Source organism: Gorilla gorilla, chromosome 7 (assembly GCF_029281585.2).
Source record: "Gorilla gorilla gorilla isolate KB3781 chromosome 7, NHGRI_mGorGor1-v2.1_pri, whole genome shotgun sequence".
Classification (NCBI taxonomy): domain Eukaryota; kingdom Metazoa; phylum Chordata; class Mammalia; order Primates; family Hominidae; genus Gorilla; species Gorilla gorilla.
In genome coordinates, this window is record NC_073231.2 from 150,812,711 (window position 1) to 150,884,799 (window position 72,089).

Consider the following 72,089-nt stretch of genomic DNA (forward strand, 5'->3'; position numbering starts at 1 on the left):
ATAAGAAACATTTACAATCTGTTTTCTCTGAAGCCTGCTACCTGGAGGCTTCATCTACATAATAAGAACCTTTGTCTCAACAACCCTTTATTTTAACCCATACACTCCCTTCTACAGATTCTAGGTCTTTAGATAAACTCTTTGCACAAAATGCCAATCAGAAAATCTTTGAATCTGCCTATAAATTGGAAGCCCCTGCTTCCAGTTGTCCCGCCCTTCTGGATCAAACCAATGTACATCTTATATGTATTGATTGATGTCTTATGTCTCCCTAAAATGTATAAAACCAAGCTGTAGCCTGACCACCTTGGGCACATGTTCTCAAGATCTTCTGGGGCTGCATCATGGGCCATTGGTCACTTGTATTTGGCCCAGAATAAATCTCTTCAAATATTTTACAGTTTCACTCTTTGTTGACAGTGTCCTACTCACTTAGGATAGAGACATGGTGGGAGAATCACTGGACCTTGGAGGCAAAATGTTGAGGTCCTGACTTTGGACACATTGTCATCATCTCTAAATATCAGGCCCCTTCTGTGAGAGAGTATGTGGCCTCCCAGCAGGACCTGGTGCTATGACAGTCACCTGGTGAGGTGCAACAGCTCTGTGTAAAGGACACAGCACTGCACATGTTCAGCTTTGCTGTTTTGGTCACTGACCTCACAGCTTGAATATGAATTCCTGGAGCTCTAAGGATCTAATTTTGAAGTAGTCAGTGCCTAAAGAAAGATTCAACTCAGCCTCCAACCAGGACCCTTTGCTCCTACTTTCAACTACTATATTGCCACGCTCTTGTTTCCAGCTCACAGAATCACCTGAGAGGCCTCACAGTGATAATGGGCCAACTCTCACTTGAGAAAACTGGTTCATCTCTTCCCTTATTCCAGATACCCCGTCCTCATTTACCATGGAATTTCAGGGCCCCAGGGAGCATGGGATTGAGCTGGGAAGGAGAAACTTAGGGAATGAATTAACAGGACATGTTGGTAAGAGGGATGAAAGCAGCATCAGAACCAGGGATGTGGGGTCCCTGTCAGGATACCTGGCTGTCTGTCCTTCCCTTTCCTGGATGCACAGTTTGCTTCTTGCTCTTACAGGCACCTGCACAAGCTCCAATTTGAGGACAGAAAGGGATATTATGTATTCTAGGTCTGATAAATAACCATGGGATAGGTTCAGGGACTCTACAACTTCATTACTTGGCTCCATAAGCTCCTACCCTGGAGAACAACAGTAATATATTGGTTCCCAGGTTTTAACATCAATTCAGAGCCAAAGTCCAGTAATCCCTGTCCTAGCCCAATCAGCCTCAGACTACAAGGAATAAACCTGCACTCCAACAAAATCAGAGTTATTGACCCATTACAATGAGGGTGATAACACCCCAGAACCGTGGGGTGTCTCACCAACTAAAGAAAACATAAGTTATTATAAGAGTTTGGGGAAGGGTGGAGTTTAAGTGAAATTTAAATAAAGCAGTGTTTTAATGGGCATGCAGCAAAGCAGGGTTGTGAGTAATGGGTTATCAGGTCTGGACTGTGAAGTACACCTACGCTCATTTCCTTGGGAACCACAAAATTAAGATAGGTGTAGAATACAGTGTCCAAAAACTTCTTACATGAATTGGGTTGTAAATTGAGGCTGTTTCTCTAAGTCAAAGTGACAGATCCGCCAGGAAAGAGTAGAGTGTTCCATTCTTACTGATATAACTTCTAACATGTTTCTGTTAGTCTATAAGAGAACAAAGTTTCTCAGTAAGAAAGCAGAGGTGAAATTTTATGACATTCTACAGCTGCATATATCTCTGGCAGAAATAGTTTCTTATTAACTTTACAGCTGGTTTTATCTGTTATTCCAGTCTGATTAATAGCTTAACAGATTTTTCTTTCTCCATCCAAGATGTTACTTCCTTATCCTTAAAAAAGTGGGTATTCTTGTCCTCTGATATATAGTTACCCTGGTAAATGTCCACATTCCCTTTGGCAAAGCGGATAAGATTTATAGCATAAAATTTGGAAAGTGTAGCAAGACCTTTCAAGGGAAATCTAGCCTCCTCTTGTTTCATGAGGTTCTAGGTCTGAACTGGTTCAAGCCTAGGAAGTAAGTGAAGGTCGATGACTGTTGTGCTGATCCAAGTCAGGTGTCTGTAAAGGCTTAATGACTCACTGATACTGATAAAGACTTTAGTAGGCAGTCTACCTATTTCAGTCCATAGTCACCATCATCATTACTCAGGGTCAAAACCTCTATGGTCAAACTATTCTCATTACTGTTGTGGCCCTGGGCCTGTTACAGTGACAACTTCCCTGTCTATGACAGGGTTACATGCTGCCATCTGGTCCTGACCATTCCCACTGAGTTAAATCCTCTTTTATTTTCTTTCTCTCCTTTCTTTCCTTCTCTTTTCTTTCCTTCCTCTTTCTTTCCTTTCCCCTTCCTTCTTTCCTTCCCTTTCCTTTTTCTTTCTTCTTTTCTCTCTCTCTCTCTCTCCCCCTCCCTCCCTTCCTCTTTTTTTTTTTGAGGGGAGTCTTGCTCTGTCACCCAGGCTGGTGTGCAGTGGCGTGATCTTGGTTCACTACAGCCTCCATCTCCCAGGTTCAAGTGATTCTCCTGCCTCAGCCTCCCAAGTAGCTGGGATTTACATGCACCTGCCACCCTGCCTGGCTAATTTTTGTATTTTTAGTACAGACGGCATTTCACCATGTTGTCCAGGCTGGTTTCAAACTCCTGACTTCAAGTGATCCACCTGCCTTGGCCTCTAAAGTGCTGGGATTACAGATGTGAGCCACTGCACCCAGCCTAAATCCATTTTCATAACAGTCTCTCCTACTTCCTTTGATAGACTATATAAAACAGCCACTACAGAGTCTTTCCTGGATGTTACTATTCCCTCACCAATGCACTTCTCTAAGCCTGGGTGAAAGGAGTGCCCTCTTGCACCTCCTGAACCTTTGAATCCATTCTCTGTTGTAAAATCAGGCAATTCTGCATGTCAGCCTCACTCAATGGAGGCCATGACCAAATATAGACTTCCATTAACAAGCTGCTACTGCAACTAGCACAGTGAATCCACAGCCTGCCATGTGTGCACTCATATAACAAACCCAGTCCAATCCAACATTACATTATCTCTAGTTGAACAGCCTTAGAATCTGCTCCCTTTCATATCACCCACACTTCTGCCAACAGTAAGCTGGAAAAATCTTCCAATTATTTGGCACTCTCTCTCAGGTCACACTTTTCCCTCATTTCTCAGGTCTCCTGGAGTTTCACTACAGGAAGCAATCAAAGTTGGTCGATATTGGGAACAATCCACACTCCCCTGCAAAGTGACAGCTTTAAGAATAATGTGTGTAGCTGCAGGTAATTGATTTTGACATAGTTTTCTGCTATATTATACTTATAATCAAACTTCTTTTCTCCCCCTCTCCATGAACACTGGACTTGTTTTTCCTTTTTTTTTTTTTTTTTGCTATTACAGGAACAGCTGCTATTAAACATTTTGGGACACATCTTCTAGTTCTCATGCAAGTACATCCCCAACATGTATGTGCAAGAGTGGAACTGGGTTGTGGGTTACATAATTTTTTTTTTTTTTGAGACGAAGTCTCGCTTTGTCGCCCAGGCTGGAGTGCAGGGGCACTATCTCAGCTCACTATAACCCCCGCCTCCCAGGTTCAAGCGATTCTCCTGCCTCAGCCTCCTGAGTAGCTGGGATTATGGGCTCCCACCACACCACCTGGCTAATTATTTTAGTAGAGACAGGGTTTCGCCGTGTTCGGCAGGCTGGCCTCAAACTCCTGACCTCAGGTGATCCACCTGCCTTGGCCTCCCAAAGTGCTGGGATTACAGGTGTGAGCCAGTGCATCTGGCCAGGGCTAATTTTTAACTGTATTAATAATGCCAAAATATTTTCCAATGTGTCATACCAATTTCCACTCCTATCAGCTGCGTATGAGAGTAACTGTTGCTAAATATATTTGGTGTCATTCTCTGTCAGATCTTTAATTTTTGCCAACCTAGTGAGGGTAAAATGACATCTTGTAATATCATTTTACATGTCTGTGATTAATAATGACCTTTGCCCCTCTTTTCATACAGGTTGGTCATGGGAGGGTTTTGGGTGATGAAGAAGCCTTGGCAGGTTTCGTGGCAGAGAAAAATCCAACTAAGTCATGCTGCCTGGAGAGTCAGGGCCTCATAAATTGGGATTAGAGGCAGGAGTTTTAGTCCTAAAGATCTTACAGATTCCCAACCATACAAAGTGCCTCCCACCTTACATGAAAATGGGCAATAATGGAATCCACTGATTACATTTTAATGTTTGTGAATACACACATAAAACACACATTAACCTTAACAATCGGTGGGGAAGATTGGCAGCACAGGACTATGCACAACAAATTAGCAGGCACTAAGGCAGAATACCTTTTACAGCAGAGAGACCAAATCTGTCCCTTTCTGATGCACATCTTCAGTTTTGGGTCAAGAGCTAGTGGTGGAGGTCAAGGCCAAGGTCAACCTAAGAAGTCTACAATAGCATGCATCAATGGAAATGCTGCAGAACAGACATGGAGGAAAAAGTAAAAATGCTCTTGTGACCATCAGCACCTGCAAATATGCCACTTACTCTTTTTCTCTTGTGAGTACAGTGAGCATGACTAAACACAGTAGCTCTCTGGGAAGAGCAATAAAGGAGTCTTCAGAATGAGTTGTAAGATATGTATGATGCTTACAAAGTGGAGTTCACAATTGTCCTGTTTAATGTCAGTCTCCTTATTTTAAGAATACCTCAGGTGACAAAGGCCTGTGTCAGCAGTATGGATCATGATGAGATTCCTGGAAGGCTGAACCTCTGCTGGTACAGGCATAAAACTCCTCCAGAAATGGCTTCTTTTTATTAACTAAAGAAACTGAAAATGCCTTTCTCCTCTCAATTTTAATGTAAGTGGTTAAGAAGCCAGGAGAGGCCGGTGTGGTGGTACACAGCTGTAGTCCCTGCTACTCATGAAGTTGAGGCAGGGGAATCACTTGAGCCCAGGAGTTCAAGGTTACAGTGAGCTATGACTGCACCACTGCACTCCACCCTGGGCAACATGATACAGCATGATACTGTCTCAAAAAAAAATGCTAGGAAGTACCAAGTGTATGATTGCTCTATGCCAATCATCAAATAGAGCAGGGACCATCTAGCTCCCAACCAATATTAATGCCATCACCAAGCCAAGTAAAGTAATTAGGAAACAGAAATTTCTGACTTGAATAGAGAACATTAAAAGCCATGATAAATAAAATTCAGTATGATTTGGGTGAAATATTTAATGGAAAATAAAAACATATTCGAAACTGATAAGGTTAATCTGGAGAAATGTTTTAGCCATAAGACCCAAAACCGGATTTGAGTAAATACCGAGGTTCTTAGTTAAGTAAACACCTCCATCTTATGTAAACAGGTTTAAAACAAAAAAATTATTATTTTCCGTAATTGTGGGCCTCAGAGAAAAAGCTTCCTAACCCTTTTGTCATATATATATATATTTTTTGGAGTCTTGCTTTGTGGCCAGGCTGCAATGCAGTGGTGTAATCTTGGCTCACTGCTACCTCCGCCTCCTGGGTTCAAGCAATTCTCCTGCCTCAGCCTCCCAAGTAGCTGAGACTACAGGCGTGCGCCACCATGCCCAGCTAATTTTTGCATTTTGTAGAAATGTGGTTTCGCCATGTTGGCCAGGATGGTCTTGATCTCTTGACCTCGTGATCTGCCCGCTTCAGCCTCCCAAAGTGCTGGGATTACAGGTGTGAGACACCACACCCAGCCCCCTTTTGTCATCTCTTGATGGAACCTCAAAGAAGAGATCCTTGGGGGAAACTGAATTTCTTTTTGCTTCCTTCTTAAAAGTTCTTCTCTAGAAGAAGTTGTAACTGGGTAACAAGCTCTAAGTCCCTGGATCAGCCTGCAGGCAAGAGAGCTGAGTGAATTGACATTTGAGTTTTGACTTAACTTCAGGAGATTAAGGTTTCCAGCCACCTCAGGAAAAGCCATGAACTCTGTTCTTGCAGTGGAACATAGCTATTTGTGATGGGTAAGTGAAGCCATAAGCTACAGGCTCCCACCCTTGGACATTTTCCTGATTTTTCTTCATGACAACATATCAAGAAGACCCATCTACCAAATCCTGTTTAAGTAAAATGTACAATTTCCCATTTTGAATTAGTTGGGTATATTGGGCCAGCTACAAGACTGCAAGCTCCTTGCTGGCAGCATCTTAACTCTTGGAAACCTGGAGGTGGATTACAGTGTTATTTGACTTTTTAGCAAGGTCTCAACTATTTTAATCTACACAAAGACTCACCTTATTCCTTGACAAACTTTTGCTTATAATCATGTTTCTCTTCCCTGTGAATTGAAGCTTAAGGTACCATATTCCTTATAACAGAATAAAAACGTTTTGAAGAGGCCCAAACAAAGAAAACCCTAGCCTGGTTCCATCACACTTGGAAGTGCAAGGATCTCAACTACTTTCTTTGAAGTTGAAATAAATCATACAAAAAAAAAAAAAAAAAAAGCAAAGTAAAGCAAAGTAAGTGGTCTCCAGTGAAATACCTAACTGTACCTTAAGGTCTGGTGCCATGAAATGCATCTAAATAATCAAGTTTCACATATCTACAGGGCTCAAGAAGGGGGCTCATCCTCTGAATCTGAAGCAAGGTGTGCTATTGTGGGATTGCTGCTATATACTTCAGCAGCCTGCCTTTAGTTAGCAGCTCACTGGGAGAGTGAAATCCCTTAAGAGCTGAATCTCCAAAAGGAAAACCATAAAGTGACTCATTTCTCACCAGTGTGACTCTCATATAATGTATAACTGTGAAGAATTTATAGACTAATCAGTTACTCTCCACTGTGAACCGTATGTTGAATGAAAGATGACTGTGCGCTAGAGTTCCCCACACTTACTACATTCATAGACTTGCTCTCTAATGTGAATTGTATGGATTTTCTCATGACTACTAAGAGTTATTCTCTGACTGAAGGTTTTTCCACATTGATTACACGTATAAGGTTGCTCCCCACTGTGAATTCTCTGATGTTGAATAAGGTGAGAGCTTTGTCAGAAGGATTTTCCACATTTGGCGCATACATAGGGTTTCTCTCCAGTGTGAATTCTCTTGTGTTGGATAAGGGATAAGCGTGCACTGAAGGATTTCTCACACTCATTGCACATGTAGGGTTTCTCTCCAGTGTGAATTCTCTGATGTTGGATAAATTGTGAATGCTGACTGAACGCCTTGCCACAGTCACTACATTCATAAGGTTTCTCACCAGTATGAATTCTGTGATGCCGAATGAGAGAGGAACGAACACTGAAGGCCTTCCCACAGTCACTGCACTCATAGGGATTCTCTCCAGTGTGAATTCTTTGATGGTGGATAAGGTGTGCACTCTGGCTGAAGGCCTTCCCACAGTCACTGCAGTCATAGGGCTTCTCTCCATTGTGTGTTCTCTCATGCTTAATTAGGGTGGATATCTGCCCAAAGGTTTTCCCACACTCATTACACTCATAGGGTTTCTCACCAGTGTGACTCCTCTGATGCTGAATAAGGTGTGACCCCTGGCTAAAGGCCTTCCCACATTTGTGACACTCATAGGGTTTTTCTCCATTATGTATTCTCTGATGTTGAACAAGGGAAGAAAGCACACTGAAGGCTTTATCACATTCATTACATTCATAGGGCTTCTCACCATTGTGTGTTCTTTGATGGTGAATAAGATTAAAACTCTGGCTGAAAGCTTTTCCACACTCACTACATTCATAGGGTTTCTCTCCTGTGTGAATTCACTGATGCTGAATAAGATGTCCCTTTTGACTAAAGGTTTTCCCACACACACTACAACCATAAGGTTTCTCTCCAGTGTGAATTCTCTGATGCTGGATAAGGGATAGGCGAGCACCAAATGATTTTCCACACTCATTGCAGATATAAGGTTTCTCTCCAGTGTGAATTCTCTTATGTTGAATAACTTGTGAGCATTGACTAAAGGATTTCCCACATTCATTACACCTATAAGGTTTCTCTCCAGTGTGAATTCTGTGATGGACAGTAAGAGTTCGGTTCAGGCTAAAGGATTTTCCACATTCATTACATTCATAGGGCTTTTCTCCTGTATGAATTCTCTGATGCTGAATGAGAGATAATTGTGTACTGAAGGCTTTGCCACACTCCTTACAGTCATAAGGTTTCTCTCCAGAATGAATTCTCTGATGCTGAATAAAGTGTGATTGTCTGTTGAAGGCTTTCCCACATTCTTTGCACTTGTAAGGTTTCTCTCCACTATGAATTCTCTGATGATGAATTAGATTAGAGCTATGACTAAAGGCTTTCCCACACTGATTACACTCATGAGGTTTCTCTCCTGTATGAATTTTTAGATGTTGAACATAAGATGAATGTGTACTAAAAGCTTTCCCACATTTCATACACTCATAGGGTTTTTCTCTAGTGTGAATTTTACAATGCTGAATAAAGTATGAGTGAACACTGAAAGATTTGCCACAATCCTCACATGTGTAGGGTTTCTTACCAGTGTGGATTCTCTGATGTTTACTGAGGATAGAGGGCTGACTGAAAGCTTTTCCACATTCATTGTGCTCATAGGGCCTCTCTCCACTATGAAATCTCTGGTGCTGGTTAAAAGCTCTGTTCTGATTCTAAGTTCTTCCATGCCCAGTACTCTCAAACCATCTCTCTGGGTTATTCATCCTCTGATTCTCACTAAGAACTGAACTCTGTCTGGGCACTTTCACTAACACATCTGTCTGATAGGCTCTTTCTCCTAATTGGAAACTCTGGAGGTTAATGAGGTCCTCATGTTGTTGCAAGTTTTCTACACTTGACACACTTGGATGGAGACTCTCCTCTCTAGACCCTCTAAGATGTTTGGCAGGATTTGAGTCTGTAATGCAGTTTTCTCCAACAGCATTGAACTTCTGGCCATTCTCTCTAGAGAGGGTTTTCACATACCTCCTGGTAATTTCTCTGAAATTGCTCTTCTGGGAGAATGAGTTCTTAACTGCTTCTACTGCATATTTTCTCCAGCAATTCTCTAACTTTCCCTCAGTTTTACTCATCTCTTCAGTTTCCTTAAAAATATTCCTTAGATGATCTTCTGATTTTGCTCTCTGGGATTCCAATTCTTCAGAAATGTCCTGCTTTGGAGTCATTTCCTCTTTTTCAATCCTAGAATCACAGCCTGAAAGAATGAAAAAGAAAAAAAAAGTGAATCACTTGCATTTTACTATGGAAGAAAGAATTAGAGAATAAGCAGAAATATTTATATCAAACAAATATCTTCTAGGATAATGCTGATATTCAGAATGCAAATTAAAAAAAAGCAACAAATATGACCCCATTGGGGAGAGGAAAAAGAGAAGCATGCTGGTAAAGCAATGAACACTGGTGTGGGAAGGAAGAAGGAAGGTAATATGTCCAAGGTCAAAGGCTTAAATCTGCAACTAGGCTGACCTTTCCTGGAGTAGGAAAGGCAAGATCTGAGAAAGGATTTGGGGAGAGTTACCAGGAGGGAGGAATTGGAGGCTGCCTCCACTATTCATGTCATTGCTGCATACTTTGTAAACAAGGTATCTTCTTATGGCTTACACATAGCATACTCAAATATTTGTTGAAAATAAACGATAAATGACTCATAATAAATGAGGTGTACATCAGTGCAATAGATGATGAAAAAAACTATTTGATCTGGACAACTTAGTTTCACAGAAGCAAATCAGGAAAAACAGAAAAAAGCAGCAACCTACTCAGGAAACAGCTTGGGCGGCACAAGGCAAAAAGGCCAAGTATAAACAACAGTCCCAAATCACACATTTCCAGTAAACAAAAGTGTCCAAAAATTTGTGAAAACTATAAAACTGAATTCTGAGACCCAATGAAAGGAAGCTTATTAAAAAGAAAAATCCAAAACCAACCAATGAAACAAACAAACAAACAAAAGAAGCACTAAGTCACATAGATACAAAGACTGTGGGAAGGATAACTGAGGTCAGAACAGTAAGAGGGCAGCCCTGTGTTGAGATACCATAAAAGAACAATGGAATCTTCTTTTTGCAAATGGTGGTTATCATTAGTTATAATGGGATGCTCCTTGAGACTGCACTGCTTGAACAGGGAGACTGAGCTAAAAATACTAACTGGGTGAGGCCTAAAATTAAGCTAAGTATGGCTGGGTGTGGTGGATCATGCTTGTAATCCCAGCACTTTGGGAGGCCAAACTGGGTGGATCACCTGAGGTCAGGAGATTTAGACCAGCATGGCCAACGTGGCAAAACCACATCTCTACTAAAAATACAAAATTTAGCTGGGCATGGTGGCAGGTGCTTCTAATCCCAGCTACTTGGGAGGCTGAGGCAGGAGAATAGCTTGAACTCAGGAGGTGGGGGTTGCAGTAAGTCAAGATTGTGCCACTGCAGTCCAGCCTGGGTGACAGAGCAAGACTCTGTCTCAAAAAATAAAATAAAATAATAAAATAAAATAAAATAAAATAAAATTAAAATAAAATAAAATAAAAAATAAAATAAAATAAAATAAAATAATAAAATAATAAAATAAAATAAAATAAAACAAAAAGCTAAGTAATCGCAATAGATTTCTGTGAACTACTAATGGTACTACAGAGGGATTGATTTTGCCATTCAGAGTATGAAAGGAAAAAAGCAAACTTCGTAATTTACTCTAGAAACCTACAAACAGTGTCCTAGAAGATAAACATCCTGAATGTAGGGAGAAAAATTTCTGAGGTATCTGAGGAGTTGAGTCCTTAAGGTAGTCTCAGGACTAAAGTCTAACAGATGATTCTATTAGGTGTTATTTTGCTGGGAGGAGACAAAATAAATGTGAACAAAATGAGAAACCATAAGACAAGAACCAACATCTCACACTAAAGTTCATATTGCCATTTCCCTCAGATATCTGGTGATCCTTGGTTGGCGGTGTTTATTTTCTTTGTTTCTTTTTTTTTTTGAGACAGAGTTTTTTTGCTCTTGTTGCCCAGGCTGGAGTGCAATGGCACAATCTTGGCTCACCACAACCTCTGCCTCCTGGGTTCAAGTGATCCTCCTGCCTCAGCCTCCTGAGTAGCTGGGATTACAGGCACATGCCACCATGCCCAGCTAATTTTTGTATTTGTAGTAGAGACAGGATTTCACCATGTTGGCCAGGATGGTCTTGATCTCTCGACCTCATGATCTGCCCACCTTGGCCTCCCAAAGTGTTGGGATTACAGGTGTGAGCCACCGTGCCCAGCCAATATCAGAATCTTGAAGATAGGTTTGCACTCCCATGTTCACTGCAGCACTATTCACAATAGCCAAGAGGTGGAAACAACCTAGATGTCCATCAACAGATGGATGTATAAAGAAAATCTGGTATATCCATATGATGAAATATTCAGCCATAAAATATTGTAGAAGAAAATCCTGTCCTATGCAACTACATAAATGAACTCTGAGGACATTATGCTAAATAAAATAAGACAGTCATAGAAGGATGAATACTGCATAGTTCCACTTAAATGAAGTATCTAAAATAGTCAAACTGATAGAAACAAAAAGTGCAATCGTGGTTGCCAGGGGTTGGTTGCCAGGGGTTGGGGACAGGGCGAAATGGGGAGTTGCTATTCAGTGGGTACAGGGTTTCAGTCATGCAAGGTTTTGAGAAAGTTCTAGAGACCTGCTCTACAGCATTTTGCTATTGTATTGTACACTTAAAAGTGTTTAAGAATATAGACTGATCCTCATGTTATATAATTTTACAATTTAAGAAATACTTTAATAATGGTGGGAAACTTCTGATATTTCCTGGAAAACATTAAACTGCATATCCAAGAGGCCCAAAGAACTCCAAGTAGGATAAACACAAAGATACCAACACTCAGAAACATCATGGTAAAAACGTTAAATGTTAATGACAAGGAGAAAATCTTGAAAGCAAGAGAAAAACAACTTATCATGTACAAGGGTACCCCAATAAGATAAACAGCAGACTTCTTATCAGAACTAATGGAGGACAGAAGACAGTGGATAACATATTCAAAGTTCTGAAAGAAAAAGACTCTCAACCAAGAATTTTCTATCCTGGCCAAGTATGTTGGCTCACACCTATAATCCCAGCAATTCAGGAGGCCAAAGTGGATGGATCACCTGAGATCAGGAGTTCGAGACCAGCCTGGCAAACATGGTGAAACCCCGCCTCTATTAAAAAAAAAAAAGCTGGGTATGGTGGTGCATGCCTATAATCCCAGCTACTCAGGAGGCTGAGGCAGGAGAATCACTTGAACCCAGGAGGTGGAGGCTGCAGTGAGCTGAGATCATGCCACTGTACTCCAGCCTGGGCAACAGAGTGAGACTGTCTCTAAAAAAGAAGAAGAAAAAAGAAGTTTCTATCCAGCAAATTATCTTTCAAAAGTGAAGATGAAATAAAAGCATTACCAGATAAATATAAACATAATTTATTGCTGCTAGATGCACCTTAAAAAAAAACCAAAGAAAATTCTTCAGGTTGGAAGCAAGTAAACCCAGATAGAAATGAGAACCCACCCAAAACACAAAGAATAAAGATGAAGGTAATTCTTTAATTATATGACAGTATAAATGTATGTTTTTCATCTCTCTTAATTAATTTAAAAAGCAATTTTATAAATCGATTTTATATAATTACATTGTTTAGGCTTTAAGATGTAAAAATGTATTATATATGACAACAGCACAAAGGAGGTGGATGAGAGCAGAGTTGTACTGTACAAAGGAAATGACAGCAGATGGTAACCTGAATGTACAGGAACATATGAAGAAAACCATAAATGGTAAATAAGAAAGTAAACATTAAAAACTTTACCAATATATACTTGCTCTTATTTCTTTTCTGTTTCCACAACTGACATAAAATTATATAAAGTAAAAATTATAAAAATGTATTGGTGGGTTTATAACAAACATTTATTGTAAAACAATAGTATATAAAGGAGGAAGATTAAATAGAGCTATATATGAGTAACAATTCCATATCTCATTGAATTTTGTTAGTATAAGTTAGAAGCAAATTCTGATAAAATGTATGTGGTAAGCTCTAGAGTAGTAATTAAGAGAATAACTTTCAAAAAGTGAAAATATCATTTAAGAAATTAAAATGTTATAATAGAAAAACTGTACTCAATGCAGCTGGGCATGGTGGTTCACATCTATAATCCCAGTCACTTGGGAGGCTGAGGCAGGAAGATCACTTGAGGCCAGGAGTTTGAGACCAGCCTAGGCAACATAAAAGCAAGACCCAGTTTCTAAAAATAAAATTGAAAAAAAAAAAGCAAAACAAAACAAAAAAACACACACTTAGCCAGGCATGGTGGCACACACCTGTAGTCCCAGCTACTGGAGGCTGAGGAAGAAGGATCCCTTCAGCCCAGGAGTTCAAGGCTACAGAGAGCCATGATCAGGCCACTGCACTCCAGCCTGGGAAACAGGGCAAGACCTGATTCTAAAAATAAAAATAAAATAAAATCTACTCAATGCAAAAGAAAAAAATTAAGGAGGAATGGTAGAACAGAAAAGACACAAGATATACAAAATACAAAGAGCACAATGGCAGATGTAAACACAACTACACAAAAAATAACAATAAATGTGACTAAACAATTCAAAGAAAAGGCAGAAAGAAAAAAAGGAAAAAAAGGCAGAATCACAGTGGATTAAAAAACAATATCCAACTATATGCTATCTATTGGAAATACACTTTAGATTCAAAGATATAAACAGATTGGAAGTAAAAGAATGGAAAAAGATACACAGATGCTCCTCAACTTACGATGGGGTTATGTCCTGAAAAACCCATCGTATGTTGAAAACATAGAAGTTGATATGGTTTGGATCTATGTTCCCACCCAAATCTCATGCTGAAATGCAATCTCCAATGCTGGAGGCAGGACCTGGTAGGAAGTGATTGGATCATGGGGGCGGTTCTCATGAATGGCTTAGCACCATCCCCCTGGTGCTGTTCTTGTGATAGAGTTCTTGTGAGATCTGGTTGTTTAAAAGTGTGTGGCACCTCCTCCCTGTATCTCTTCCTCCTGCTCCAGCCATGTAATATGTGCCTGCTTCCCCTTCACCTGCTGCTATGATTGTAAGTTTCCTGAAGCCTCCCTAGAAGCAGAAGCTGGTATGCTTCCCGTACAGCCTGCAGAACTGTGAGCCAATTAAACCTCTTTTCCTTACAAATTACCCAGTATTGGGTATTTCTTTATAGTAGTGTGAGAATGGACTAGTAAGTCAAAAATGCATTTAATACATCTAACCTATCAAACATAGCTTAGTCTAGCCTACCTTAAACATGCTCAGAACACTTACATTAGTCTACAATTGGGCAAAATAATCTAATACAAAGCCTATTTTATAGTAAAGTGTTGAATATCATGCAATTTATTGACCACTGTACTGAAAGTGAAAAACAGAATGATTTTCACCATTGTGAAGCTGAAAAATCATAAATCAAATAAGATACCCTGTGTTATGCAAATAGGAACCATAAGAAAGCTGGAGTGGTTATACTAATAATGACAAAATAGACTTTAAAATGTAACATGCTATCAGAGATAAAGATAGAAATTTTATAATGATAAAAAGTCAACTCATAAGTTTTAACACTTGTAAACATATACACAGCTAACGACAGAGCTTCAAAGTATATGCAATGAAAGGTTGAAAGAACTGGGGGGAAATACATAGTTCAACAATAGTTGTCAGAGACTTCAAACCCCACTTTCAATTTGGATAGAACATCTAACCAGAAAATCAACAAGGAAATACAGTTGGCCCTCTGTATCTAGGTGATATAGTTTGGCTCTGTGTCCCCACCCAAATATCTTCTCAAATTGTAATCCCAACATGTTGAGGGAGGGACCTGGTGGGAGGTGATTGGATCATGGGGGTGGTTTCCCCCATGCTGTTCTCATAATAGTGAGTTCTCACAAGACCTGATGGTTTAAAAGTGCTTGGCAGTCGACCCTCCCCACCAAATGCTGCTGCTATGTAAGACGTGCCTTGCTTCCCCTTCACTTTCTTCCATGATTGTAAGTTTCCTGAGGCCTCCCCAGCTATGTGGAACTGTGAGTCAATTAAACCTCTTTCCTTTATAAATTGCCGAGTCTCAGGTAGTTCTTCATAGCAGTGTGAAAACAGACTAATACACTAGGGATGCTCCATCAATGGATTCAAGTAACCACAGATACAAAAAAATTTGGAAATTAAACAAAAAGCATGGTGGCATCTGTACTGAACATATACAGATTTGTCATTATTCCCTAGACAGTACAGTATAACAACTATTTACATAGCATTTACATTGTATTAAAGTATATAGGAGGAGGATATACATAGGTTATATGAAAATATTACACCATTTTATATAAGCGACTTGTGGAGTTTGGTATTTGAAGGGGTTCCTGGAACCAATCCCCCATGGATACTGAGTGACAAGAGTAGAAGATTTAGAACACTATATACAAACTAGACTTAACAAACATAAGTTGTTAGAGAATACTCCACCCAACAACAGCAGAATACACATTTTTCTCAAGCACACATGGAATATTTTCCAGGATAGATCATAGGCTAGGCCATAAAACAAGCCTGGATCAGTTTAAAAAGACTGAAATTGTACAAGTTTCCTTGTCATTATGTTTTCTAAACATAATGGAATGAAACTGAAACTAATAACAGAAAATAATTTGCTAAATTCACAAAAATGTAAAAATTAAGCAACACAGTACTAAAGAACCAATGGGTCAAACAAGGAATACCAAGTAAAATTAGAAAATACTTTGAGATGAATGAAAAGGAAGACACAACATATCAAAACCTGTGGGATGCAGCTAAATCTGTGCTTAGAAGGAAATTTGTAGCTGTCAATACCTACATTATTTAAAGTTAAAAAAAATTTTTTTAAATTTTTTAGAAATTTTACTTTAAGTTCTGGGATACATGTGCAGAACCTGCAGGTTTGCTGCATAGGTATACATGTGCCATGGTAATCTACCTATCAACCTGTCATGTAGGTTTTTGGCCCACATGCATTAGGTATTTGTTCTAATGCTTTCCCTCCCCTTGTCCCTCTCCCCTTGACAGGCCCCGGTGTGTGATGTTCCCCTCCCTGTGTTGATGTGTTCTCACTGTTCAACTCCCACTTATGAGTGAGAACATAAGGTTTTTGGTTTTCTGTTCCTGTGTTAGTTTGCTGAGGATGATGGCTTCCAGCTTTATCCATGTCCCTGTAAAGGACATGAACTCATTCTTTTTTATGGCTGTGTTGTATTCCATGGTGTATATATGCCAAATTTTTTTAATCCAGTCTATCCGTGATGGGCATTTTGGTTGGTTCCAAGTCTTTGCTATTGTAAATAGTGCTGCAAGAAACGTATGTGTGCATTTATCTTTATAGTAGAATGCTTTACAATCCTTTGGTTATATACCCAGTAATGGGATTGCTGGGTCAACTGGTATTTCTGGTTCTAGATCCTTGAGGAATCACCACACTGTCTTCCACAATGATTGAACTTCTTCACACTCTCACCAACAGTGTAAAAGCATTCCTATTTCTCCATGGCCTCGCCAGCATCTGTTGTTTCCTGACTTTTTTTTTTTTTTTGAGATGGAGTCTTGCTGTGTCACCCAGGCTGGAGTCCAGTGGCACAATCTTGGCTCATGCCTGGCTAATTTTTTTGTATTTTTAGTAGAGACGGGGTTTCACTGTGTTAGCCAGGATGGTCTCAATCTCCTGACCTCGTGATCTGCCTGCCTCAGCCTCCCAAAGTGCTGGGATTACAAGTGTGAGCCACTGCACCTGGCTGACAATGGGGTTTTCTAAATACACAATCATGTAATCTACAAATAGACACAATTTGACTGCCTCTCTTCCTATTTGAATACTCTTTATTTCTTTCTCTTGCCTGATTGCCCTGGCCAGAACTTCCAATACTACATTGAATAGGAGTGGTGATAGAGGGTATCCTTGTCTTGTGCCAGTTTTCAAAGGGATTGTTTCCAGCTTCTGCCTATTCAGTAAGATATTGGCTATGGGTTTGTCATAAATAGCTATTATATGTTCCATCAATACCTAGCTGATTGAGAGTTTTTAACATGAAGCGATATTGAGTTTTATCGAAGGTCTTTTCTGCATCTATTGAGATAATCATGTGGTTTTTGTCATAGGTTCTGTTTATGTGATGGATTGCATTTATTGATTTGCATATGATGAACCAGCCTTGCATCCTAGGGATGATGCTGACTTGATCGTGATGAATAAGCTTTTTGATATGCTGCTGGATTCAGTTTGCCGGTATTTTATTGAGCATTTTTGCATCGATGTTCATCAGGGATATTGACCTGAAATTTTCTTTTTTTTGTTGTGTCTCTGTCAGGTTTTGGTATCATGATGATGCTGGCCTCATAAAATGAGTTAGGGAGGAGTCCCTCTTTTTCTATTGTTTGGAATAGTTTCAGAAGGAATGGTACCAACTCCTTTTTATACCTCTGGTAGAATTTGGCTGTAAATCCATCTGGCCCTGGGCTTTTTTTTGGTTGGTAGGCTATGAATTACTGCCTCAATTTCAGAACTTGTTATTGGTCTATTCAGGGATTTGACATCTTCCTGGTTTAGTCTTCTAGAAGACTAAACTAAATTTATCCATTTCTTCTAGATTTTCTAATTTGTGTAGAGGTGTTTATAGTATTCTCCGATCATAGTTTGTATTTCTGTGGGATCAGTGGTAATATCCCCTTTATCATTATTTATTGTGTCTATTTGATGCTTCTCTCTTTTCTTCATTAGTCTAGCTAGTGGTCTATCTATTTTGTTAATTTTTTCAAAAAACCACCTCCTGGATTCATTGATTTTTGAAGGGTTTTTCCTTTCTGTATCTCCTTCAGTTTTTCTCTGATCTTAGTTATTTCTTGTCTTCTGCTAGCTTTTGAATTTGTTTGCCCTTGCTTCTCTAGTTAATTGTGATGTTAGGGTGCCAATTTCAGATCTTTCCAGCTTTCTGATGTGGGCATTTAGTGCTATAAATTTCCCTCTTAACACAGATTTAGCTGTGTCCCAGAAAGTCTGGTACATTGTCTCTTCATTCTCATTGGCTTCAATGAACTTATTTCATTCTTAATTTCATTATTTACCCAAGAGTCATTCAGGAGTAGGCTGTTCAATTTCCATGTAGTTGTGTGGTTTTGAGTGAGTTTCTTAATCCTGAGTTCTAATTTGATTGCACTGTGGTCTGAGAGACTGTTATGAATTCTGTTCTTTTGCATTTGCAGAGGAGTGTTTTACTTCCAATTATGCGGTTGATTTTAGAATAAGTGCCATGTGGCACTGACAAGAATGAGAAGAATTCAAGTCCTGAATATCTTTAATTTTAAAGGATTATGGCTGGGTGTGGTGGATCACACCTGTAATCCTAGCACTTTGGGAGGCCAAGGTGGGCAGATCATGAGGTCAGGAGACCAACACTATCCTGGCTAACACGGTGAAACCCCGTCTCTACTAAAAATACAAATAAATTAGCTGGGTGTGGTGGCATGCACCTGTAGTCCCAGCTTCTCAGGAGGCTGAGGCAAGAGAATGGCATGAACCCAGGAGGCAGAGCTTGCAGTGAGCCGAGATTGCACCACTGCACTCCAGCCAGGGCAACAGAGTGAGACTCTGTCTCAAAAAAAAAATAATAAATTAAAAATAAATAAATAAATAAATAAATAAAGGATGCCAATTTTCTGTCTTATTAATCTAATATTGACTGTGGGGTGTTAAAGTCTCACACTATTATTGTGTGGAAGTCTAAATCTCTTTGTAGGTCTCTAAGAACTTGCTTTATGAATCTGGGTGCTCTTGTATTGGGTGCATATATATTTAGGATAGTTAGCTCCTCTTGTTGCATTGATCCTTTTACTATTATGTAATGCCCTTCTTTGTCTTTTTTGATCTTCATTGGCTTAAAGTCTGTTTTATCAGAATAGTACTGCAACCCCCGCTTTGTTTTTGTTTTCTTTGCTTTCCATTTGCTTGGTAAATATTCCTCCATTCCTTTATTTTGAGCCTATGTGTGTCTTTGCATGTGAGATGGATCTCCTGAATACAGCACACGGATGGGTCTTGACTCTTTATCCAATTGGCCAGTCTGCATCTTTTAATTGGGGCATTTAGCCCATTTACGTTTAAGATTAATATTTTTATGTGTGATTTTGATCCCGGCATCATGATGCTAGCTGGTTATTTTGCACATTAGTTGATGCAGTTTCTTCATAGTGTCATTGGTCTCTATATTTTGGTGTGTTTTTGCAGTGGCTGGTACCAGTTTTTCCTTTCCATATTTAGTGCTTCCTTCAGGAGCTCTTGTAAGGCAGGCCTGCTGGTGACAAAATCCCTCATCATTTGCTTGTCTGGAAAGGGTTTTATTTCTCTTTTGCTTATGAAACTTAGTTTGGCTGGATATGAAAGTTTGGGTTGAAAATTCTTCTTCTTCTTTTTTTTTTTTTGAGATGGAATTTTGCTCTTATTGCCCAGCCTGGAGTGCAATGGTGCAATCTCAGCTCACTGCAACCTGTGCCTCCCAGGCATGTGCCACCATGTGGCTAATTTTTGTATTTTTGTATTTTTAAGTAGAGACAGGGTTTCTCCATGCTGGTCAGGCTGGTCTCGAACTCCTCACCTCAGGTAATCTGCTCACCTCAGCCTCCCAAAGTGCTGGGATTACAGGTGTGAACCACTGCACCCAGCCCAGTTCTTTTCTTTAAGAATGTTGAATATTGGCCCCCATTCTCGTCTGGCTTATAGGGTTTCTGCAGAGAGATCAACTGTTAGTCTAATGGGCTTACCTTTGTAGGTGACCTGACCTTTCTCTCTGTCTGCCCTTAGCATTTTTTCCTTCATTTCAATATTGGAGATTCTGATGATTATGTATCTTGGGTTTGATCTTCTTGTGGAGTATCTTAGTGGTGTTCTGTGTATTTCCTGAATTTGAATGTTGGCATATCTTGCTAGGTTGGGGAAGCTCTCCTGGATAATATCCTGAAGTGTGTTTTCCAACTTGGTTCCATTTTCCCCATTGCTTTCAGATACACCAATCAATCGTAGATTTGGTCTTTTCACATAGACCCATATTTCTTGGAGGCTTTGTTCGTTCCTTTTAATTCTTTTCTCTGTAATCTTGTCTTCATGCCTTATTTAAGCAAGGTGATCTTCAATCTCTACTATCCTTTCTTCCACTTGATCAGTTCGGCTATTGATACTTGTATAGGCTTCACGAAGTTCTTGTGCTGTGCTTTTCAGCTCCATCAGGTCATTTATGTTCCTCTCTAAACTGGTTATTCTAGTTAGCAGTTCCTGTAACCTTTTATCAAGTTTCTTAGCTTCCTTGCATTGGGTTACAACATGGTTTTTTTTTTTTTAGCTCAGAGGAGTTTGTTATTACCCACCTTCTGAAGCCTACTTCTGTCAATTCATCAGTCTCATTCTCCATCCAGTTTGGTGCCCTTGCTGGAGAAGAGTTGTGATCATTTGGAAGAGAAGAGACATTCTGGTTTTTGGAATTTTCAGTGTTTTTGCACTGGTTTTTCCTCATCTTCGTGGATTTATCTACCTTTGATCTTTGAGGCTGATGACCTTTGGATGGAGTTTGTGTGTGTGTGTGGGGTCTTTTTTGTTGATGTTGTTATTGTTGCTTTGTGTTTGTTAGTTTTTCTTCTAACAGTCAGACCCCTCTTCTGCCAGTCTGCTGCAGTTTGATGGAGGTCCACTCCAGACCCTGTTGACTTGGTTATCACCAGTGGAGGCTGCAGAACAGCAAAGATTGCCACCTGCTCCTTCCTCTAGAAGCTTCATCCCAGAGTGGCACTGACCTGATGCCATCTGGAGTTCTCCTGTATGAGGTGTCTCTTGAGACGTTAAGAGGTGTCTCCCAGTCAGGAGGCACGGGGTTCAGGGACCCACTTGGGGAGGCAGTCTGTCCCTCAGCAGAACTGGTGCGCTGTGCTAGGAGAATCCCCTTTGTCAGGATCAGCTGCTCTCTTCACAGCCAGGCAGGAAAGATTAAGTCTGCTGAAGCTGCACCCACAGCTGCCCCTCCCTCCAGGTGCTCTGTCCCAGGGAGGTGAGAGTTTTATCTGTAAGCTCCTGACTGGGGCTGCTGCATTTCCTTTAGAGATGCCCTGCCCAGTGAGGAGAAATCTAGAGAAGCAGTTTGGCCACAGCTGCTTTGCCGCACTGTGGTGTTCCGCCCAGTCCAAACCTCCTGGTCTCCTTAGCACCGTCAGGGGAAAACCACCTACTAAAGCCTCAGTAATGTCAGAAGATGCTCTTTCCCCCTCCAAGCTCGAACGTCCCAGGTTGACTCCAGACTACTGTGCTGGCAGTGAGAATTTCAAGCCAGTGGTTCTTAGCTTGCTGGGATCCATGGGAGTGGGACTCGCTGATTGAGACCACTTGGCTCCCTGGCTTCAGCCCCCTTTCCAGGGGAGTGAATAGTTCTGTCTCACTGGGATTCCAGGTGCCACCAGGGTATGAAAAAAACTCCTGCACCTAGCTCGGTGCCTGCCTAAACAGCCGCCTAGTTTTGTGCTTGAAACCCAGGACCCTGGTGGTGTAGGCTCATGAGGGAATCTCCTGATCTGCAGATTGTAAAAACCATGGGAAAAGTGTAGTACCCAGGCCGGGTAGCACAGTCCTTCATGGCTTCCCTTAGCTGCGGCAGGGAGGTCCCCCGGCTCCTTGCACTTCCTGGGTGAAGCGATGTTCCTCCCTGCTTCTGCTCCCTCTCCATGGGTTGCACCCACTACCTAACCAGTCCCAATGAGATGAACTGGGTACCTCAGTTGGAAATGCAGAAATCACCCATCTTCTGTGTTGGTCTCAATGGGAGCTGCAGACTGGAGCTGTTTGTATTTGGCCATCTTGGCCCCTTCAATGCCTACTTTTTTTTTTTAAAGGGAGCAAATCAACAACCTAATCTTCTACCTTAAAACACTGGGAAAACAAACAAACAAACAAACAAACAAAAAAACTAAACCCAAATCAAGCAGAAGGTAGAAAATAAGGAATATAACAGAAACTAATGAACTAGAGAATAGAAAAAAGGCTTAATACCAATTCTTCACAAACTCTTCCAAAAAAACAAAAGAGAACACTTCCCAATTCATTCAATGAAAACATATATAAAAATTATACACCATTACTGAGTGGGATTTATCCCAGAAATGCAAGGTTTGTTTAGCGTCCAAAAATCAATTAATACATCATATCCATAGAATAAAGGAAAAAATCAAGAAAGGAAAATAAAGACATTTTCAGACAAACAAAAGCTCACAGAATAATGCTAACTTAAGTACAAGAAATACTAAAGGAAATTTTTCAAACTGAAAATAATGATCTTAGACAAAAGTACAGAACTGCAGAAACGAATGAAAAACACTAGAAAGGGTAACTCTAAATGTACATATACCGTCAAAAATAGCAACAGAATAAACTCTCTGGTGAGGTTTCAAAGTAGGTAGTACAAAATAAGTGACTATAATAATGAAAGGCAGGAGAGGGACAAAAGGAAACGTAAGGATCTTGCATTTTTCAAGAAGTGGTAAAAATATTAAGGTAGACCATAGTAAGTTGAGGAGACATATTTAATCATTAGAGTCATCACTTAAAAAAGAATGTACAACTAAAAAGCTAATGGAGAAGAAACATAAAATTACATAAAGTTTGATTTATTCAAAAGAATATAAAAGGCCGGGTGCGGTGCTTCATGCCTGCAATCCCAGCACTTTGGGAGGTCGAGGTGGGCAGATCACGAGGTCAGGAGATGGAGACCATCCTGGCTAACACGGTGAAACCCTGTCTCTACTAAAAATACAAAAAAGCCAGGCATGGTGGTGGGTGCCTGTAGTCCCAGCTACACAGGAGACTGAGGCAGGAGAATGGCCTTAACCCAGGAGGCGGAGCTTGCAGTGAGCCGAGATCGTGCCACTGCACTCCAGCCTGGGTGACAGGGCGAGACTCCATCTCAAAAAAAAAAAAAAAAAAAAATATATATATATATATATATGTATATATAATTTATAGTGACAGAAAGGAGATCAGTAATTGCTTCAGTATAGAAGTGGGAAGGAGTGAGAAAGGTGGGAAGGAGTGAAAGATGATGAAGGAGGAGAAAACTTTTGGGGGTGATGGATATATCTGCCCTAGATTGTAGCAATGGTTTCACATGTGTATACGTACGTCAAAAGATATAAAATCATATACTTTAAATATGTATTAACATATTATATGTTAATTACACCTCAATAAGGCTGGTTCTTTAAAGAAAATAAATAAGAGTATGGGGCTGAGACCAATCTGCCAGGGACCCAACGTTGTTCTGTCCCTGGCTGGCTGTGTGATCTGGGGCCAATAATTTAACCTCTCTGTGCCTCAGTTTCCTGGACACCAATTGTGCAGAGATATTGGTGAATTCCATAAATTCATTGTGACAGCACAGTGCCAGGCCTGCATCAAGTGCAAATGACCAACGTTAGCTGTGTGGTAGCGCAGAGCCCTAGGACTCTGCTCTGCTTACTCTTTACATGCCCAGGTTCCCCACTACACAGGAAGAAACCCTTTCTAGCTCATCTGTTTCCTTAAGACCGAGAATCAGCCTGGGATGCTCTGAGTGAATAACAGCAGGAATGAGAGACTTAGAAGAGAACGTCTCTCTAATTGGTGTTTCCAAGCAGCCAAAACAGAGCTGGCCAGCAAACCCTGTGGGATAGTGTGAAATATATATTTGGTCTTCATCCCCATAACCTGGCATACAACTCCTAAAATCCTTGTAATCTCCAAAGTGCTGTCTTTTCGTAGGCTTATGTTGACTGACAGCTTTAGGATGAAGCTGGTCACTGGAAAGGCCAAGGCACGATTACAGGGTTGGGATTCTCAGCTCCAATGCCCCAAACTCAGAGAGGGGAAAGGAGCTAAAGGTTAAGTTTATCACCAATGGCCAATGGTTTAATCAATCATACCTACATAATAAAGCCTCTATACAAACCTAAGAGGACAGGGTTCAGAGAGCTGCTGGATAGCTAAGTGGATAGGATCCTAGAGGGTGATGCACCCAGGAAGGGCATGAAAACTCTGCACCCCTTCCCCCATACCTCAGCCTACACATTTCTTCATCTTTATCCTTTATAATAAATTGGTAAATCTTTTTTTTTCTTTTCTGAGACAGGGTCTCACTCTGCCACCCAGGCTGGAGTGCAGTGGCATGATCTCAGCTCGCTGCAACCTCTGCCTCCTGGGTTCAAGGGATTCTCATGCCTCATCCTCCCAAGTAACTGAGACTACAGATGCACACCACCATGCCTGGCTAATTTTTGTATCTTTTGTAGAGATGGGGTTTCACTATATTGGCCACGTTGGTCTCGAACTCCTGACCTCAAGTGATCTGCCCACCTCGGCCTCCCAAATTGCTGGGATTACAGGCATGAGCCACTGCACCCAGCCTAAACTGGTAAATCTAAGTGTTTCCCTGAGTTCTGTGAGATGCTCCAGCAAATTAATAGAACCCAAAGTGAGGGTCATGGGAACCCCAACTTGAATCCTTTTGGTCTCAAGTTTGGAAACCCCGAACTTAGAACTAGTGCCTTGAGGGGACAGTCTCAGAGACTGAGCCCTCAGACTGTGGGATCTGAGGCTATCTCCAAGAGAGCACCAGAATTGAATTGAATTAGAGCTGCTTGGAACATGGGAAAAACCCTCCATACATTTGGTCACGAAGTCTTTGTTGATTGTTGCTGTGGTGTCAGAGCAGAGGAAAAATGTAATTAGCATTTTTCCCAAAGAGCCTAAGGAGTGGATGACATAGAAGTGAAGGGACTGGGAGCCAGCTGCCAGGGAAAGACACTCGAACCATTTTTTGTGGCTGAAATAGCATTTTTCTAGGGTAAATAAAACACAAACCTACTTATGGGCAGATAACAGGGGCAAATAACAGCAAGGAAAGAGGACAAGATAGAAAAAGGAGGAGGATAGCAAAGGCCTGAGGGTAACAAGAGATTTGTCTGGAGCTTGTAGAGAAGGGATTCGTGAGTGAAGCTGCAGCACCTACCACAGAAGCAGAGAGTGGGGGCAGACTCACCTTCTCTCTTGTGCCTCCAGCTCCAGCTCCCCCGAGTTCTCAGGATGTGAGGGGTCTATGGTTCGTCCCCCGGATTCAGCCTGGAGGTGACATCAGGTTTGGAAGCTTGAAGTCCTGCTCCAGAGAAAGGAAGCAAGACCTGAAAATTCATCCCAGGTAGAGGGCAGGATGGACCTGTGGTCTGAGTCTTTGTGCTGGTTGTGTCCTTCCCTGCCACCTGGTCTCTAACCGTGGAGAAAGACACAGGCCTCTGCCTAAGCTGAAGAAAGGTCAAAACTAGCTTTTCAGGGGGACGGGGAGCATAGATAGGACAGCGTTGGGGCCTGAACACATCATGGTAGAGGACTCATAGTAGGGGGTGTTGATCCCCAGAAGAAGGGCTAAAGGGGGAATGAGTCTCCAGCACCATGCCTGGTTAGTCTGGCCCACCAGCCCAGCATGGCCCTTGTCCGTCGGCGTTGCTGCTTTTGTTTCTGCTGGGCCCCAGCTTGGTCCTCGCCATCTCCTTCCATCTGCCCATTAATTCTCACAACTGCTTCCGTGAGGAGATCCACAAGGACCTACTAGTGACTGGCACATATGAGATCTCTGACCAGTCTGGGGGCACTGGTGGCCTGTGCAGCCACCTCAAGATCACAGATTCTGCTGGCCATATTTTCTACTCCAAAGAGAATACAACCAAGGGGAAATTTGCCTTTACCACTGAAGATTATGACATGTTGGAAGTGTGTTTTGAGAGCAAGGAAACAGGGCGGATACCTGACCAACTTATGATCCTAGACATGAAGCATGGAGTGGAGGTGAAAAATCACAAAGAGATTGCAAAAGTTGAGAAGTTCAAACCATTAGAGGTGAAGCTGCGACACCTAGAAGACCTTTCAGAATCTATTGTTAATGATTTTGCCTACATGAAGGAGAGAGAAGAGGAGATGGTGATACCAGCGAGTCAACAAACACTTGGGTCCTACACTTCAGCATCTTTTCAATGTTCTGCCTCATTGGACTAGCCACCTGGCAGATCTTCTACCTGTGACGCTTCTTCAAGGCTAAGAAGTTGATTGAGTAATGAATAAGGCATATTCTCCTCCCACCTTTTACCACAGCCAGCAGAACATCGCTGGGATGGGCCTGGCCTAAGGCATCCTACCAGCAGCACCATCAAGGCATGTAGGAGCTTTCTTGCCAAAAATGATCTCTTTTGGTGTGTGAGGACACGGGGTACCACCTACACCCAACAAGTCAATGAGGGACTTCTTTTTAATTTGGTAGGATTTTGACTGGTTTTGCAACAACAGGTCTATTATTAGAGTCACCTATGACAAAAAAAAGGGTTACCTAGATAATGCCAAAGTCAGCATTTGTCCTGGGTTCCCTTGTGTGATCTGTTTGAACCAAGTTTTCTTTTCTTCTCCCACTTGCTCAGCAGTTTGGGCTTCCATTCTAGTTCTTTTACCAAGATTTTTGTGTGACCATGTTGACTTCATTTGGATTGACTTCTTTCAATTTCCTTGTGAAAACACTCTTAACTTTCTCTTTACCCTTAGCTGAAATGTTTACGTAGCTTCTGGTGATATCTTTTCATGATTTTATGTCTCTTAAAATGGTGATGGATGTGACACTTCATAAAAGTGAGCTTTAAACTGTAGATAACTCTTAAAGAAAATGTCATTTTAGACAATTCTATGCAGTATTATCATGTGTAGATTCACGTGACCACCATCACAAGAGACAGAACAGTTCTATCACATGGATCCCTTGTGCTGCGCTTTTACAGCCACAGCCACATCCCTTTCTTATCCCCTCACCCCAACCTGTGGCTACCACTGTTCTGTCCTCCATCTCTGTAATTTTGTCATTTCAAGAATGTTGTATGAATGGAATCATATAGAATGTAATCTTACGAGGTTGACTTTTTTTCATTCAGCATAATTCCCTTGAAATCCATCCAAGTTGTTGCATGTATCTTCTTCCTTTTTTTCTTTTAAAAATGTTTTATATATTTAGGGGGTATAAGTGCAGATTTCTTACATGCATATATTGCATTGTGGTGAAGTCTGGGCAGTTCCTTTTGATTGTTGAGTAGTATTCCATGGTATGGATGTACCACAGTTTGCTTAACCATTCACCTACTAAAGGACAAAAGAGTTGTTTTTAGTTTTTTGCCCTTACTAATAAAGCTGCTGTGAACATTCATGTACAGGTTTTTATGTGAACATACGTTTTCATTTTCTGGGATAAATGCTCAAAAGGGCAATTGTTGGGTTGTGTGGTAAACACATATATCTTTGTAAGAAACTACCCTACTCTTTTTTCCAGAGTGGCTGTACCTTTTACATACAGCCACTCATACAATTCATACAGCAATGTATGACTGATCCAGTTTCTTCACATCCTCACCAGCGTTTGGTATTACTACTATTTTTTATCTTAACCATTAATATAGATGTGTGTAATGATACCACATGTGGTTTTAATTTGCATTTTCCAATGGCTAATGATGTTGAGTATCTTTTCATGTGCTAATTTGCCATCTATACATCCTCTTCAGTGAAATGTCTGTTCATGTCTTTTGTCTATTTTCTATTTAGGTCATTTGTTCTTTTTACTATTGAGTTTTCAGAGTTTTTTTATACATCCTAGATAAAACTCTTCTGTTAGATACGTGGTTGCTTAAATTTTTAACATAACTTCTACCAAGGAAAAATAAGTAAAATTTACAACTCTTCTTGCATGGCCAGTCACTTACTTAATTCCTGTCCTTCAGTGTTCCATCTAGAGAATTAAGAAATATGATGTATAAAATAGATATCTAGGAGGGCCATTAAGAGGGTAAATACTTAAAAATACAAAGCCAATGAAAGCAAAGCCAATAATCACTGTAGGAGTATGAGGTGCCTAAGGGCCAAAACTAACATAAATAAGAGAAAATGTGGATATAAATGACCATGTTTATAAACAGTTATGAAAAATGCTGTCACTTGAAATCTTTCCCACATCTCTCAAGAAAGTAGGTAGAGTTTATCCTTTCTGTAATCTCGTTTTAACCTTGCTATCACAGGGCTTATTTAATCACAGTGGCAAGAATTACATGTATCTTACAGTAAAGAAGCAGAATACTGGAATTGTTAGAGAACCCTGATGTGTTGACCTGGATAAAGTACAAAGGTGGAAGAGGGAATGAGTTATGTTGTTAAAATCTCAGGCTATTCTGTTCATGTTCCTGCTACTATGAACCCAAACCTGTTTTTTCCCCCTTTTGACTCCTTGTATCTTCCTCTCATGTGGCATAAAAGTAGTTCTGCCGTTAACTTGTACAACATTGCCACCTGATGTTAAGAATTGGTAGGTACTGCTTCTGAGAACCTGGCTGCAGATCCTTACCATAGGCAGCAGATATTGAGAAAGTCTACATGTAGTATTACATATACTAAGTTACAGAGGGTACATCCAAGTAGAGAAAATAATATGTGGGTTAAGATCCATTCTTAAACTTTTTTTTTTTTTTTTTGGGACAGAGTCTTGCTGCGATGCCCAGGCTGAAGTGCAATGGTGCTATCTCAGCTTGCTGCAACCTTCACCTCCTGGGTTCGGGTAATTCTTCCGCCTCGGCCTCCAGAGTGGCTGGGAGTGCAGGCACATGCCACCACGCCTGGCTGGTTTTTGTATTTTTGGTAGAGATGGAGTTTCACCGTGTTGGCCGGGCTGGTCTCGAACTCCTGACCTCAAGTGATCCACTGACCTCAGCCTCTCAAAGTGCTGGGATTACACATGTAAGCCACTACGCCCATCCTCCATCATTAAACTTTTTAGTGTGAAATTCTATCATGTACCATTAATCTAACAAGATTTTCTTTCCTATTTCTGGCTGGTGCCTTTCCCCTTTTCAGGAGCAATGAAAGCTACTCTGTTAGTTATGTTCTTCTGATGTGACAAAATGTCAAGAAGATAGGAGAAGAGAATATTTTGTTTTGTTGATGCTTTTGTTCCCAAGTGTGACCCTAAACTTAAGCTTTGTAGGAGCTGACATTCTCTCATGTCCCTTCCCTTTACTCATGCCAAAACTATCAACTGGGACATTTTGTGCTTTTGGTTTAAAAGTTAATTGATATTATACCTTGGTTTTATCCAAGAAGTAAAAGTATTTGCCTTTGACAAAAGACTGATACAAGAGCAAATAATCTTTAAAAACAGGGGTGTTATGTGCTTTCCTCCACTTTTGAGCATATTATCCAAAATGGTCTGTATAATATAAATGAGAATGATGCAGTTTAAGTAAGTATTTTTATACCATTGTCATGGACCCCTGTCATAAAGCCATTTTTCAGTTTGGGAAAGAGGCATATGGGATTTATACAGATTCACTTGTAAATGTTGCATTGGGGATTTTTGTGTAAATTTTCTCAAATAAAGGCTGGCAGAAACCAAAAAAAAAAAAAAAAAGGGCTAAAGGGAAGAGCACATTCCAGTGAAAGGAAAGCAGGGCTCTGAAACCGAACAGATCCATATCCCAGATCTGCCACCAACAGGCTGTGTAAACTTAAGAAAAGTGACAGTATTTGTTAGCCTCAGGTTCATTTATAAACTGTGTATCCTACCACCGATCATCAAGATGCAGAAAGATTAATTCAGGGGATAGGGATGTACTAGGTGTGCAATGAATAATATTCTCCTTCTATAAATCAGGGAGGGTTGGAAAGGCATGGGAGGCCAAGGTGGGAGGATTCCTTGAGGCTAGGAGTTTGAGACCAACCTGGGCAACATAGAGGCTCTGTCTCTAAAAAAGTAAAATAAGACAGGCATGGTGGCCCATGCCTGTAGTCCCAGGTACTTGGGAGGCTGAGGTAGGAGGATCTCTTCAACCAAAGATGTCAAGGTTACAGTGAGCTAGGGTCTCACCACTGCACTCCAGGATGGGCAACAGAGTGAGACATTGCCTATTAAAAAAAAAAAATCAAGGAGGGTCCCAGTACCACCTGTCCCCCTCTCTGTGCAAACCAGACCTGCATGGTACCATGGTCAAAATGTCTGGTCTTTGGGCCCAGGGGCGGAGGAGCCTCTGAGCCCCAAGCTTGATCCTCAAGGTTAAGGAGCAGGAAGCCCAGGAGCTGAGCCCCAGGGAGGGAACTTACCTAGTGAGAGTAGGTTCCCATAGGTCTCCATCATCACACCCTTGTAGAGGCCCCTCTGAGCAGGGATCAGACAGTCCCACTCCTCCTGGGAGAGGGGTACAGCCACATCCTCAAAGGAAACCATGATATGGAATGACAAGATCTTGATGCAGCCCTCAGGTCAGGACCTGGAGGGAGAAGATATTAGGCTCAGGACTGGTAAAATCCCTCTGGGAACATGTACCTGTCTTCCCCACTAATGTGAACTCTTTGAGGCAGACACTATGTTGGCTCATCTTGGTGTGCCCCAACCCTGACCTCTACTGTACCTGGTCCAGGGACAGTAAAAAAGTGAGAAGTACATTTCAGGGACTTGAACTCAGGAACTGAGGACATTGGTGGAGACAGGGAGCTGTCCACCCTCTGGGACCAGCCCCTTATAGACAGACTCCTGCCGAGAAAAGGCTGAGGTCACATGGAAGAGACTCCATGAGGACCACTCACTTGGAGCCCACCAAGAAGGAGCTGCATGACGGCCATCACTAGGTCTCTGAGCTTGTCCTGAGGTGTGGGCAGAGCTGTAGGGAGAGGAGGGTGATGGAGCCTGACCAACCTTCTGCTCCCCACAGGTGCTCTGAGACTTCTAAGCCTAGACATTTTGTGGTAGCAGAGACCCAATTATGAGCTGCCTGAACACCCCAGGAAAGGTGGATGAACTAAGTAGCCAGTGGTCTCTGAGACCATATCCCCTCCCCAATTTTCTGCCATACCTCTCCATGTCTCAAGAGAGGCCTTCCTGAGGCCCCGGGGATGACAGCATCCTGAGGCCACCATGTGAAAGCCAGGACTGTGGCAGTGCACTTGGCCAGGAGAGACAATGGACTGCGTTTCCCAGGCCCACCTATGAGGTCCTGCACAGACGGCAAACAGCTGAGACAGCGGACCAGGCTCTGGTGCTAAGGCAGTGAATGAGCAAATGGAGAAGTTGACACGTATGCGTGACACACAGACACAATGCCCAGGTGGTGTCAGGTAATGACAAAGGATACAAAAAATTAATGACGCAGCACGAGGGCAGCGACTGGTGGTAGGAGATATTTTACACAGGATGGCCAGGGAAGACACCTCCGATAAAGTGACAACAAATCAGAGATCTGGATGGAGCGAAGGTAGGCACCATGTGGTTATCAGTGAGGTACATCCCAGGCAGGAGGAGAGCACAAGTGCAAAGGCTCTGAGATGCAAGCACACCTGTGTTCAAGAACAGGCAAGGAAGCCAGAGGGGCTCAAACAGACTAGGGGAGGGTAAAAGAGGTGGGTACCCTCTGGGGTGGGTACCTTGTAAGCCTTAGGGCTATGGGTTTTATTCTGAATGGATGGGAAGTGCCTGGAATGTCTGGGAAGAGTCATATGACCTCAGATGTGGTCTCTACAGCTGCTGCTTTGAGGGTGCTTTGAATAGACTATGGGGTGGGGGTAAGGAACAAAAACGGGAAACCAGTCAGAAGGTTCTAGCAACAATCCAGCTAGAGATGAATGTCCTGGACCAGACTGGTGGTGGCAGAAGTGACAAAAAGCAGCCAGATTATGGATACATTTCAAAGGTACCATCAATAGGATTTGCAGATGAATTTCATGTAGGACGAGACACCAAGATTTTTGGCCTGAGCAACTGAAATTATGAAATTTCCATATACTCAGAAGAGTAAGACTGCAGAAAGATTAAATGTAAAACTTGTCTTGTGTACAGTAATGTTTAAGATACCTATTAGATTTATAAATGGAAAATTAGGGCATCTGGATATACAAGTTGAAAATTCAAGAGTGAGGTTGGGCTGGCTGGGTATATACTGAAAACTGTCAGTACATAGATGACATCTAAAACCACAAATCTGGTTTTATTTTAGCAGTGACATGTGTCACTCCCACAAAAGCCTTCCCAATTGGCCTCAGCATACACAACAAGTCACCTCCCCACAGCCCTCTACACATAAACAAATTCCTTAGTTTAGTTCAGGAGGAAATGCGCCCTTTTCCTTCCGCTCTAGGTGACCGCAAGGCCCAGTTCTCGTCACCAAGATGTTAAGGGAAGTTTGCCAAGAGGCATCTGAAAGGAAATAAGGGGAATGGAGTGACCACAAAGGAAAGCCAAGAGAACGTTGGAGACACATTCTAGAGCCCTGGCATTTCACAACAAACTCTGGAACAAACCCTGTCTCATCATCATTTAAGCCTTTGTTGGACAGACTTTCTGACTGGCCGCTGAACATAAGCTCATTGATGTCTTCACAGTCTCCAGCTGAGGCACACCTTGGTCAGAGGGAATCTTCCAGTCCTCAGACAGGGCTTGCCTTTGACTGGCCCCTGCTGCTTATGCCCTTTGTGAATCACAAGCGGTACCTCTTAGTGTACTCTGCCTTCACTCCTAAACGCATGTGGCAGGCATGTAATGCTGCCACATTAAGGCACATGGGCTCTGGACTCGAATAGGACTGAGTTCTAACCTTGGATCCACCACTTACTCATGCAGAGGTCTCAGGTAAGTGACTTGAGTTTTTCCACAGACCATAAAATGAGATTGACACTACTCCTTAAGTGACTATATTGCGTTAAATGAGAATATGTATAAAATGCTCAGCACAGTATTAGCAAACCGCAAACAATACTAAGTCTCAATTGTCCTAATCAGTAAGTCAGCATTTACCGAGTGCCTACTAAATGAATGAGTGTTGAGCTTGTTCCAGCGCATCTGTGAGATATCACCTCCTGCCTATTCCTTTCCTTCCCCACAACAGAAGCTCCTTCACACCACAGCTCTCACAGCTTTACCCTTTCAATCAATACATTCCTGCTAAATGAAATGCACTTTTCTCTCTTCTGAAAAAAAAAACAAAACCCACAATTCAGCTCATCCCCTGACATTGCCCAAACTCCCTTCCTCTGCGAGATCTTTTTATCCATCCGGCTTCCCTGCCTCAGTGTTGCTCGGGAGCGTGGACGACAGCCCGTAGACCTGCACGCCCCGCTGCCTCCGCTCGTGCCTCACACCACCCTCGCCCTGCCCGCCCCTCGGTCAACACAAAGCGGGCGCTCAGCACCCCGCAGCCGCCCTCGACGCGTCCTCTACGGGTCACTGAGGCCGCGGGGCCCGTCCTTCGGCCTCTCAGAACCACGGCACCGTCCCTGCCCGCCCCAGCGCCACTCCGGCACCTCCGCACCAGGCGCCCTAGCTCGGGACTCACTCGGCTGGACCACGGGAAGGGAAGGAGCACGAACGCTAAATCCCGTGCGGTGGAGAGCCAAACCCCCTGGACCGGAAATGCCTAATGTGAACTTCCGCCCTGCCCTTCAGCTCACCAACCAATTGAATTCCAGGTTTCGTGGGTCCGCTCTAGGCGGCTGATAGTACTCAATGCTCCGGCAGTCATGTTCCTTCCCGGTTACGTCCCTACAAGCCCTTGGCGGAATCTGCGGGCGAGAGGGCGCAGGTGCAGAGGTGCCGCCGGCGGCGTGCGGCTGCGAAGGAAGGGACCCCAACACCGAGCGTTCCTGCGGACGCTCCTCAACCGGGGGTTGTTCTCCGTGCTCTGGACCCGGCCCTTCCTGACCTAGGACGTCTTGCCGCGCACTGTCCCCCTCTCTCGGGCGACTTTTCCCCCACCTCCAAGTAGTGATCAAGCTCAGAATCCAGCTCGCGCCCGCTGTGCACCTAGCACTTCCCACCTGTAGTCTTTTGACCTCATCGCCCCCTCTAGAAGGCTGCTGCCATCGCTTAAATGAGGAAGCCGAGGTGCAGAGAGGTTTCAGACCTATTCCAGTGGAGCTGGAATTCGAGAACCAACCAGTCGGTGCTGAGACGCGCGTGCGGAACGGGCGGCGGGCGGGGGTGAAGCGGAGTGAGGGGAGAGGCCAGGTGCGACCCGAGCAGGTGAGGAGCACGGGCCCGGAGGGAGGACTTACGAGAATGGAAAGGAAAGCAGCCTGTCTTCAGTGGGACAGTGGGAGCATTAAGATGTCAGAGAATGAGCAGTTGTGAGAAGAGCCATAGGGTATTTTATTTTTTAGAGACGGGGTTTTGCTCTGTCGCCCAGGCTGCAACCTCAACCTCCCGGGCTCAAGCGATCCTCCTGCCTCAGCCTCCCGAGTAACTGGGACTACAAGCAACGCGCCACCACACTAAATCTTCTTTAATTTTTTGGGGGGAGGTTGAAGGTGGGGGCGGGACAGGGTCTCTCTCCGTCTCCCAGGCCAGAGTGCAGTGGCGCATACGGCCCGACTCCTGGGCTCAAGCGATCCTCCCACCTCAGCCTCCGGAGTAGCTGGGACCACAGGCGCCCACCACCACGCCCAGCTAGTTTTTGTATTTTTTTGTAGAGGTGATGTTTTGCCATGTTTCCCAGGCTGGTCTTGAACTCCTGAGCGCAAGTGATCCACCCGTCTCAGCCTTCCAAAGTGCTGGGATTACAGGTGTCAGCCACCACGCCCGGCCCTAAATATTTTTTTGAAAGTTGGATTTTTCATGGTGCCCAAGGGAAGAGACACTTCTTTCCTTTTACTAAGACCATTTCTTTTAGAAAACTTTGTAATAGGAAAATCTTTCTTTGCCCTCTTGAAATGTATGTAAACTTTTAAAAAAGCTGCATAAGCCTCTTGCCAGTTTTATAAACCAGGAATTTCTTTCTTAAGGACCTTGGAGTGATTTCTTTGAAATAAAAAGGCCAAGGAAGATAGCTTCCCTCCTTGTCTCTGTGGGAGTTCAGCAGATGGCTGGCTCCAAGCTGCAATTACCTGCTTGTCATAGAGACATGAGGTTTATTTTAACTTTGGATAAAGGCAGTTAGCTAACACAGATGGCCGCCCCAAGTACCACGTACCTGCCTTCTCGTTTAGAAACACTGGGCATTAGGGGCAACTCATGCAGAAGACCCGGGAATCTTCCAGGTATACTCCATGGGATGCCTGTTCCACTCTGGCCCATTGGCACAAGCTAGCCTTTTCTTTTAAGGATAGTGGGGTCCGTTCTGAGAGCGGCCTTTGCAACATCTCTCACTTCCCCTGTTGACTGTTATTTCTTTTCTTCCTGCTTTCCTACTCCCTTGATCCCAAACTCACTAGGGGTATTTAGTGAGCACTTACTGTTGCAGTAAGACTCTAGCCAAGGAAGACGAAGAGACAGTTGGAGACCAAAGAGAACTTTAATTCGGGCACCCGAGCCTACAGCAGGCTCATGCCCAAAATGGCTACCGACCCAGACAAAGAAAGCAGGCTTGCTTATATGTCGTTACAGGCGTGAAAAACAAGGCAGGATACAAGTTTCAGACAAAGACAGTAAATTATTCAACCTGTGACAATTCTGAGAAAACTTACATTTAGTTATCTTGACCAGTCAACCTTGAAGCTGGACAGAGCTGGGGTAAGGGAAAACAGGAATTACGGAAGTATGAGGGAGTCGCGAGGCCGGAGATAAGCTTGGAAGGTTGAGGTAAGCTCGCAGGTGCAACTTCTTAGCTATGCTGAGAGGGGCTGCTTAAATTTCTTAGCCTATGTATAACTTCTAAATAGCCTACACTAAATGGTAACTATTACCTATGTTGTGTTTATTATTTTAAACTTTAATGTTACTTATTTTATTTCATTTTCCTTCCACATTACCTCTGCTGTTAGCAGCTTTGAGAAATGCTGCTATAGGATGTGGGAAGTCATTAAAGGATTTAAGCAGGGAGAGGCAAGATCAGATTAACGTTTCAGAAAAATATTTACTGTTTTCCAGCTGAAACTAGTAGAGTACAATTTACTTTCTGGTCACAGCACACAGCAGTCACATCCTGGAGGAACTGTACTTCTCTAAGATCTAGTCTGTCCTGTGGTTTAAATGACCTTTAGCACATTGTCTTTATTACTTTGTACACTGCTTTCACCAGTCTGCTCTTCCATGGCTAAGGGGGCAGAACTGTTATTTTTAGGGTTTTCCACATCCAGTATGTTCATAAGATTTCTACCCTGTGTGAACTTCCAGATGTCGAATAAAGGCTGGATGCTGACCAAAGACCTTTCCACATTTTTTACATGTGTGTAGGGTTGCTCACCAGTAACCCTGGTGCTTCATATGATTGATCCCCTGATGCTTCATATTGGTTGATCCCAGAGAGAATGCCCTTTCACACTCATTACATTCATAGGATTTCTCTCCAGTTTGAGTTCTGTGATGGGAAATTAGGTTAGAACTTTAAACAAAGGCCTTTCCACATTTGTTACACTGATAAGGCTTATTTTCAATGTGGATTCTTTGGTGTTACACAAGATTAGAGCTGTAGTTGAAGGTTTTCCCACACTCTGCCTTCATAGAACTTGTCTTTATAGTGAAATCTCTGGTGTTTTCTAAATTGTGTTAGTCCTTCTTAAGGCTTACCATGTTCACTACACTACACAATTCCTCTCCATGGTAACTGTTTGAGTGCTCATTAAAGGCTGTACTCTGATGTTCTGCATGTTTTTGAGATTTCATTAGGATGTGGGCTTTCTGGTGATTGTTAAAATGTGAGTTATCTGAAGCTGTGTCCAGATGAATTACGTTGATAGGTTTTCTCTTTTGTGGGAACATTCAGATATGCTACAGGGTTTGAGGTCAAGTCTAGGATGCTGTCAACATTGTTATACTCCTGGCTTTTCTCCCATGGAATGTTTTTATGGATCACTGTGATTTATCTTCACATTTACTTGACTAGTACTTTCTTAAACATTTTCTTAGTTTTCCTCTACAAAGATTTCCCTGATATTTCTCTAGTAGACTCACAACTCTGTAGGCTTTAAAAAAGTTGGGTGCTTAGTCAATATCTCCTTTTTAACACATGCCACCCACTGTGGTTTCATGCTTTGGGGGTTCCTTTTGGAGAGGCAACTCTTTGTTATCTGCCTCACAACCTGAAGCAATACAGCAAGCAGGAAACATGGCATAATAAAAAGACCACAGCCTTTTAATTTTAAAGACAAAGATTCTACATTTCCTCTTCTCCTTTCCAGACAACTTAGTCCCAAAGGTATAAAGTAAAGCTGAACAAGGTAGCATCCATACCAGGGCTGGGGGAACCAAAGCAGGAAAGAGCAGCAAGATGGAGGCCATCCATATAGCAAGACTGGCACAGTGTGTCCAGCCTAAGCAGGCTGAAGATGTCTTCATGGAAGGGCAGAGGCAGAAGGGCAAGAGGCAGGGGTTACAGTGAGCCAAGATTGCACCATTGCACTCCAGCCTGGGCAACAGAGCAAAACTCTGTCTCAAAAAAAAAAAAAAAAAAGATGAAACCACTGTTTGTAAGACTAAAACTATAAAACTCTTAGAAAAAAAAAAAGGTATAAATTTTTGTGACCTAGAGTTAGGCAATAGTTTCTTATAAGTGACACCACGAACACAAGCAACCAAATAAAAGATAGGTTGGACTTCAAAATGAAAAACTTTTGTGCTTCAAGAAATGCCATCAAGAAAGTGAAAATACAACCTATAGAATGGGAGAAAATACTTGGAAATCATATATCTGATAAGGGCACAATATCCAGAATATATAAATAACTTTTACGACTTGTCTAAACAGACTACCATAGGCTAAATGGCTTTGACAACAATTTATTTCTCACAGTTCTGGAGGCTGAAGCCCAAGATCAGGGTGCCAGCTGGCCGTTCTTGGTGAAGGTGGCTCCCTGGTTTGCAGACTGTTGTTTTCACACAGCAGCTTTGCCTAGCGGAAATGGGAAGCCTCGGGCCCTTCATCCTAAGCCTGTCTTGGGCCTCCACCCTCATTACCGCATCTGAACCATCTCAGTGGGGATTGGGTTTCAACACAGGCATTTTGTGGTGGACACAAACATTCTGCTGTAGCGCAACTCGACAATAAAAAACATCCCAACTGTAAAGGAGCTGGAAAGGCAGAAAGCTAAGGTCAGTGGGGGATGCTTTGAGCGTCTGAAGACAGCGCAGCTATCCATAAGGATCACATGCGGCTTCCCTCGCCTCCAGCTGCGCAAGGGCAGGTGCTGGCAAGGAAGTCCCACTGGGGCTTTTGGGGACCCAGCACAGCTCGGGCGAGTGGGTGAGGGTAGAGAGGATGCCTCAGTGCGTCCGGACACCACCGAGACCATAGTCCGCCAAGGGCACCTAGAGTGGATCCAGCTGTGTTCAAGTCCAGAAGCTGCCTCAGGACTTCTCAGGACCACACTTCCCGCCCAGGTTGTTTCCTCCCTCTGGGAGCAGGAAAGGAGATGAGTCTTGGGGCGTGCGTGGGACTACTGGCCTGGTGCTGCTGTCAGCTCTGAACCCCCCCCAGCTCTCTCCAGGAACGCACAGTTAGGCTTTTCGCGCTAGTCCCCCTGGTAGGGCTGGCCGTCTGGGACGCTCGGGCTTCCTTCCCTGACGGGCTGCAGGGTCTTTTGTGGCGTTTCTGTCTCCTTCGCTGCAGTGTGATCTATTGTTAACAGTGGTAAATCCACATGGGTCTGCTGCAGCCTCAATTCTTGCCTCCTCAGAAGAAAGAATTTGACGGAGAGGCATGAAGCATAAGGCAGAGGGAAAGATGGAGGCAAGTTTTAGAGCAGGAGTGAACATTTAGTAAAAAGCTTTAGAGCAGGAACAAAAGGAAGTAAAGTACACTTGGAAGAGGGCCAAGTGGGCCACTCAAGAGATCAAGTGCACGGTTTGACCCTTGACTTGGGGTTTTATACATTGGCAAGGTTGTGGCGGTCGGGGGTTGGGGAGCATCCCTTCCCTGATTCCTCCCTTGGGGTGGGCTGTCCACATGTGCAGGGTGGAAGTGGGGACACATGCCCAGTGTGTTTACTGGAGTTGTGTGTATGCTCACTTAAGGTGTTTCTTTCCTTACCAGTTGAGTCTTCTAATAAGGTATCAACCGGTTAAACTCTGCCACTTCACCGCCCTGTGTGCATGCTCAAGCCCACTTGCCCAACTCCTAAGATCTCATTGGGAAGCTGCTGATCACCAGCTTCAGGTTTTTTCTATCTGTTGGGAGACTGCCTTTCCCTGGTGCTGGCAGCAACCAATTCTTATTTGAGAGAGACAACTAACAACTACCTGACTGTCCCCTGATGGTCGCCTGGTGTTCCTGGTGGGTGGGGGGGGGGGGCTCTCCTGACTGCCTGACTACCTACTGTAACACTATCACCCCCACTGAAGCTCCAAAGCTCTTGTGGAAGACGTTATCCACTGAGCCTGTTCCCAAGAAGCAAGATTTTGACTTTACTAAACCCTCTACAATCTGTCAGATACAGCGCTGCATGGATAAATAGCTGTGGATGACTGACCCAGGAAAGTGCTGGGGTGAGCGGGCTCCTGAGAGACAAACATGCTCGAGAGGGAACTTTCTATTCAGTCAGCCTTTGAGCAAACGCTTCTGTTACATACAGCAGGCGTGGTGTATTAGTCTTGTCTTAGGCCGGGTGCAGTGGCTCATGCCTGTAATCCCAGCACTTTGGGAGGCTGAGGTGGGCAGATCACAAGGTCAGGAGATCGAGAACATCCTGGCTAACACGGTGAAACCCCATCTCTACTAAAAATACAAAAAATTAGCCAGGCAAGGTGGTGGGTGCCTGTAGTCCCAGCTACTCAGGAGGCTGAGGCAGGAGAATGGTGGGAACCTGGGAGGCAGAGCTTGCAGTGAGCCGAGATCGTGCCACTGCACTCCAGCCTGGGTGACAGAGCGAGACTCCATCTCAAAACAAAACAAAACAAAAACAGAAAAAAGAAAGTCTTTTCTTTCATTGCTATATTCTCTCATTGCTGAGATTGGGCAATTTATATATTTTTTTTAAAAAGGTTTAAGAACCAGGGGAGCTGACGGCATAAACCTCTGTCCCAGGGCTGGAGAAAATGAAATTAGATGTCTCAGCTCAAGGTGAGACAGGAATAAAGGGGCAAATTCCTCCTTGCTCCACTTTTTCTATTTCACATCCCCAACAGATTGGATGATGTGCACCCATGTTGGGAAGGGGAATCTACCTTGCTGATTCAAATGCTAATCTCATCCAGAAGTGCCCTTGCCCAGAAATAATGTTTAATCTGGGCACTCCATGGCTAGTCAAGTTGACAGGTAAAGTTAACCATCCCGGTAATTATTATCGTTTTTTCCTACTTCACAGATAAGGGACCTAAATCATATAGAAGCTGAGTAATTTGGCCAAGGTCACACTTCTAATAATTGACCAAACTAGAACCCAGGTAGACTGGTGCCCATGCACTATCATGTACTGACCAGCTGAAAAGTCTAAGACTTTGACCCAAGCTTAGAGATCTTGGGCAAGTCCCTTAAGCTCTCTGAGAATCCATTTCCTTCATTTATAAAATGGAGATAATAACAAAATGTATGTCATCTACCTCATTAGTTAGTTGTAAGATCAAGTGAACTGTTAATAACTGGACATGAACTAATTGTTGTTAGTGTTCTCAGAGCCACATTTGCCAGCAAATGTGCTTTTGATAGCTTAGGACTATCTTTAACTGTTTATGAAAGAAGCATATGCTAAAACCTTGCAAAATCCAGTCTAAGTAAATATGACTGTTATGGGAAGGCCATCTCTGGAGTTGGGCCCTTTATAAAGAAGATTCCAAGGCTCCGATACCTGCCTTCTCTTCAGGACATGCACATTCCTGTCCTGCATTTTCACTGATTTTTGTGAGATGCTTATAGTCAGGAAAATTTACAGCAGTACCCTTTCCCAAGCATTCACTTTAACTATGGAAATATATGGTTATTTTTTTCCTTAATTGATATCATATTCTTTTTTTTCATCTTCCTTCTTGGTATATATTTTCTCATAATTTTTCCTAACTTAAAAATTAGATGATAATTTTTTTGGCTTTTAATTTCTTGTATGATGGTGTCTTTAATGACTTTGTGCCTTTCATTTATTTACTGACATCCATTCTCCTATATTTTATTTTATTTTTTGAGACAGGATCTCTATCTTCTAGGCTGGAGTGCAGGGTGGTGCAGTCATGGCTTACTGCAAACTTGAACTTCTGGGCTCAAGTGATCCTCTTGCCACTGCCTCCTGATTAGCTGGGACTACAGGTACACACCGCTACACCCAGCTAGTTTTTAAAAAATTACCTTTTGTAGAGACAGGATCTCACTGTGTTGCTGAGGCTGTTCTCAAACTCCTGGCCTCAAGGAACCCTCCCAACTCAGCCTCCCAAAGTGCTGGGATTACAGGCATGAGCCACTGCAGCTAGCCTATTCTTCTATATTAAAAAAAAATCTCTTATACCTTCATTATTCTTAAGATTTCAGATATTCTTTGAGGAAACAATACTTTAATCAGTAATCTTCACCTTTAGCTCATTTTTTAAAGCAATTTTGTTTGCTTGTTTTTTTAGAGGCAGAGTCTCCCTGTGTTGCCCAGGCTGCAGCCTCAAACTCCTGGCTCAAGTGATCCTCTTGCATCAGCCTCCCGAGTAGCTGGGGTTACAAGCACACACCATTGTATCCAGCTTTCTCTTCTACTTAAAAGAGAAAACTCAGAGGATGAAATCACTTCCTCCTCTGAAAGCCATCCTCTCTAGCTGTTCTTGATTTAGCCCCTTCCTCTACACTCCCAGCACAATTGTAATCTTCCGCCACCAAGTATCCTCTTTTAACTTTACAGTCTCCCTGTCAAGTTCCTCTGCCTACAAATACCTGTAAGGAACTTTCATCCTGGTAAAACTCTTCTTGGTCCTTTGTCTCCTTCTAGCTATTGCACTATCTTTCAAGTTTACTGAAGGTTTTCTGTGAGTACAATCTTTGCTTTCTCACCTGTTTCACATCTTAACCATTGCCTTCTCATTTATGTACCTTTCTCTTTGCCAGAAATGTGGTGACAGAGATCACTGGTGACTCCTTTATTGCCAGATCCAGTGCATGCCTCAGTCCTTAATTCCCTGGAACTCTGTTGAATTTGTCATTGTGGTTACTTAGTCCCTCTTAAAAGTTTGTGCTATCTCCCCCATAAGATGTTGGTCTCTTCGTTTTTTTTTTTTTTTTTGGCTTTTGCTATTGTTACCACTTGTCACTGTCTCCATGTTAAAATGCCAAAAATGATCTAGTTGTTTTTGCTTTTTTCCCTATTTTCCACCCAGTCACTGCTTACCATGACTCCTTCCCTCAGAGGGCACGTAGCAGTATCTGTCCCGCCAGTCCCAAGGCCCTGTGGGAGGAGACCGGCCTGCATCTCTCTAAGACTTAGTCTGATGCCATGCGCATCTCTTGTTCTGTGTTCAATCAGTAGTCCAGGGGAGAAGCTTCTGCCACTTCAGAGCTTTGCTAAACTATCCTGACTTGTCTAAATCTCCCCAAAATTGCCATCTTTGAGCCAAGCTTCCATGCGACAGCCTAATCCATTTCCCTGGACAGGTCTCTTTCCTGGAATGCATCCTAGGCACCTATGCTCCTGGCACCCTTGAGGTCTCTCCTTTGAGTCATGGTCACCAAGAGGGTTGAGGAAGCAGTACCCAAGGTCCCAGCCTTGGCAGGAGCTGCCCTGGGTAGAGCTGGACTTAGATCTTCTGGTAGCCTCATGTAAACCCAGCAGTCAGCCTCTTCTAGAACCCTAGCCAGGGACTGGAGCAGGAAAGGGACCTTTGAAATGAAGACTGCCTTGTCCTGCACCTCCTTTAGGCTTAGACTGAAACATGAATTTCCTAATGGGTTAAATCGTTTAAAACAAGGAGTTGGGGGGAAGGGCGTCATGCACTCCTAGAGAAAGGTACACAGTCGACTGGCTGGGAACATGCTTGGCATCGACTCCGTGGGCATCTGACTGGGTTTTCCATCTCAGGAAAAAGAATTTGAAAGAGGCTTAGCATGAAGGGGAATCAAAGAGGAGGTTGTGATTTGGTCGAAGATGCCTGGTTTAGTGCTGTAATTGTCTTATTATATATATATATATATTTCTTGGAGTAAACATTTTAAATAAACAACACCATTGTCAAAAAAAAATAAATAAAAGAAAGAAAGGAAGAAAGTAAGTTCGTGCTCTTCCTCTGTGAATATTTTTTCCTTGTGCCTCTACCTTCCTGGTAGTTCATTCTTGGTATTCTTCAGGGGCCTCTTTCCTGTCAAAGGTCTTAACAGTGTCAATGTCTCTCAGGGTTCTGTCCTTGCCTTCTGCTCTTCTCTGGCTATACAGTCTTATTAGGAAGCCTCTTTTCTTTCATGGCTTCAGCTACTACCTGAACTCCACACCTCATACCTACTTGTGTGTAAGAGGAAATTTCCACCCAGAATTCTCAAAGGTCTTACAACTAAAAGTGTACAAAGTCAGTTCCTCATGTTCTCCCACCAAATCCCCCAGATCCAAGTCCCTCGTTCCTTTTTCTTGGCCTTAGTTATGGGAACTGTAATCTGGACATCATCTTGGGACCCTTCTTCACAGTTATCTCTCCCACACCCAATCAATACCAAGTCCTAGTTATGCCACCTATATATTTCTTGATTCCATTTCCTTCCTTCCATCATTAGCGTTACTTCCTTAGCCCACATCTTCCTTCTTTCCTCAATGGGCTACTGCAGTAACCTAACTATTCTCTTGACATATTTTCTTGCTTTTGATCTACTGATCAAAGCCAGGACTCAAAAATCCATCACTGCTCCTAAGATAAACTTCAAATTCCTCAGTCTTGTATATAAGGTCTGCATTATCTGGCCTTAGTTATAGGAACTGTAATCTGGAATCAACATTTCAACAGCCTGATTTCAAATCACCTCCCACCTGTCACTTCTGACCATGCTGGCCTTGCTTTGTGTACTGAAATACACACCACTCCTTCCTCAGAATCTTTGCCATAAGTTGTTTCCTCTGCTACAGCACTCCTCCCACTCTGTTTCCCTGATTAATTTCTACTCACTCTTCAAGTTTTATTTATTTTTAAAATATACATTTTTTGATACTGTCATGCTCTGTTGCCCAGGCTGGAGTGCAGTGGTGCTATCATAGCTCACTGCAGCCTCAAACTCCTAGGCTCAAGTAATCATTCCACTTCAGCCTCCTGAGTAGCTGGTACCACAGGCGTGACCCACTGCACCCAGCCACTCTTCAAGTTTTAGTTTAAACTTCATTTACCTACCCTTCCCTGAGCATCCAGGTGAGAGATTAGCAGTTCCAGAGGCATTTTTGTTTCACCCATGGCAACTACACTTATAATCCCTTGTTTGGTGTCTGTACCAATAAGCCGTTTACTTCTTGGACTGCTTTGAGGATTAAATGACTTGCTGTATGCAGAGCCTTTGGAGTTTCTTGCACTAATGTAAACAAGATGAATTTTTTAATTATTATACTTTAAATTCTAGGGTACATGTGCACTATGTGCAGGTTTGTTACATATGTATACAGGTGCGATGTTGGTGTGCTGCACCTATTAACTCATCATTTACATTAGGTATTTCTCCTAACGCTGTCCCTCCCCCTTCCCCCCACCCCACAACAGGTCCTAGTGTGTGATGTTCCCCATCCTGCGTCCAAGTGTTCTCATTGTTCAATTCCCACCTATGAGTGAGAACATGCGGCATTTGGTTTCCTGTCCTTGCGACAGTTTGCTCAGAATGATGGTTTCCAGCTTCATCCATGTCCCTACAATGGACATGAACTCATCCTTTTTTATGGCTGCATGGTATTTCATGGTGTATATGTGCCACATTTTTTAAATCCAGTCTATCATTGATGGACATTTGGGTTGGTTTCAAGTCTTTGCTATCATGGATAGTGCTGCAATAAACATACGTGTGCATGTGTCTTTATAGCAGCATGATTTATAGTCCTTTGGGTATATACCCAGTAATGGGATGGCTGGGTCAAATGGTATTTCTAGTTCTAGATCTTTGAGGAATTGCCACACTGTCTTCCACAACGGTTGAACTAGTTTACAGTCCCACCAACAGTGTAAAAGTGTTCCTATTTCTCCACATCCTCTCCAGCACCTATTGCTTCCTGACTTTTTAATGATCACCATTCTAACTGGTGTGAGATGGTATCTCATTGTGGTTTTGATTTACATTTCTCTGATGGCCAGTGATGATGAGCATTTTTTCATGTGTCTGTTGGCTGCATAAATGTCTTCTTTTGAGAGGTGTCTGTTCATATCCTTCACCTACTTTTTGATGGGGCTGTTTGATTTTTTCTTGTAAATTTGTTTAAGTTCTTTGTAGATTCTGGACATTAGCCCTTTGTCAGATGGATAGATTGCAAAAATTTTCTCCCAGTCTGTAGATTGCCTGTTCACTCTGATGGTAGTTTCTTTTGCAGTGCCGAAGCTCTTTAGTTTAATTAGATCCCATTTCTCAATTTTGGCTTTTGTTGCCATTGTTTTTGGTGTTTTAGACATGAAGTCCTTGCCCATGCCTATGTCCTGAATGGTAATGCCTAGGTTTTCTTCTAGGGTTTTTATGGTTTTAGGTCTTACATTTAAGTCTTTAATCCATCTTGAATTAATTTTTGTGTAAGGTGTAAGGAAGGGAACCAGTTTCAGCATTTTACATATGGCTAGCCAGTTTTCCCAGCACCATTTATTAAATAGGGAATCCTTTCCCAATTGCTTGTTTTTGTCAGGTTTGTCAAAGATCAGATGGTTGTAGATGTGTGGTTTTATTTCTGAGGGCTCTGTTCTGTTCCATTGCTCTATATCTCTGTTTTGGTACCAGTACCATGCTGTTTTTTACTGTAGCCTTGTTGTATAGTTTGAAGTCAGGTAGCTTGATTCCTCCAGCTTTGTTCTTTTGGCTTAGGATTGTCTCAGCAGTGAAGGCTCTTTTTTTGTTCCATATGAACTTTAAAGTAGTTTTTTTCCAGTTCTGTGAAGAAAGTCATTGGTAGCTTGATGGGGATGGCATTGAATCTATAAATTACCTTGTGAAGTATGGCCATTTTCACGATATTGATTCTTCCTATCCATGAGCATGGAATGTTCTTCCATTTGTTTGTGTCCTCTTTTATTTTGTTGGGCAGTGTTTTGTAGTTCTCCTTGAAGAGGTCCTTCACATCCCTTGTAAGTTGGATTCCTAGGTATTTTATTCTCTTTGAAGCAATTGTGAATGGGAGTTCACTCATGATTTGGCTCTCTGTTTGTCTGTTATTGGTGTATAGGAATGCTTGTGATTTTTGCACGTTGATTTTGTATCCTGAGACTTTGCTGAAGTTGCTTATCAGCTTAAGGAAATTTTGGGCTGAGATGATGGGGTTTTCTAAATATACAATCATGTCATCTGCAAACAGGGACAATTGGACTTCCTCTTTTCCTAATTGAATACCCTTTATTTCTTTCTCATGCCTGATTGCCCTGGCCAGAACTTCCAGCACTATGTTGAATAGGAGTGGTGAGAGAGGGCATCCCTGTCTTGTGCCAGTTTTCAAAGGGAATGCTTCCAGTTTTTGCCCATTCAGTATGATATTGGCTGTGGGTTTGTCATAAATAGCTCTTATTATTTTGAGATACGTCCCATCAACACCTAATTTATTGAGAGTTTTTAGCATGAAGGGCTGTTGAATGTTGTTGAAGGCCTTTTCTGCATCTATTGAGATGATCATGTGTTTTTTGTCTTTGATTCTGTTTATATGATGGATTATGTTTATTGATTTGCATATGTTGAATCAGCCTTGCATCCCAGGGATGAAGCCCACTTGATCATGGTGGATAAGCTTTTTGATGTGCTGCTGGATTCGATTTGCCAGTATTTTATTGAGGATTTTTGCATCGATGTTCATCAGGGATATTGGTCTAAAATTCTCTTTTTTGTGTGTGTCTCTGCCAGGCTTTGGTATCAGGATGATGCTGGCCTCCTAAAATGAGTTAGGGAGTATTCCTTCTTTTTCTATTGATTGGAATAGTTTCAGAAGGAATGGTACCAGCTCCTCATTATACCTCTGGTAGATTTTGGCTGTGAATCCATTTGGTCCTGGACTTTTTTTGGTTGATAGGCTATTAATTATTGCCTCAATTTCAGAGCCTGTTATTGGTCTATTCAGAGATTCAACTTCTTCCTGGTTTAGTCTTGGGAGTGTGTATGTGTCGAGGAATTTATCCATTTCTTCTAGATTTTCTAGTTTATTTGCATAGAGATGTTTATAGTATTCTCTGATGGTAGTTTTGTATTTCTGTGGGATTGGTGGTGATAACCCCTTTATCATTCTTTATTGCATCTATTTGATTCTTCTCTCTTTTCTTCTTTATTAGTCTTGCTAGCAGTCTATCAATTTTGTTGATCTTTTCAAAAAACTAGCTCCTGGATTCATTGATTTTTTGAAGGGTTTTTTGGTGTTTCTATCTCCTTCAGTTCTGCTCTGATCTTAGTTATTTCTTGCCTTCTGCTAGCTTTTGAATGTGTTTGCTCTTGCTTCTCTAGTTCTTTTAATTGTGATGTTAGGGTGTCAATTTTAAATCTTTCCTGCTTTCTCTTGTGGGCATTTAGCGCTATAAATTTCCCTCTACACACTGCTTTAATTGTGTCCCAGAGATTCTGGTAGGCTGTGTCTTTTTTCTCATTGGTTTCAAAGAACATCTTTATTTCTGCCTTCATTTAGTTATGTACCCAGTAGTCATTCAGGAGCAGGTTGTTCAGTTTCCATGTAGTTGAGCGGTTTTGAGTGAGTTTCTTAATCCTGAGTTCTAGTTTGATTGCACTGTGGTCTGAGAGACAGTTTGTTATAATTTCTGTTCTTTTACATTTGCTGAGGAGTGCTTTACTTCCAACTGTGTGGTCAATTTTGGAATAAGTGCACTGTGGTGCTGAGAAGAATGTATATTCTGTTGATTTGGGGTGGAGAGTTCTGTAGATGTCTATTAGGTCTGTTTATGCAGAGCTGAGTTCAATTCCTGGATATTCTTGTTAACTTTCTGTCCTGTGGATCTGTCTAATGTTGACAGTGGGGTGTTAAAATCTCTCATTATTATTGTGTGGGAGTCTAAGTCTCTTTGTAGGTCTCTAAGGACTTGCCTTATTAATCTGGGTGCTCCTGTATTGGGTGCATATATATTTAGGATAGTTAACTCTTCTTGATGAGTTGATCCCTTTACCATTATGTAATGGCTTTCTTTGTCTCTTTTGATCTTTGTTGTTTAAAGCCTGTTTTATCAGAGACTAGGATTGCAACCCCTGCTTTTTTTTGTTTTCCATTTGCTTGGTAGATCTTCCTCCATCGCTTTATTTTGAGCCTATGTGTGTCTCTGCACATGAGATGGGTCTCCTGAATACAGCACACTGATGGGTCTTGACTCTTTATCCAATTTGCCAGTCTGTGTCTTGTAATTGGAGCATTTAGCCCATTTACATTTAAGGTTAATATTGTTATGTGTGAATTTGATCCTGTCATTTTGAGTTAGCTGGTTATTTTGCTCATTAGTTGATGCAGTTTCTTCCTAGCATCGATGGTCTTTACAATTTGGCATGTTTTTGCAGTGGCTGGTACTGGTTTTTCCTTTCCATGTTTAGTGCTTCCTTCAGGAGCTCTTGTAAGGCAGGCCCAGTGGTGACAAAAACTCTCAGCATTTGCTTGTCTGTAAAGGATTTTATTTCTCCTTCACTTATGAAGCTTAGTTTGGCTGGATATGAAACTCTGGGTTGAAAATTCTTTCCTTTAAGAATGTTGAATATTGGCCTCCACTCTCTTCTGGCTTGTAGAGTTTCTGCAGAGAGATCCACTGTTAGTCTGGTGGGCTTCCCTTTGTGGGTAACTCGACCTTTCTCTCTGGCTGCCCTTAACATTTTTTCCTTCATTTCAACTTCGGTGAATCTGACAATTATGTGTCTTGGAGTTGCTCTACTCGAGGAGTATCTTTGTGGCATTCTCTGTATTTCCTGAATTTGAATGTTGGCCTGCCTTGGTAGGTTGGGGAAATTCTCCTGGATAATATCCTGAAAACTGTTTTCCAACTTTGTTCCATTCTCCCCATCACTTTCAGGTACACCAATCAGATGTAGATTTGGTCTTTTCACATAGTCCCATATTTCTTGGAGGCTTTGTTCCATTTCTTTTTACTCTTTTTTCTCTAAACTTCTCTTCTCACATCATTTCATTCATTTGATCTTCAATCACTGATACCCTTTCTTCCAGTTGATTGAATCAGCTACTGAAGCTTGCACATGCATCACGTAGTTCTTGTGCCATGGCTTTCAGCTCCATCAGCTCATTTAAGGTCTTGTCTACCCTGGTTATTCAGTTAGCCATTCATCTAATCTTTTTTCAAGGTTTTTAGCTTCTTTGTGATGGGTTCAAACATCCTCCTTTAGCTCAGAGAAGTTTGATCGTCTGAAGCTTTCTTCTCTCAAATCATCAAAGTCATTCTCCATCCAGGTTTGATGTGTTGCTGGTGAGGAGCTGCATTCCTTTGGAGGAGAAGAGGTGCTCTGATTTTTAGAATTTTCAGCTTTTCTGCTCTGGTTTCTCCCCATCTTTGTGTTTTTATCTACCTTTTGTCTTTGATGATGGTCACGTACAGATGGGGTTTTGGTGTGGATGTATTTTTTGTTTGTTAGTTTTCCTTCTAATAGTCAGAACCCTCAGCTGCAGGTCTGTTGGAGTTTGCTGGAGGTCCACTCTAGATCCTGTTTGCCTGGATATGACCAGCGGAGGCTACAGAACAGCGAATATTGCAGAATAGCAAATGTTGCTGCCTGATCATTCCTCTGGAAGCTTCATCTCAGAGGGGTACCCGGCCGTGTGAGGTGTCAGTCAGCCCCTACTGGGAGATGCCTCCCAGTTAGGGTACTCAGGGGTCAGGGACCCACTTGAGGAGGCAGTCTGTTTGTTCTCAGATCTCAAACTCCATGCTGGGAGAACCACTACTCTCTTCAAAGCTGTCAGACAGGGACATTTAAGTCTGCAGAAGATTCTGCTGCCTTTTGTTCAGCTATGCCCTGCACCCAGAGGTGGAGTCTGCAGAGGCTGGTAGGCCTCCTTGAGCTGCAGTGGGATCCATCCAGTTCAAGCTTCCCAGCCGCTTTGTTTACCTACTGAAGTCTCAGCAATGGTGGGCGCCCCTCCCCCAGCCTTGCTGCCACCTTGCAGTTCGATCTCAGACTGCTGTGCTAGCAATGAGCAAGGCTCCGTGGGTGTGGGACCCTCCAAGCCAGGCATAGGATATAATCTCCTGGTGTGCCATTTGCTAAGACCATTGGAACAGCACAGTATTAGGGTGGGAGTGACCCGATTTTCCAGGTGCCGTCTGTCACAGCTTCCCTTGGCTAGGAAAGGGAATTCCCTGACCCCTTGCACTTCCCAGGTGAGGTGGTGCCTTGCCCTGCTTCAGGTCTCACTCGGTGGGCTGCACCCACTGTCCTGCACCCACTGTCTGACAAGCTCCAGTGAGATGAACCTGGTATTTCAGTTGGAAATGCAGAAATCACCTGTCTTCTGCATCGCTCATGCTGGGAGCTGTAGACTGGAGCTGTTCCTATTTGGCCATCTTGGAACCTCCCATGTAGGTTACCATTTTTAGGGGTGGTCACTGTTGAGCCTCCAAGTCCTATTCCCTTAAAATGGAAGACCCAAAATACTGTTTGGGTTGAGCTGTGGCTGCTTACTCAGGAAAAATTGGGGGCCTTACAGGAATTAGTCAAAGAGCAATTAAACAAAGGAAGCATTGAGCCCACATTTTCTCCATAGAATTTGCTGGTGTTTGTAATAAAGAAAAAATCCAGCAGATGGCGCATGCTAATCGACTTATGTGTGGTGAACACATTCATTCAGCTGATTGGGGCCCTGCAGACGGGGCTTCCCTCCCCCACCATGATTCCTAGAGACTGGCCATTAGTAATTATAGATTTGAAGGATTGCTTTTTAAATATTCTTCTAGCAGAGTCTGATTTTGTGAAATTTGCTTTTACTATTCCTGCTATGAACAACAAGGAACCAGCAGCCAGTTATCATTGGAAAGTCCTGCTGCAGGATATGTTGAATAGTCCTACTATTTGTCAAACTTTTGTGGGGAAGGCTATTCCACCTGTGAGAGATCAGTTTCCTGATTCATATATCATTCATTATATGGATGACGTATTGGGTACGGTCAAAAGTTAAGACTGACTTATCCAGTGTTATTCATATTTACAGGAGGTGGTAGCCAATGCTGGATTGCTCATAGCACCAGATAAAATTCAAACATCCACTCCTTTCCAATATTTGGGAATGCAGGATCAGGAAAGGGCAATTAGACCTTAAGAGGTTCAAATTCAAAAAGACTCTCTGAAAACTTTAAATGATTTTCAAAAATTATTAGGGGATATCAATTGGATTTGACCTCCTTTGGGAATCCCTACCTATGCTATGTCTAATCTGTTCTCTATTTTAAGAGATGACCCTGCTCTCAATAGTAAATGAGAACTGACTCCTGAGGCTGCCAAAGAATTACAAATGATTGAAGAAAAAATAGAACAGGCCCAGGTTAATAGAATAGACTCAAATTTACCATTACAGTTCATTGTGTTCTCTACTCTGCATTCTTCTACAGGGGTTATAGTTCAGAGTGAGGACTTAGTTGAATGGTCTTTTCTGCCTCACAGTACTGTTAGAACACTCACAGTATACTTGGATCAGATGGCAATCTTGATTGGGCAAGCTCACCTTAGAGTTGTTAAACTTTGTGGCTCAGATCCAGATAAGATTATAGTTCCAATGAATAAAAATCAGATTTGGCAAGTCTTTATTAATTCAGTCAATTGGCAAATAGATTTAGCTGGCTTCATTGGAGTTCTTGATAATCTGAAGGGGTGGCCTGCCCCTCCACACCTGTGGGTATTTCTAGTCAGGTGGGATGAGAGACTGAGAAAAGAAATAAGACACAGAGACAAAGTATAGAGAAACAACAGTGGGCCCAGGAGAGCGGCACTTAGCACACCAAGGACCTGCACCAGCACTGGTCTCTGAGTTCCCTCAGTTTTTATTATTATTTTCATGATTTCAGCAGAAAGGAATGTAGTAGGAGAGCAGGGTGATAATAAGGAGAAGGTCAGCAAAAAACATGTGAATAAAAGAATCTATGTCATAATTAAGTTCAAGGGAAAGTACTATGCCTGGATGTGCACGTAGGCCAGATTTATGTTTCTCTCCACCCAAACATCTCAGTGGAGTAAAGAATAACAAGGCAGCATTGCTGCCAACATGTCTCACCTCCCACCATAGGGCGGTTTTTCTCCTATCTCAGAATTGAACAAATGTACAATCGGGTTTTATACCAAGACATTCAGTTCCCAGGGGCAGGCAGGAGACAGTGGCCTTCCTCTATCTCAACTGCAAGAGGCTTTCCTCTTTTACTAATCCACCTCAGCACAGACCCTTTATGGGTGTCGGGCTGGGGGATGGTCAGGTCTTTCTCATCCCATGAGGTCATATTTCAGACTATCATATGGGGAGAAACCTTGGACGATACCCAGCTTTCAAGAGCAGAGGTCCCTGTGTCTTTCCGCAGTGCATTGTGCCCCTGGTTTGTTGACACTAGAGAATGGCAATGACTTTTACCAAGTATACTGCTTGTAAACATTTTGTTAACAAGGCACATCCTGCACAGCCCTAGGTCCCTTAAACCTTGATTTCATACAACACATGTTTTTGTGAGCTCCAGGTTGGGTCAAAGTGGCTGGGGCAAAACTACAAATTAACAACATCTGAGCAAAGCAATTGTTCAAAGTACAGGTCTTTTTCAAAATGGAGTCTCATGTCTTCCCTTTCTACATAGACACGGTAACAGTCTGATCTCTCTTTTCTCTACCACAATCATTATCCAAAAAAGAAGATTTTTCAGTTTTTAAAGCTAACAACATGGGTCCTTCCAAAAATTACCCTTAGTGCTCCATTGGAAGGAGGAGTCACTGTGTTTACAGATGGCTCTAGCAATGGAAAAGCAGCTTATGTAGGATCTAAAAACAAAATTATTCAAACTGACTTTCAATTGGCACAAAGGGCTAAATTACAGAAAGTTATAGCTGTGTTAGAAGACTTTAAGCAACCTGTAAATATTGTCTCTGATTCACCTTATGTCGTTCAAGCCACTCAATACATAGAAACTGCACTCATTAAATATCTTGTGGGTGAACAGCTCTATCAGCTGTTTTCTTCTTTACAAAAGACAGTGCATGATCGCTGTTTTCCTTTCTATATTACACACATTCAAGCACACACTAATCTTCCTGGGCCCCTTGTAAGGGCTAATGGTCAAGCTGATTTACTAGTTTCAACTGTGCTTACTAATGCCCAAGATTTTCACTCCTTGTGAAACACATGTTAATACAGCAGGACTTAAACAAAAATATCAGATTACTTGGAGGCAGGCAAAGGACATTGTACAACATTACCCTCAGTGCCAGGTACTATAACTGCCACATGAAGGGACTCATGTTAACCCACAGGATTAACCCGTAATATGTTGGGGCAAGTGAATGTAACCCACGTACCTTCATTTGGGAAATTTCACATGTCCATGTTACTATAGATGCCTTTTCTCATTTTGTATGGGCAACTTGCCAAACAGGTGAGGTGGCTGCTCATATTAAAAGACATTTACTTTCCTGTTTTGCTGCCATGGGCCTCCCACAAAAGATTAAAACAGACAATGGCCCAGGCTACTGTAGTACATCTTTACAAGCGTTCCTTCAACAATGGTACATTGAGCACAGTACTGGAATACCCTATAATTCTCAAGGCCAAGCCATTGTTGAACGGGCTAATCAAACCTTAAAATCTCAATTACAAAAACAAAAGACAGAGGGGGGAACCAGAGAATACTCTACTCCCCATATGCAGCTACAATTTGCTCTTATCACTTTAAATTTTTTGAATTTGTCTAAAGATAAGGTTACAACAACAGCAGAACAGCATTTGTCAGGGCAAAAATAAATCATCATGAAGGAAAACGTGTGGTGGAAGGAAGTCAGAATCAAAACCTGGGAAAAGGGCAAAATCATGACATGGGGTCGAGGGTTTTCTTGTATCTCACTGGGAGAGAATCAGCTTCCTGTCTGGGTACACACAAGACATCTTAAGCTGTGCCATGAGCCAGAATCCAAGGAAGAGGTAAAGACCTTGGAATATCCCTTCACCCCCAGTTCATCAGATGGCTCAGATGAACATCTCTGTTGAGCAGATGGAAACCAGTAAAACCCACCAAGTAACTCCACCGACCTGGGGGCAGATGAAGAGACTAGCTCATATTGCAGAAGACAACCTGAGGTCTCAGAATAAGCCACTGACCACCAGTAATCTTATGGTAGCTATGATGGCAGTAATCTCCCTGGTGGTGAGTCTCCCCACAGCTGAGGCAGATCAAAATTACACTTATTGGGCCTACATTCCATTCCCACCACTGATTAGGCCTGTTACATGGTTAGACCTCCTGGTGGAGGTTTATGTTAATGATAGTGTCTGGATGCCTGGACCAACAGGCAACCGAGGTCCTACTCATCCAGAGGCGGAAGGAATGTTAATGAATGTTTCTATTGCTTATCACTTTCCTCCCATCTGCCTGGGGCCGACAGGAGGATGTTTAAATTATGATAAATAAAGTTGGATGGTTTATGTCCCTGCACATAGTGGATCAAAAGCCTGTATTCATGTAATCAGTGGAAGAACATTTCAATCTTTGGACACTATTAAATACCTTGTGCACGGCTATGTTATGACACATCACCAGATTAATAAATTTAAACCTAATAAGAAGCCCTGCCCTAGGCAGGCCACTAAATGGTCTGGAAAGCTAGAGGCGCTAACCTGGGAAGATTGTATTGCAAACAGCGATGCTGTACTGCAAAATAATTCCTAAGGAATCATCATTGATTTGGCCCCTAGGAGACGCTTTGCAGTAAATTGTACTGGACAGCGTGAAGATTGTAGAGAGACTCCTTTTGCAAACGACTACCCAGATAATGCACCAAAATTATATAGAAGAATGGAAACACATTTCCCTATTAAGTGGGAGGGGAACGGTATGGCTCCTTCAAGCCCCAAAATAATTGATCCAATTATAAGTCCAGAACATCCAGAATTGTGGAAATTAATGATGGCTCAAACCCAATTCGGATTTGGAAAGGAGAATATAAAACAGAGACCCATAGTGAAAACTTCAATTTGTTGTAGCCATGACTTCTAATCAGATGGTCCCATTGCAGAGTTGTGTTAAACCTCCTTTTATGTTGGCAGTGGGAAAAATTAATATCCTACCTGACTCTCAAACCATATCATTCCTCAACTGTCATCTTTTTACCTGCATTAATTCTACCTTTAATAAAGATAATAACATTTTACTGGTTAGGGCCTGAGAAGGAGTTTGGATACCTATTTCCCTCAATAGACCTTGGGAGTCCTCTCCCTCCATACATATTATCACTGAATTACTAAAAGGAATACTTAATAGATAAAAGAGATGCATATTTACTTTAATAGCTGTGATCATGGGCCTTATAGCTGTCACAGCTGCTGCTGCTGTTGCTGGTGTTGCTTTGCACACTTCTATTCAAACTGTGGGCTTTGTGGATAGTTGGCAGAAAAATTCTTCTAAGCTTTGGAATCCCCAAAGCCAAATAGATCAAAAATTGGCAAATCAAATTAATGATCTCCATCAAACAGTAATGTGGATGGGAGATTGGATTATGAGCTTGGAGCATAGAATTCAAATGCAACGTGATTGGAATACTTCTGATTTTTGTATTACTCCTAGCTCTTACAATGCCAGTGAACACCACTGGGAGATGATTAGATGTCACCTACAAGGAAAAGAAGATAATTTAACATTAGATATTGCTAAACTGGAAAAACATGTTTTGGAGACATCTAAGGCTCATCTCACCCTGTTGCCTGGAGCTGATATTCTTGCTGGAGCTGCTGATGGCCTTTCTAATACCAATCCTTTAAAGTGGATTAAAACCATAGGTGGGTCAACAATTGCAAATTTTATTTTGGTTTGTGTCTGTTTATGCTGTTTGTTTTTAGTCTACAGATGTGGATGATGCCTTGGGAGAGAAGCCAGACACCGTGAATGAGCCATGATAGCAATGGCAGTTATTAATAAAAAAAAATTAATAAAGACAAAAAAGGGGGACATGTGGGAAAGAGAGTTTCTAGGGTGCCAGTTGAGTTGGTCTCCCCTGTGTGAGACACCCATGGGAAGCCATGGGCAGCCTCTGGGGAGAAAAGTCTCTTGTTGCCTTCATGTCTTTATGCCCTGAGAGCATAACTGCTCAGCAGCATTCCACAGGTTGCTCAGGGAGATAACACTCCCTTGAAGCAGTGGAGTATAATCAAACATCTTGGCTCCTCCTGAAACCCGCAAGATCTTAAGTAGTTTAGACACATGCCTCTGCTCAAGGAAATTCACAGAAACCGCCACTGCTATACATCTTATCGAATGACTCACGAGTTCTCCTTCACTGATTAATCCTTTTTCTCATCCCTTCCTCCCCCTCCCATCTGCCTTAAGAACAAAGAGCTTGTAAACCAATAAACTGGGCAGAGCCTGAGAGCTCTGGGCCGTGAGCAAACCTCCAACACTCTTGTCCCCTGGACCTGCCTTTTAAATGCTTATTCTGTTTCTTTCCAACTCCTTTGTCTCCGCTGGATTTGGGGTACCCACTGGGTGTTGTGGGGCTGGTTTCCCCAACAGTGGAAAAAAGGCTGGCCTCACTGTTTATGGGTAGTTGTGGCAGTGGCAATCTCAGTATCAGAGGCTATGAAAATAATACAAGGAAAGGATCTCACCATCTGGACTACTCATGATGTAAATGGCATAATAGGTGCCAAAGGTAGTTTATGGCTATCAGACAACTGCCTGCTTAGATACCAGCTGCTACTCCTTGAGGGACTGGTGCTTCAAATATGCACATGTGCAGCCCTAAACCCTGTCACCTTTCTCCCAGAGGATGGAGGACCAGTTGAGCACTACTGCCAACAAATTATAGTCCAGACTTATGCCACTGAGAGGATCTCTTAGAAGTCCCCTTAGTTAATCCTGATCCTAACCTATATACCAATGGAAGTTCATTTGTGGAGAATTGGATATGAAGGGCAGGTTATGCCATAGTTAGTGATGTAACGGTACTTGAAAGTAAGCCACTTCCCGCAGGGATCAGTGCCCAGTTAACAGAACTAGTGGCACTTACCCAAGCCTTAGAACTGGGAAAGGGAAAAAGAATAAATGTGTATACAGATAGCAATCATGCTTATGTAATCCTACATGCCCATGCTGCAATATGGAAAAAAAGGGAGTTCCTAACCTCTGGGGGAACCCCCATTAAATACCACAAGGAAATCTTGGAGTTATTGCACGCAGTGCAAAAACCCAAGGAGGTAGCAGTCTTACACTGCAAAGCCATCAAAAAGAGGAGGGAGAGTAGAGAACAGCAGTGTAAGTGGCTGGCAGGGCACTTGACAAAGAGAAGGACAAAGAGAAGGAGAGAGAGAGAGGGAGAGAGAGGAAAGACAGAAAGTCAAAGAGAGAAGGAAAGAGAGGGAGAGAGAGAGGGGAAAGACAGAAAAAGAGAAGGAAAGAGGAAGAGAAAAAGAGGAAGTCAGAGAGAAAGAGAGAGACAGAGAGAAGGAGAGGAAGAGACAGACAAAGAGGAAGTCAGAGAAAGAGAGAAAGAGACAAAGTCAAAGAAAGAGAGAGACAGAAAGTCAAAGAAAGAGAGAGAGAAGTATTAAAGAAAAAACAGTGTACCCTATTCCTTTAAAAGCCAGGGCAAATTTAAAACCTATAATTGATAATTGATTTAAAACCACAATGAGATACCATCTCACACCAGTTAGAATGGCAATCATTACAAAGTCAAGAAACAACAGGTGCTGGAGAGGATGTGGAGAAATAGGAACACTTTAACAGTGTTGGTGGGACTGTAAACTAGTTCAACCATTGTGGAAGTCAGTGTGGTGATTCCTCAGGGATCTAGAACTAGAAATACCATTTGACCCTGCCATCCCATTACTGGGTGTATACCCAAAGGACTATAAATCATGCTGCTATAAAGACACATGCACACGTATGTTTATTGTGGCATTATTCACAATAGCAAAGACTTGGAACCAACCCAAATGTCCAACAATGATAGACTGGATTAAGAAAATGTGGCACATATACACCATGGAATACTATGCAGCCATAAAAAATGATGAGTTCATGTCCTTTGTAGGGACATGGATGAAATTGGAAATCATCATTCTCAGTAAACTATTGCAAGAACAAAAAACCAAACACCGCATATTCTCATTCATAGATGGGAATTGAACAATGAGAACACATGGACACAGGAAGGGGAACATCACACACTGGGGCCTGTTGTGGGGTGGGGGAGGGGGGAGGGATAGCATTAGGAGGTATACCTAATGCTAAATGATGAGTTAATGGGTGCAGCACACCAGCATAGCACATGTATACATGTGTAACTAACCTGCACATTGTGCACATGTACCCTAAAACTTAAAGTATAATAAAGAAAAAATATACAGAAAAAAAAAAGTCTTCTCCAATACCACCTTGTTGTCAGTGTAAACAAGGGTATAGCCCGAAAGCACTGAAGCCACTGACAACCCATAGCATTCCTATCAAAAATCCTTAACCCAGCAGGTTTCCTAACAGGGGATCTAAATTAATTACCATACAAAGGTCTGAACATACCTAAGAGGAACTCCCTTCAGGACAGGATAATAGATGGTTCCTTCCAGGCAATTAAGGGAAAAAGACACAATGGGTATTCAGTAAGTGATAAGGAAACTCTTGTAGAAGCAGAGTTAGGAAAATTGCCTAATAATTGGTCTGCTCAAATGTGTGAGTTGTTTGCACTCAGCTAAACCTTAAAGTACTTACAGAATCAGGAAGGAGGATCTATACCAATTCTAAGTTAACATGGACTGAACGAGGTCTTATTAAGAGCAAAGAATAATTGAAATCCCAGACTTCCAAGGTTTTCAACAAAAGTAAAGTTTGCTAAAAGTTAACAGTGTAATATTTATTATCCTAACTTCTAATCTTGTGGAAATCAGACCACATCAGTGCCCCTTAAAGCCCAAGTCCATCAGTGTAGGGCCATACAACTACTACGCCTACTTATAGGGTTAGAAATGGCCACTGCTACTGGAACCGGAATAGCAGGTTTATCAACTTCATTATCCTACTACCACACACTCTCAAAGGATTTCTCAGTTTGCAAGAAATAACAAAATCTATTCTTACTCTACAATCCCAAATAAACTCTTTGGCAGCAGTGACTGTCCAAAACTGCTGAGGCCTAGTCCTCCTCACTGCTGAGAAAGGAGGACTTTGCACCTTCTTAGGGGAAGAGTGTTGCTTTAACACTAACCAGTCAGGGATAGTATGAGATGCCATCTGGTGTTTACAGGAAAAGGCTTCTGAAATCAGACAATGCCTCTCAAACTCTTATACCAACCTCTGGAGTTGGGTGACATGGCTTCTCCCCTTTCTAGGTCCTGTGACAGCCATCTTGCTATTATTCACTTTTGGGCCCTGTATTTTTAACCTCCTTGTCAAATTTGTTTCCTCCAGGATTGAGGCCATCAAGCTACAGATGGACTTACAAATGGAACCCCAAATGAGTTCAAATCAAAACTTCTACCGAGGACCCCTGGATTGACCCACTGGCTCTTTGGCTTGCCTAGAGAGTTCCCTTCTGAGGACACTACCACTGGAGGGCCCCGTCTTCACCCCTATCCAGCAGGAAGTAGCTAGAGTGGTCATTGGCCAATTCCCAACAGCAGTGGGGTGTCCCGTTTAGAGGGGGGATTGAGAGGTGAAGCCAGCTTGACTTCCTGGTTTGAGTGGGGACTTGGAGAACTTTTCTGTCTTACAAGAGGTTTGTAAATGCACCAATCAGTGCTTTGTAAAAACGCACCAATCAGCACTGTGTAGCTAGCTAGAGATTTGTAAAATAGACCAATTAGCACTCTGTAAAATGGACCAATCAGCACTCTGTAAAATGGACCAATCAGCAGGACATGGGCAAGCACAAACAAGGGAATAAAAGCTGGCCACCCCAGCCAGCAGTGGCAAACTATGGGCTAATGGCAGCATACTCCAGGCAGCCTAGTCCTGTCCTCTTTGCTTCTTCTACTTGGTTCCATATAATTCAGCATTTTTTTTTTGAGATGGAGTCTCACTCTGTTGCCCAGGCTGGAGTACAGTGGTGTGATCTTGGCTCACTGCAACCTCCACCTCCCAGGCTCAAGCGATTCTCCTGCCTCAGACTCCCAAGTGGCTGGTACTGCAGGCGCATGCCACCGCACCTGGCTAATTTTTGTAATTTTAGTAGAGATGGGGTTTCACCATATTGGTCAGGCTGGTCTTGAACTCCTGACCTCAGGTGATCCACCCGCCTCAGCCTCCCAAAGTGTAATTCAGCACTCTTCAATTATACATATTGAAATATGCATTCAGAAAAGTACTTAAATCATAAATATGTACAACTCAATTTTGAGTATGTGAACAAGAAAGTAACCACTATCCACATAAAAATGCAGAGCAGATACACACCCAAAGCCTCCTTTGTGCCCACTCCTGGCTATTACCTTCAAAATGCTACCTAATGAGAGGACTCAGAGTGCCATATAAAACTATAAAGGTGACAACTGGAACAGAAATTAAAATCTTGCTAAATATTGGAAACTCAACAATAAAAAGGATTGAAAGGGAAAGAAAGAGTTAATATTGCTATGGTTTGGATGTGTGTCCCCTCTGAATTTCATGTTGAAATGTGATCCCCAAAGTTGGAGGTGGGACCTAGTGGAAGGTGTTTGGGGATGGATCCCTCATGAATGGCTTGATGCCTTCCTGGAGGTAATGAACGAGTTCTCACTTTGTTACTTCATAGAGAGCTGGTTGTTTAAAAGAGGCTGGCTCCTCTCTCTTGCTCCCTTTCTTGCCATGTGACATGCCTGTTTCCTCTTAGCCTTCTTCCGTGAGTAAAAGCTTCCTGAGGCCTCACCAGAAGCTGAGCAAATGCCAGCACCATACTTCCTGTGTAACCTGAAGAACCATGAGCCAAATAAACCTCTTTTCTTTGTAAATTACCCAGCTTCAGGTGTTCCTTCATAACAAAGTGTAACAGATTAACACAAATATATAATCAAAATATAATATGACAATTAAAACAAGAACAACTGTCTTAACAAATGGGATTAACTCACCTGTTTTAGAAAATATATAGATTTAAGCTGGGCGTGGTGGCTCACGCCTGTAATCCCAGCACTTGGGAGGCTGAGGCGGGTGGATCACTAGGTCAGGAGTTCAAGACCAGCCTGACCAATATGGTGAAACCCTGTCTCTACTCAAAATATGAAAATTAGCCAGCCATGGTGGCATGTGCCTGTCATCCCAGATACTCAGGAGGCTGAGACAGGAGACTGGCTTGAACCCAGGAGGTGGAGGTTGTGTGAGTTGAGATCAAGCCACTGTACTCCAAGCTGGGTGATAGAACAAGACTCTGTCTGAAAAATAAATAAATAAATAAATAAAAATAAAAAATATATCTTTTCAGATTGGAATGAATTAATGGCATTCACAGCAACCTGGATGGGACTGGAAACTATTATTCTAAGTGAAGTAACTTAGGAATGGAAAACCAAACAGTGTATGTTCTCACTCATAAGTGGAGCTAAGCTATGAGGATGCAAAGGCATAAGAATGATATGATGGACTTTGCTGACTCATAGTGAAAGGGTGGGAAGAGGGTGAGGGATAAAAGACTACAAATTGGGTTCAGTGTGTACTGCTTGGGTGATGGGTGCATGAAAACCTCACAAATCACCAGTAAAGAACTTATGTAACAAAATACCACCTGTTCCCTAAAAACCTATGGAAATAAAAAATTTAAAAACTATATATATATAATATATATTATATACAGGTATATAATATATATATTATATACATGTATACATGTATATAATATATATATTATATATTATATACATGTATACATGTATATAATATATATATTATATACATATATATATATACAGTTTCAAATTGGATCACAAAACAAAGTCCAACTCTTAAAATACAGTGATTCTGAAAGGCTAAAAATAAAAGAATAAGCAAAGTATACCACGGAAATCTAAACAAGAAGAAAGCATGACATTAAGATGGTAATCTTAATATCAGACAAGGTGGAATTCAGGTTAAAATGCATCAAGTAATACAAAGAAATTTACAATGATAAAGGCTATGATTCCCCGTGCAAATTTAGCAGTTATGAATATTTATGCACAAGGAGCACCGAGCTGCTCTTGTGGATTGTCACAGTAATGGCCACAATGGAGCGTGCCTCCTGGTATCCATGCCCTTCTCACACCAACCATGGACTTTAGTCAGTGTGAAATAAGCAAATGTCACAAGCAGAGAGTTGATAAGAACTGTCTAGCTGAGCCCAGTCTAAATTTTAGAATTGTGAGCAAATAAATGGTTGTTTGTAACGTGAATGCCTATAGAAGAGGAAAAAATTAATAGGATGGATGAAACTTCTAAAAAATGTTAGTAAGGTAGTAGCTTTTGAAGTATTGACAAAACTCTAGATATGAGCAAGCAACTAGTGTGTGAGGTATAGGCAGGACTAGTAAGATATGTTACATGTAGATAGGAAGTTAGTATCCTGTAGGACATGCTAAAGATGGAACAAATGGAATGTATAATGCAATCAACAAGAGTATTCCTTTAGATAAAAAGAGATGGGAAGATCAAGCCATAAGGTGTGATCAGGCCACTTCTGGGCTCTGTGTTATGTCATCATTTCATCAGCTACTCATTTGTGACACCCATTATGGTCCCATTCAGGCTCCACATGTGCTCTGCCAAGAAATGCAGATAAAACTTAGGGTTTTGTTATTGTTTTTGTTTTTTTTAGCAAGCTAATTGGTAGACTATGCTGTAGCCAGGAGTACCTGGTCTTGCATCCCTCTGCTAGCACAAGCATGTATATTTGCTGCAGGTAACGTCTATCTGTGGGCAACCTTGCTCCAACACAGCTCTGGTCCTTGTAACTACACTGCTAGCAGGGAAGGCTGATGAGTCCCCATTCTCCTGAGTGCTGGGCCCTTGGCAGCTACTTTTCTACTTCCTGAGCTGAGATAGTGCCACTGCACTCCAGCCTGGTTGACACAGTGAGACTCTGTCTCAAAAAAAAAAAAAAAAAGAAAAGAAAAAAAAAGAAGATGAAGATGTATTTGATCAATGTGTTTATTGTGTGTCTACTAAGAAGTGTGCATGCCAGACAGTATTGTCAGCCACATCCGTAGGCACAGAGTACAATGACAAACAAAGCACAGGCCTGTTCCTAGGAGCCTACAGCTTAGTAAAGGGGCACCTTGTGTATAGGATAAACAGCCTCTGTAAGCAGGAGGGGGACTCGTGGGAAGGGCATTTAAGCAGGATGGAGGAAGTGCCAAAGGCAGAAGGGACTTATAAAGCAAAAGCAGGGGACAAGTGGGAGCCAGCCCCTTGGAGAGTGAGGAAAGAGGGGCAGAGCATCCATGCCCATGAAAGAGATGTGCAACAGTGGTGGCAAGACTTCCCAGGGTTGCAGGAGACTTTGCTGAGAGGTAGAGCAGTGGAGTACTGGATCTTGATGTCAGACTGAGGTAGAAGTTTGGACTCAACTCCAGAGGCAGGGCTCAGACACCAGACCAAATTGAGAACTAGCTAAAACAGGTCTGGGGCAGAAGCAGCATTCCATAAGACATGCCTACCAGTGTGCCATGACAGTTTATCATTGCCATGGCAACAGATGGAAGTTACCATTCTCATCCTAGAAATATCTGTATAAACTGCTCCCTAAATTGCATATAATTAAAAGTAGGTATAGATATGACTGCAGAACCACCTTTAAGCTGTTACTCTGGGCTCATTGTCTATGGGGTAGCCCTGCTTTGCAAGGAGCCGTCCCTCTGCTTCTGCTTCATTGAAAATTGCTGTCTAAAGGCCAGTCACGGTGGCTCACACCTGTAATCTCAGCACTTTGGGAGGCTGACACGGGCAGATCACTTGAGGCCAGGAGTTGGATACTAGCCTGGCCAACATGGCACAACCCTGTCTCTACTAAAAATACAAAATTAGCTGGTGTGGTTGCATACACCTGTAGTCCCAGCTACTCTGGAGGCTGAGGCATGAAAATCACTTGAACCTGGGAGGTGGAGGTTGCAGTAAGCCAAGATCATGCCACTGTACTCCAGCCTGGGTGACAGAGTGACTGTCTTGAAACAAAAAAATGCTGTCTAACACCATGTCTCACCCTTGAATTCTTTCCTGGGTGAAGCCAAGAGCCTTCCTGGGCTAATCTCCAATATTGGGGCTTGCTTGTCCTGCATCAAGACCACAAAAGGCTGAGGAATGTGTTGAGGGGAGGGTCAGTGAACAGAGTAACTGTTGTTAGATATTTGGCTGTGAATGAGAGTAAAACATAAGAGTGCAGCTTGAGATGGACATGGGCTTGAAGGAGAGTATGCCATGAACTGAGGATTATGATTGATTTCTTTTTAAATTAAGGGATGTTTCTTGGCTTTCGGTTTTGTTATTTAATTGAGAGAGAATTAAATCTGCCAAATGATGTTAGGGATTTTTGGAAGGGGGAAGATTTGATGCCTCAGGCTTCATCTTCTTTGACCTGTTCCATGTTTGACACTGTTGATTACTCTCTCCTTGAAGCATTTCACTTTGGCATCTCAGACCATACCTGTCTCTTGGCTTTCTTCCTACCTTTGGTCACTTGTTTTTAGACTCCTTTGCTCATTTCTCATTTCTCTGACCTCTAAGTGTGGCTTCCAAGACTTACTTAGGTCCTTCCTTCCTTCCTTCCATTCCTTCCCTCCCTCCCTCCCTCCCTCTCTCCCTCCCTCCTTTCTCTCTCTGTCTCTCTGTTTCTTTGCAACACTCACTCCCTGGGTGATCTTATTTTATGTTTCACTTATTTTAAAAATTTTAATAGACTATTTTTATATTATTAATCATCCAGCCCAAAATGTCAATTTTAAAAAATTTTTGAAATAGGTTATCACTCTGTGGCTGGAGTGGTGGCACAATCATAGCTCACTGCAGCCTCCATCTCCTGGGCTCAAGGGATCCTCCTGCCTCAGTGTCCTGGGTAGCTGAGACTACAGGTGTGAGTCACCACGTCTGGTCCTAGACTTTGTTTTATAGATCAACTTAATGTTGATAGCAAAACTGAGTGAGAAGTACAGAATTCTCATATACCCACTCCCACTGCCACCCACAGCCTCCTCCATCAACATCCCATGCCACAGCAGTACCTTTGTTACTATCAGAAAACCAACATTGACACATAATTGTCACCCATAGTCCATGGTTTATGTTAGGATTCACTCTTAGTCTTGTACATTTTATGGATTTTTACAATGACATGTAAAATGACATGTATCCATGATTGTACTAATTACAGAGTAGTTTCACTGTCCTAAAAATCCCCCATGCTCCACCTATTCATCCTTCCCTTCCCCCAGCCCATGCCAACCACTGATCTTTTTACTGTCTCCTTAGTTTTACTCTTTCCAGAATGTCATGTAAGTCGTTGGAATCATACAATGTATTTCTGATTGGCTTCTTTCCCTTTGCAATATACATTTAAGGCCCCTCATTGTCCTTTTGTGGTTTGATAGCTCATTAACTGCTGAATAATACTTCATTGTAGTGATGTACCACAGTTTGTTTATCCATGCACTTATTAAAGGACAACTGAGTTGCTTTCAAGTTTCAGCAATTATGAATAAAGTTACTACAAACATTTGTGTGCAGAGATTTTTTTTTTTTGACAGGATCTTGCTCTGTCACCCAGGCTGGAGTGTAGTACCATGAACATGGCTCACAGCAGCCTTGACCTCCTGGGCTCAAACAATCTTCCTGCCTCATTCTCCCAAGTAGCTGGGACCATAGACATGTGCCAGCATGCTCCGCTAATTATTTTTTATTTTTTGTAGAGACAGGGTCTGATTATATTGCCTAAGTTGATCTCGAACTCCTGGGCTCAAGTGATCCTCCTGCCTCAGACTCCCAAACTGGCTGGGATTACAGGTGTGAGCCACTGCACCCCACAATTCAATTTCTTTAATAGATATAGGCCTATTCTGGTTATCTATTTCTCTTGCATGAGTTTTCATAGATTGTATTGTTGAAATAAATTGGTCCATTTAATTTAGGTTATCAAATGTGTGGGCATAGAGTTGTTCATAATATTTCTTTATTATCCTTTCAGTACCCATGGATTGATAGTGATGGCCCCTCTTTATTTCTTGTATTAGTAATTTGTGTCTTCTCTCTTTTTTATTATTAAATAGTTAACTTGGCTAAAGTTCTATCAATTTGATTGATCTTTCAAAAAGTCAATTTCTGGTTTCATGGATTTTCTCTGCTGGTTTCCCATTTTCAATGTCATTGACTTCTGCTCAAATTTTTATTATTGATGTTGGGAAAGGCGGTCTTGTGCATGTAGTTTTTCAGCCTCCACCCAACCATATAAGAATGGGCCTTGGGTCCAGAACACTTCCTTATGAGACAGATAAAGAGCCCTCACAGCATGTGCTGGGCTTACCACTTTGTACAGGGACATTATTCCCTGTTTTAGACTCATATGCAGTCCTTTGTTCTGCTTGAGTGCATGCATTGATGGATCTCAGGCACACCCATAGCTTTCTGTGTTTCAGACCCCATGGGAGAGGAGTTGGGATTCTTCTACTGCAGCAGGAAGTGGGGTGTGGGGTGTGCAGCTACACTGCCCACATTGGCTGTCGATATAGTTCATATATTTGCCCCTGCCCAAATCTCATGTTGAATTGTAATCCACAGTATTGAAGATGGGGCCTGGTGGAAGGTGATTGGATCATGAGGGTTGATTTCTCATGAATGGTTTAGCATCATTCTCTCCATGCTATCCTCGCCATAGTAAGTGAGTTCTCTTGAGACCTGGCTGTTTAAAAGTGTGTGGCACTTCCCTCTCTTTTACTTGCTCCTGATTTTTCCATGTGATGTGCCTGCTCCCCACTTGCCTTCTGCCATGATTGCAAGCTTCCTGAGGCCTCCCCAGAAGCTGAGCAGATGTAGAACTATGAGCTAATTAAACCTCTGTTCTTTATAAATGACCTGGTTGTAGGCATTTCTTTATAGCAATGCAAGAATGGCTTAACGCAGCTGTGATGTGAAACTGCTGTCAATGGGGGAACTGTGCATTGCAAAGGGCTGGATCCTGTGCACTCTTTCTCCTCTTGTTGTAAGAAAATGACATACCACTTGAGCCTGGTGTGTGTGCCATTTGTTTTAATGACCCAAAATCATGCACAGGCCTTCCCTCAGTGGCACTTATCTATCTTATAAACTTGGCTGCACAACCTGGTCACCCAGTGAGTGGTGAAACAATTTATTCTGCTTACTTTGATTTGATTTATTCTTTTTTTCTTAGTTTCCTAAGGTGGAAGCTTACATTATTGATTGTATCTTTCTTCTAATATATGAATTCCATGCTATAAATTTATCTCTAAGTACTGCTTTCACATCTCACAACTTTGTGAGATAAATAAGTTGTATTTTCATTTTCATTTAGTTTGAAATATTTCTAAATTTAACTTGAGAATTCTTCTTTGACCCAGCTGTTATTCAGAAGTGTGTTGTTTAATCTCCAAGTATTTTGGAGTTTTCCAGTGATCTTTCTGCCATTGATTTCCAGGTTAACTCCTTTGCCATCTGAGACCACAGATTGTATGATCATATACTTTATGTATTTTTTTCAGGCAGCGTCTCACTCTCCCCCAGGCTGGACTCTAGTGGTGTGACCACAGCTCACTAAAACCTCTGCCTCCTGGGTTCAAGTGATCCTCCCATCTCAGTCTCCTGAGTAACTGGAACTAAAGGCACATGCCACCACACCTGGCTAATTTTTGTATTTTTTGTAGAGATGGGGTTTCACCATGTTGCCCATGCTGGTCTTGAATTCCTGGGCTCAAGCAATCTGTCTGCCTTGGCCTCCTAAACTGCTGAGATTACGGGTGTGAGCCACCATGCCTGGCCCTATTCTTTTAAATTGATAAAGGTGTGTTTTATAGCTCAGAATGTGGTCTCTCTTGGTGATCGTTCTGTGTGTTTGAGAATAATGTATATTGTGCTATTATTGGGTAAAGTATTCTATAGCTGCTGGTTAGAGCTAACTGATTGATGGTTCTGTTCAGTTCAACCATGTTCTTACTGTTTTTCTGCCTGCTGAATCTGTCATTTACTGATAGAGGGTGTTGAATTCTCCAGCTATAATAGTGGACTCATTTATTTCTCCTTGAAGTTCTATCAGTTTTTCCTTCACATTTTTTGACCCTCTGTTGTTAGGTGCAAACAGCTTAAGGATTTCTATGTCCTGCTGGAAAACTGATCCCTTTATGATCATGTAATTCCCTTCTTTATCCCTGATAATTTTTCTTTCTATGAAGTCAGTTTTGTCTGAAATTATTATGAGGATTTTTTTTTTTTTGAGACAGAGACTTGCTCTGTCACCCAGGCTGGAGTGCAGTGGCAATCATAGTAAAATTGACCCAACTGTCCATAGAACTGATGTTTACTTTTTTTGGATAAACAAAGAAATTGACCCTCCCAGGTCGGGTGCAGTGGCTTACATCTGCATCCCAGCACTTTTGGAGGCTGAGGTGGGTGGATCACTCGAGGCCAGGAGTTGGAGACCAGCCTGGCCAAAATGACAAAACCCTGTCTCTACTAAAAATAAAAATTAGCCAGGCATGGTGGCGCATGCCTGTAATCTCAGCTACTCAGGAGACTGAGACACAACAATTGCTTGAACCCAGGAGGCACAAATTGCAGTGAGCTGAGATCATGCCTCTGCACTCCAGCCTTGGCAAAACAGCAAGACTTTGTCTCAAAAAAAAAAAAAAAAAAAAAAAAGGGAAGAAGAAGAAGAAAAGAAATTAATCCTCCCAGTCTTAAAGTTTGAAACTTGTGTTTGTCTTATCTGAGTTCCTTCCTCAGGAAACTGACCCTTGGGCCTCCCAGGTAGTATCAAGGAACTGAATCTTACCAGATCACTGCATCCAGACAATGAGATGCCAGACCCCACCATCCACCAGGATTGCCTAACCAACCATTTCCTTTCTGTTGACCAAATCCTCTTCCTTACTGCTCCCTAATTCCTGTTTTCCCACATGTAGTTACATTTCTTCCCTGCAATATAAACCCCTAAATTTGGCCAATTGAGGACACAGATTTGAGACTAATCTCCCATTCTCCTCAGCTGCAGTACCTGAATAAAGCCTTCTTTTCTGGAGATACTAGTTATCTGAGTGATTGGTTTTCTGTGAGACAAGCAGCAGGACCTAGACAGAACCCCTGGTGTTTTGGTAACAACAGCTCACTACAGCCTTGAACTCCTGGGCTCAAGTGATCCTCTTGCCTCAGCCTCCCAAGTGGTTGGGACTATAAGAGTACATTATCCTGCCTGGATAATTATTTTAAAAATTTATAGAGATGGGGTCTCATTATGCTGCCCAGGCTGGTCTTAAACTCCTGGCCTCAAGTGATCCCTCTGCCTCAGCCTCCTAAAGTTCTAGGATAACAGGCATAAGCCACCACACCTGGCCTGTCCAAAATGTAGCTACTCTGCCTTTCTTCTGGTTCATGTTAGCATGGTTTATCTTTATCTGTCCTTTGAATCTATTTGTACCTTTATATTTAAGATTGATTTCTTATAGACAACATATGTCTGGGTCTGGTTTTTTATCCACTCTAACAGTCTTTGTCTTTGAATTTGTGTATTTAGACAATTGATCCTTAAAGTGATTATTGATATAGTTGGATCAATATCTAACATAGTTATTACTGCTTTCTAATAATTTGCCATTGTTCTTTGTGTGTTTTTTGTCTTCAATTCTTTTTCTGCCTTTTGTCTGTTTGTTTGTTTGTTTTGTTTTTTAAGAGACAGGGTCTTGCTCTTTGACCCAGGCTGGAGTGCAGTGGTAGGATCATAGCTCACTGCAGCCTTGAACTCCTGGGCTCAAGTGATCCTCTCCACTCAGCCTCCCAAGGAGCTGGGAGTACAAGTGTTCATCATCATGGCCAGATAATTTATTTATTTTCTTTTTTTATCCTTCACTTTAGAGAATTTTAAAATGTTTTATAGGGATGGGGTCTTGCTATATTGCCCAGGCTGGTCTAGAACCCCTGGGCTCAAACAACCCTCCCACCTCAGCCTCCCAAAGTGCTCAGATTATTGACATGAGCCACTGTGCCTGGGCCTTCTTTGGTTTTAATTGAGCATTTTGTATGATTCTGGTTTTTTCCTTTCATCACATTAAGTACACATTTTTTTACTTATTTTGTATTATTAGTAGCCCTTGAGTTTGCAGTGTACATTTACGACTAATCTGAGTCTTCTTTCAAATAATGCTATACTACTTCCCAGATAGTACAATTACCTTATAACAGAGTATTCCCAATTCCTCTCTCTCATCCCTTATAACATTGCTATCAGCTAGGTGCAGTGGCTCACGCCTGTAATCCCAACACTTTGGGAGGTCCAGGCAGTTGCTTGAGCCCAGGAGTTCCAGAGCAGCCTGGGCAACAAAATTAGCCAAGTATATTGGCACATGCCTGTAGTCCCAGCTACTCAGGAGGCTGAGGCAGGAGGATCACTTGAGCCTGGGAGGTGGAGATTGCAGTGAGTCATGATCGTGCCACTGCTCTCCAGCCTGGGTAACAGAGTGGGACTCTGTCTCAAACAACAAACAAAAAACTCCACTTTGCTATCATTCATTTCACTACAATCACCAAATACATTGCTATTATTAATTCAAACAAACTGTTATCCATTAGACAATTGAGAAGAAGAAAACTAAAATATTTTATTTACCTTTATTGATTTTGCCTCTAATGCTCTTCCTTTCTTTATGTAGATACTAGTTTTTGATTTATCATTTCCTCCTCTCTGAAGAAGTTATTTTAATAGTTCTTGCAAGGTTAGATCTACGGGCAATAAATTCCCTCAATTTTTATCTGAGAGAGTTTTTATTTCTCCTTCATTTTTGAAAGATAATGCCACTTTATACAGAATCGGGGCTGGTGTTACTTTTAACATTTTTTGGAAGATAAAACTGATATAATGCTTACCCTTGCTTAGTTTTTTTCTTTCTGGCCTTTTTTTTTGGATGGAGTTTTTCTCTTGTTGGCCAGGCTGGAGTGCAATGATGCGGTCTCGGGTCACTGCAACCTCTGCCTCCCAGGCTCAAGCAATTCTCCTGCCTCAGGCCTCCCAAGTAGCTGGGAATACAGGCATGCATCACTACACCCGGCTAATTTTTGTATTTTTAGTAGAGATGGGTTTTCACCATGTTGGTCAGGCTGGTCTGGAACTCCTGACCTCAGGTGATCCACCCGCCTTGGCATCCCAAAGCACTGGGATTGCCGGCATGAGCAACCATGCCTGGCCCTCTGGCTTCTTTGAAGATTTTTTTTGTTCTTCATTTTCTGCAGTTTGAATATGGTATGTTTGGGTATAGAATTTTGGTATTTATCTTGCTGGTGCTGTCTGTACTTTCTGGAACTGTGGTTTGATGCATGTTATTAATTTTGCAAAATTTTATTACAATTGGCTCAAATATTTCTTCTGTTCCTTTCCTTCATTCTTCTTCTGGTATTCCCAAAATGCATATGTTACACCTTTTGTAGTTGTCCCACAGTTCTTGGATGTTCTGTTTCATCCTTATTATTCTTTTTTTCTCTTAGCATTTCTATTTTGAAAGTTTCTACTGACATGTCTTCAGGATCATTGATTCTT

General features: G+C 42.2%; 1 protein-coding gene and 2 pseudogenes across 1 annotated transcript; 2 read left to right on the forward strand and 1 right to left on the reverse strand.

The window, feature by feature from the left end:
- Positions 1 to 4,297: 4,297 nt before the first annotated feature.
- LOC101129578 (zinc finger protein 252-like) lies at positions 4,298 to 33,641 on the reverse strand. The gene is given in 5 exon segments (XM_019032045.4): positions 4,298 to 6,935; positions 6,937 to 9,247; positions 25,205 to 25,318; positions 30,334 to 30,500; positions 33,555 to 33,641. Coding segments are annotated over 4 exon segments (2,598 nt in total). The 5' UTR covers positions 30,458 to 30,500; positions 33,555 to 33,641; the 3' UTR covers positions 4,298 to 6,886.
- On the forward strand, positions 25,600 to 26,270 carry LOC109027990 (transmembrane emp24 domain-containing protein 10-like; annotated as a pseudogene).
- Positions 33,642 to 33,724: 83 nt separating the features above from the next.
- On the forward strand, positions 33,725 to 34,360 carry LOC101129920 (putative uncharacterized protein ZNF252P-AS1; annotated as a pseudogene).
- Positions 34,361 to 72,089: the final 37,729 nt, after the last annotated feature.